The following is a 56,745-nucleotide window of genomic DNA, read 5'->3' on the forward strand; positions in this document are numbered from 1 at the left end:
CACAGAGATTACTGTGTCCTCTGCAAGACGCCAGCCAAGATCTGTAGATATGAGTCATAATCCAAAATTTTCAGCTGCATCCAGTCTGTTCTGCCTACGTTGGTCCTTAAAATTGAACAGTTTCATGCTCTCCTCTGCCAGTATTTCTCTTCTCTATTTTGTCATTCCGAGCTTCTTTTCTCTTCCATCAAAACCCAGTAGGGATGTCTCAAACATCAGTAGGTCTCTCCTGAAGAGCAGGAACTTCCTATTTTTCTGCAAGCTTTCTTTGTGGAAATCAAATGTCTTTGGCTTTTTTTTTTAATTAAAATAATTATTTTAAAAGTTTAAATAGGAGACCAGATGGTTTTCAAGCAAACCCAAAGCACTGACCAAATACAGCAACTAAAGGGATTCAGATGCAGACCTCTGATTTCTCCATCTCCTCTTATGGGAGTTTACTTCCCTTAAAATGGCAGTTAAAAAATTTTGCACAGCAGCTAATTTAACTGTGTGGAACAGCATAAACGCTGGCAAAAATGAAAAACAACAATATCTGATTCACAGTGAAGACCTTCCTTGTTCCCTGTACATCCTTAGCAGTATCTCCCTGCATCTGTCCATACCAGTGCCCTTGTGGCGGGCACAGATCCGTGGGGGTGAAGCTGTGTGAGCTGGCAGAGGGGCCAGTGATGTTACTGTAATTACTGACACACAGAGGAGCATGTTTGCTTCTTCCAGCTGTATCTGTGGCTAAACTAGCTGATATTACCATTCTCTATAGCTTTTACCAGCAGGATGCTTTCACCTGGATTTTGATACACGAGCACCTGTGGGTTTGTTTGCTACTACAGAAATTATGCTGTATCCTCACCTCACTTTTTTTCCCCTTAGCACCATTAACTTGAGTAATGCTGGAGGAGCAGCTGAAGGTCTGCTCCAATATTCTGTGTGCCCTCCAGCACATGTACAACACCTTTGCCATAAAAGCAAGCAAGCAACACACAGAGCAGGACCACCACAAAGCCAAATGTATTGGTTCCATGATGACTCAAGGACAGGAAGCTAAACCCAGGCACTTCCACTATAAATCTATTTGCAAAGAGAAATTAAACCAAGTCCTAAGAGTTTGGCCATAACTTGCCGTCAGCTGGCCCCCCTCCTGCTCTGACTGAAGGCAGCAGCCAAATTTCCACTGCCTTTGCTGGAAACACCTGCAGAGCACAGTGGCTGTGCCAATCTGCCAGGGGCAGCAAGGCAGGAATAGCAGCCCCATGTGGGACTGCAGCAGGGAATGTGACATGGGGAACACAGGAACACAAACACCCACTCTGAGATCTGGCCAGTGTGGACAGGGAGTGGATGAGAGGTTTGCAGCTGGGCTGGCAAACACTGGACATCAAATACCAAAACTGGTGTGAGCACTGTGGCTGTACTGGAGCAACCACACTGATGACCTTTGAAACCCCAACCACCCTTCCTTCCTTTCTTTCTCCTTTGCCCATCTGCTGTCATCTTAAACACATCCCTTCTTCTGGCACTCTGTGCTTCCTTGCTCACACCCACGCTGGAGAATGGCCTCCCCAGTCAGCAAACAACATCACTACAGCAGACTGCTGCTTCTGTCCACCAGCTAGTGGGTGGAAAACATGCACAAAGACATTTATCTGCCTGGCAGAGGCAAAAAAGTAACAGAGAAGCCACCGAGCTGGGAGGCTTCTGCAAGAGAAACCTTAGGTGTCTGTGTGTGGGCTCATTGCTCTGTTGCTGCCTGACATCAGCCTCTTTGGGCTCAGAGAGATCCATTTCATTTTAAAGGAACTTTCCCCTAGGGATCTCATTAGCAGCACCATGAAAGTCAGAAAGGAACTGAAGGTTGTTGGGGGGGTAATGGTGGGAGGTAAACAGGACAGAAGCACTGTCAGAGAGCATACTCAGAGCTGTATTTTCTCTTCCTCATGCACACACACACTTTTTCTGTCAGAAAAACTCACCTGGCACTGCAGTCACAACTGCAGGATTGTATGTCTGTAGGTAAAAACACAGAGCTAACAGGCACCCCATGGAGGCAAATGCGCAGAATAAAATCTTAACTTTCCCTCTGCAGGGCTGGGGCACACCATGCCAAGGTCATTCAAACGTTCTGTTATAGCCAACAGCACTTGGACAGCAATGCCCAGCCAGGGGCTGAATTTGGGCTGGACCACTGTTAACCTTGGGTAAGGATGCAGGCCAATTTAAAAGCCTGGTGGGTATAAATTATCATGTTTGATGTCCCAGCAACAAACACTGCATGACCCCTCCCAATCAGTCAGCACATCCCAAGCAGTTACACAGATGCTCCTCATGCAGTGCTGCCCTTCAGAGAGCAAGGTGCAAGGTCTGGTGTGGGTGAACCACTCCATGGAGCATCTGGTGCTGAAGGTGGTGCTTGGAGAACAATGTCTGTCTAAGAAAGTCACCTCTTTCTGGAGTGAAAGCAAAGCTTCCATGACAGAAACAAAGCAGTGTCTTGCTCACTTCTCATGTGATCCATCAGGGCTACATTCTGTCTGTGCTTGTTTCAAGAGGAACTGCAGGACATCATCTGAGAGTCCAGGTGTCATCCTCCTGTTTTCCAACAACACTTCTCCTTCAGCTGGCTTTGAAAAGCAAGCAGAAGTGGGGTGGTTTGGAAAGATCTTACATCCATCTCTGTTCAAGACCAACTGTGCCATTTGCAGGCAACGTGATGCATATTTTGTTCCATCCTTTTGCTCCAGCTCTGAAATCTTCTGTGACAGACATCGTGAGGCAGCCTCGTAGGTCGGATCCTTTCTCTCTGGCTGCCTTCTGCAATACATTTTGTAGAAGCCATCCAGAGAGTCCCTGATGCTGGCATCTTCTGCACCATCACGTTCATACATCCATGAGAGCACAGCATCATTAGGTTCAGAGGGCTCACACAGCCCTGCTTTTGGGTAACAGCTCACGTTTGCTTCCTCAGAGCCCTCAGCAGAACAGCCTGCAGGAGCTGCAGGTGATGGATTGCTCTCTCCTGCAAGCAGAGATCAATGAAACTCATTAGTCACCAGGTCATCCCTGTGGCAAAGCCTTCTTCTGTCCCCCTCCCACTGCAGTCTGGCAAACAGGCTCTTTGCATGAGCAAATCAAGTGCTGCTCTGAACACAGCTGGGCTGCCACAGGGCCTTCCTGCACAGATTGGTGTAAGATGGGCTGATTTGGGGACCTCACAATTGTCCCAGCCTTGGCACTGCAGTGACTGGACCTACTTGGTGGTACAGATCTCCTGGCTTCTCTCAGTTACACTTCCAAAGAGGTGGAAATTGGGATCTGCTGCTCCTGGAGATGACAGCCGACCCACAAGGAAGTCTGGTTTGCAGCTGAGACAGTTTTGCATCTGTTTCAGTTTTTTCCCTCATCTCTAAGTCTAATCTTTACTTTTCATAGTTCTCAATTGTACTCCAGCACAATGTGCAGTCCCGACCTCCAGCTTTCAGCCAGATCCACAACCTCCAAACCAACACTGTTCTGGTGACTGCATGGAGTTTCAGAATGAGGACTGCAAAGGGGGACTCTGTTCTTCCCCATGAAGTCCCACTTTTGCAGCCCTGCTGCACTAAATGCTCTCCCCACACCCTGATGGAATTTCTACGGATAAAATTAATGCAAAGGCCAAGGACTCATTCTTGCCTAGCTCTTCTCCTCCTTCCTTGCTGACCCACATCTCTGGAAAACAGTCAGGGCTGTGGTTTTCTGCTTCAGAGCAATCAAGGGGGATGCTTTGCACTAATTAATACAGCACAACAGGGACACTTGGCAGTGACAAGACCAGGATGATCTTCTAGGAGGAAGAAGTTCCATAAAGAGACCTTGAATTGGGCTCTGGTAGCCAGGTAGTGCCTCTGACTGCAATCTCATCTCCAAGCCCACTGCACCAGACCGTTTGCCAAGCACCTGAGTCACCGACAAGGAAATTTCCCCAGGCTCAGCCAGAGGTTGCACTGCCGTCATCTGCAAGTTACATAAGCAGGATGCAGGCAGGCAGAAAATAGCTTGGTCTTTTCTAATTCTGTGAAATGTGAAGCAGAGTGCAGTCCTTCGTTTTGGTAGGAGACCATGTTCAAAGGGAGTCTCAGTGTGGTGGCAGAAGGCTGTTTTTCTCTCCTGGTACAGAGAGCCACTCTTCCCAAGCAGAGATTCATTAATCTGCCTGAAATTAAGCTGTCTGTGCAGACACACTGTACCTCGTCTCTTTCTTCCTGTCCCTACTTCCTATCTTTGATCTTTCTTCTCAACTGCACTTCATCTCTGATTATGCAATTTTAAATAGAACTTTCCCTCCCCTTGCAATGTGTCACTTCCAGTGCAGTACAAAGAAAAGCTTGGTGGCCTTCTTTTAACAGTGAGCTATGGCATCAGAATAGCAGATCAGAGAAGGGGTCAATTTTTCCTCAGTCAGCTCTCAGTCTATGCTAAGTTAGAACTGAAGTCTCATGCATCTCTGATAATTCTATCAAGTGGCACCTGGACTCAGACTCCTGTGGCAACTGCAGACCCCTGGGTCGTGCTGGCTTTTTGCTACCTCCTGCTCACAGCCAGAGGTGACAGAGCAGCAGCTGCCTCCAGCTACACATACCAAGCCTGCATGATTTGGGAAAAGAAAAATTCTGTGGGTTTCACGTTGTCAGGGAAGACTTTAGCAATGCTGCTTTGCCTTTCTCCTACCATCTAAGTTTGGGTATCAGGAAAGATTTCTTCACAGAAAGGGCTGCCAAGCACTGGAACAGGCTGCCCAGAGAAGTGGTTGAGTCACCATCTCTGGAGGTGTTTAAACAACATGTAGATGTGGCACTTGGGGACATGGTTCAGTGGTGGACTTGGCAGTGTGAGGTTTATGGCTGGACTCAATGATTTGAAAGGTCTTTTCCAGCTTCAGAGATTCCACTGCTTTTTATTCCACGCTCAGAATGGCCCATAAAGCTGACATCCTTATGCTGAAGCACAACCCACCAAAGAAGGGACCAGTAAGTGTCTCAGGGGTATATTCTGGGGTGTGATTAGTCAGAACATATTTCATTATTGTTATTGTGAGAACAGTTTTCTTTCAGTTACTGGTTCAGATGTATGCATCTCTATTTCCCAACAGTAGGCCCTATCCTCCTAGTGGATTACTTTTCCAGCAAGACAGCCAACAGGGATGGATGCCCCAGCCCTGGGAGTGCTCAAAGCCAGGTTGGATAAGGCCTTGAGCAACCTGATCCAGGGGCAGGTGTCCCTATCCATGGCAGGAGTTGGGACTACATGCTCTTTAAGGTCCACTCCAATCCCTTAGCATTCTGTGATTCTATGACTTGAAAAGTTGGATGCAGAATTCCAAGAACCAATCTATACCTTGCAAAGTACTGCCTTTCCTTAGCTTTCCTGACCATTTTCCAATACATTCTCAAACTGTGTGCCAAGACTGATGTTTGAAAGCACACCCAAACCTTCTCCTGCCTAAAAGTTATCAGTTAAGGTAGAGATCCTTCCTCGATACCCTCTAAAGAGCTGGTACTGCTGTTGAAAGGTGCAAATTTCCTAAATGATTTATAAACCACAGGGAACAAGCACAGCAGCAGGATGCCTGCAGGGTCCAGAAAGAGCTTCTCAGCTGGAGCACACACAGAGCACACGAGCACACAAGCACACGTTGTAGGCCAGCAAACGTGCTGCTAAAGGCAAAGACAGCGTTCAGCTCATCAATCCCTTTGCCTCTCCATGCACATGCACCCCTCAGAAAATCTGGGATTCTCTCTTAACACACAGCAGTGTTGCTTCAAAGCCCAGACCACTCTGCCACCTCTCAGCAGCAGGAAAAATGTAGTTTTATAAATGCCTTTGTAAAATCATCCCATAGCAAACTTAACAACACAGCTGTCACACACCCTTGTGTTGGCTTGGCCCAACACCTACGGGGGTCAAGGCAAAGATGAGCAAGGCTGAAAACTCTCGCTCTTTGCCTGCAATAGAATTTCATCACCAGAGAATCTGGCTCATTATTTTTAGCTATTTTCACTCATTTATACTACCGAGTATTAAAGGGGGAAAAAAACCCACCAATATAGAAGCCCCAAAAAACTGAAACAGTCATTATTAATTCTATTTCATTCTCACATGATGGATAATCACGAGTAAGAATGTATATTATTTCATCTGTTCCTCCACTCCATGCTAATTGAAGTTCAGCAGTTGCAACTAATTAGTCAAAGAGCTGGGGGCAGATAAAAGGATATTCTTGTGTTTATAAACCTGCTGATGAAAATTTAAAAGCTCCATCTGGTACAAGCACATAACCTTACTGCCTGAAGCACAAAACCAAATCCTGCTTTGAACCTGGGCCACTTTCAGCGAGGCAACAATGCAGCAATATTATTAGTTGCACTTACAGAAAATGTAGCTGTTTGAATTTCTGTGTAACTGTGCTCAAGCACAGCGAAGTTCTCACAGACTGCATTATTTCTCTTATCCCACCAGCCTGTCAGGATCTACCTGGGGTGACTGCAATCACCCACAAGAAAGGGTCTGTGGTTGCCATGAAGTGCAATAACAGAAAAGTAAACACAGATGCTGTCCCTGAGAGCTGCTCCAGCCCTCCCCCTGCTCTTAGAAAATCCCTCCTTGCCCCTCCACCAGACATGCCCATATGGCATGGGAAAGCTCAAGGAGAGGTGATACTGCTTGGGCTAGAGCAGAGCTCCCAAGTGACACCAACCCTGTGCCAATTCAGGGGTTCAGAGATGCATCCATCTGCACAGCAGGTGAGAACAGGTCCCATGCTGCAGCTGAATTCCCTACATGTATGGAGCACTTGATGCACAGAAAAGCATATTTTGTTCTTTTTTTCTTTCCACCTGGCTGCTTTCCAGTAGGAGTGCATGTATCATCATGGGAGTGCAGGGAAGAAAGAAGAAATTTTAGGAGAATTTGGCAGGAGCCCTTTCTATCCCAATCTCACAAAGCACTTTAGCCTGCCAGTAATCACACACCTGAGTACTCAGAAATTGCAAATCCAGACATTTGAGGGTCAAATTCTATTGCCCTTGCTTGCATTAAGAACATTTCCTCTGATGACAACAGTTAAAAACCCGTGTGTGAGCTGCTGATCACATTCCTTTACACGAGCTGAAATATATTTGCATTATAGGATTTTTATTACCACATTTAAATTGGAATAGCCCCAAAAAGACAAGTATCAAGAAAAATAAGTATCAATCTGCTAAATACTGCACAAACACTTATTACATCGAGAAATTACAGATCCTAAAGCCTTTTGGTGTACAGTATTGAATCATTGTAGAGATTACAATTTCTCTGCCTTGCAGAAAACAGCTGTTGTCTTCTTGGGCAAAGGGAAAATGAAATTTCCAATAACATTATCATTCAAAAAGACTCTTATGAGCAAAGCAAATTTGTTCCTTGTGGGTATTTAAACTGTGAACTGAAAGTGAAAATAAGAATATAATAAGCCTTGCTGCTTTGCTGTCTCCCTGGTGCCACACAAACCAGCTTTCTCCTGTTGCCATCTGCAGCTCACAAGATGGGAACCTGTGACACTCTGCTTTACACATGGCATAACCAGCTATATTCCTCATCCCCCCAGCCCACAGGGGTGGCACATGTGGCTGTGTCTGACTCTGAGTGCTGGCCAAGAGCTCTGCTAATGCCAGCTGCTCTGACAAGAGACCTGGAGAAAGTGAGGGTGGGCAAAAGGCAGCAAAAAGGGAGGAATTTGGGGACTGGAGTAGAAAAGGGAGACAGTGACAGAGGAATAGCACTGAGTATGGCCCAGTACTGAGTCAGGCTCTCTGCTTTTTTTCTTCTTTCTGCTGCACATTTGTGGTGTGAAAAGTTGTGGAGGGGGGGGGGTTTCAATTTGCGTGGAATAAGACGCAAGCAGTTATTTTAGGGAAGCATAAAACTTTCCCCTTTCAGTCTAACCCCCTTAGGAATCTGAAATTCAAGAAAAATAAAAAGGCTGGCAAATAGTAAAGTGCTCCTGAAATGCAATATGCAGGCCCAGAGCATTCCCCTAGACACTCTTCCAAATGTCACACTGGTATTAAACCCTGCCCTGCTCCAAGAGCTCACCCCCGACGCCTGCCGCGCCGAGCTTTTAATCCAGCTGGGAAACTCAGCTCAGTGAAAGCTTCCCCTGCTCAAACACACTGCATTTAATAAACCAGAGAAAGTCAGCTGCAATATGAACTACAAATTAACACTCCTTATCTGCTGAAGGCCAAGAGATAAACACCACCACCACTACAGCACAGATCTGTTCCTAAGCAACCAGGCCCCACAGGCCAGGGCAATAGGTATGGGCAGGAGCAGATCATAAACACCATCACTTACAGCTGTGCCCCAAGAGCCTGAGGAGGATGGCACATCCTCAGCCAGGCCCCAGAGCAATGGGCTTTGGATGTAACTGTGTGTGAGCAGCTGCTCTAAGTGCAACAGCATCCAGGGACTTCTGCCACTGCAACGATCACGGGTGTCTTTGAAGGGATGGGCAGGAACATAACGCTGGGGTGCCTGAGATTTTATTTTCACAAGGAAGGTCCTTCCCTTGGAGCTCATAATCATTCTAAAAATACAAACAGCAAATTTAAGAGCTCTTCAAATAGGTATACTTAGAGTGGTTTAATTTACATCATTCCTGAGCCAGTAAAAACTCCTCAAGCATCCTATTTGTCTCAAACACTGCTTAAGACCTAAGGTTAAAGATTCTATTATTTAGGGTAAACCTTCTTTGAAACATAAATAGTAATTTTTAAAAGTTTACATAGCTGAAAACATGAAGTGTCAATGGAAGTTATTATCCAGCAGATGAGGGCATCAAGGGGATTTATTGAACTGCAGTTTGCTGCTTTCCTGTTACATACAAAGTCCTGGGGACTCAGCCTGACTCACCATGTCTGTGTAACACCAAAGGCACCAATTTCCCAGAGGAAACTCTGATAAGGCTTCTTGAGCTAACTGCTCAGCTTCCAACCAGGCATTAGGGGAGCCCAGGGAAGTGACTGTAAGAACAGCAGTGTGCAAGCTGACGTGCACAGACAATGCTGCTGTCTAACCCTAACCCTCTCCTTACCCAAACCCCTCAATGGGCTTTCCAGACAGGATCCAACACAAGCATGCCCCAGCTGAGCCTCTGCCTTCTCTGCTGGTGAAAATCACAGCTGTCCACCCATGGCAAGTCCTTTATCACCACAACCACAGCACTGCTCTGCCCACAGGGAAGACTCACCATTTGAATCAGGTTTGACTTCTGTCTTCCTGTCAGCAGGAGGATTTTTGAGTAAAATGATGGATTTTTCCTTCTTTTGGTACTGGTTTTTTAATACATGGAAGGCTCTAATTTAACACCACCAGATCGTATTTGTCTTAAAGCTCATCCTTTTTCACAATAAAAATCTGATGGCTTGAAGCAGGTGAGAAACAATCCTGCCTAGCTGATTTTCACTGTTTTAGATTTGTAAAAATTTTATGGAGGAAATCTGTGTTCTATGGTGATTGAAGAAGCTTTCTCACTTTAGTTACATTGCACAGATGAAGCAAATGGTAGTTATTTCTGTTTATATTTTTTTTCCAGCCTAGAAATTGTCAATTCCAGTCTTGTCTTTTTTTCCCCCAGCTGATTCTATAGAGTTAGCTCTTTCTGAACTGTTAGCTTTCTGACCCAAGAAGCATTTCCTAAGGAACTCTATTTTACTAAGAGCGATGAAACTCCAAAATTCAGAAAAGGATTTTCTATGCCCATCTCTTCAGCCAAGAACTGAGAAAGACCCTTGGGACCCTGAGTCATTCAGGGATACCCCTCCTAGAGAGGAAGAGGGTCTGAGGACAACATTCTTCATGGTTCTAAGGCAAAAGACAAGCAGGGAGAAATCCTTCCTGTTTCTGGCAAGGCTCACAAAAGAAAGATACTGAACTTTTAGACGTTTTGTTGATGTGGTCATTCAGAACTGATGAAGTTGTGAGCTGAAACTAAAAGTGGACTTGAAAATCTATCTGGATGAGAATTAGTCATCATAGACAAGACTAGCAAAAAAAAAAAAAAAAATCTGGGAGAGTTATTAAATCCCATTTTTCCAGGCTTTAACAAACCCTTTCACAGAGGCAAGAATGCGGCCCAACAGGCAGGACACTGAATGCTGTAAACACCATTTTGAGGATGGGGCTGACATAAAAAGAGGAAAACTGCCATTTATTCTGAAATATTCAGTAATGGCCACTGGCAATGACAGGAAACAGCCCTAGATTACAAGTATTATTGAGGAAATATCCCTCTATATGCAATTACTGAAAAGAAAATATCCTTTCTTTATATACGAAATACTTTTGTCTCTCATTCAGTTACACATTTTCAGCAATCAAGAGGACTAATAATCTTCAGCTAATGCCTTTGGCAAGAATAAGCAGACAGCTCTCACTGGAGATAAACTGCTCAAGTCCCACCATCAGTCTACAAAAATTCTGCCTTCTGCATCTCCTTGGAGAGTGATCTTTATGTCGGTTTGCCTGGAAAAACAGGAAATGATGCTATTCATACAGCTAAAACACAAGGGGAAAAGCCTGCCATGACAGTGTTCTTTAGTAAGAACAGACTAGAAGACTGACATATTACATAAAATTTAGCAAAATGTTTGCTTTGTTCACAGATTATGTGAACTTGGAAAAGGAGATGGGGTGAGGGGCTGTTCACAGTACTCTGCCTTCCCTTGCTGTTATAGCACTTGAAAGTCCAACCCAATAATCTCAACAGCCACAAACACACACAGGGGTTACACTGAAGAGATTCACAGGGCATTTCAGCCCTGCTTCCAGCCAGCTCTGCACATCTGTGGACACCAGTGACTTGAGAATCACAGGCAGAAATGCAGCTCTTGACCAAGAAAATACTGCAAAGCAAGGTATTTTTACAAGCATCCCTCTTGACTTGTAGGTGAAATTATACTACTTGTAAATACTTTTGATTACAAAAGAGTTATGACCTGTAATACTGTCATTGCTCATCTTCATGGGAAGTCCTGTACTTGGAGACCTGAATCCTGAGGTGGAGTTGATGCCGGGGTACCACAGATGATCTATTGTAAAACAGCTGCTGTGGGGAAAGGAAAATGCTCCAAAAATGAAAAGAGGTAGAAAACTGAGTCAAATAAGGCAGAGGAAGGTGAAACTCAGTTAAATACAACTTCCTCTCAACTTTTTAACCCTCCTACCTACAGACTTGTATGTCTCCTAGGTGCATTTGTGTGAATTTGTTCAACTTTGTACCAACTTACAATTAGGTTCAGATCTCAGACTGGTGCACTGATTTTCAGGAGTGCTAAATACACAGATGTTCTTATTAAATTTAAAAGAAGCCACAGATATTTTATGCCATCTAATGCCACCTAAGCTTTAACTTTACTAATTCTTCAGTAGCAGATCACTTCTACAGCAGAAGAACAAGGGGGTACCTTGCAGTACCTTGCAGTTACCAGATTTCAAGATCCTGATCTTTCATTTTTGTCTAAGGCCAGAAGCACAAGTGTGGGAATACTGCAAGAAATGCTTACAGATGGACTGATTCCCTCTAGATAGGAGTGAAACAGCTGAATGTGTGCAGTCTGTACCTCTTCAGATCAAAGGTCTTTACCTCCAGTCAGGATTGATCTTTCACAAAGAACAACACAGGAACATTTGCAGAGATGGTTTCCTGAATTTACTTGCTATAAGATGGCTTTGAAACCATGCTTCTTGTCTGTGTCATGCTCCTGAAAATATGCTGCACATCAGACAAACACTGAAAGGCTTGCTCTTCTTTTAGAAGCAGGAACAGAAAAATAAAAACAACAAAGAAATTATCTCAAAAAGCACAAGCAAATAGCAGGTACAAAGGTAAATACAACCACTGATATTCTGGTGAAAATCTGAAGGCAGAATGAGGCATTTTCCCTGCAGGCCTGATGTGGCTGAGAGCACTGAACAGGCTGTGCCAGCCTCCAGTGCCTTGGCACAGAAAAGAGCAGACCCACATCCTCTCCAGCCATGGGGGCTGTGAGATCACTCACAGCCTGGGGCTTTCTTCTTCTGCATTTCCAGTGGGAGCTTGTGCACCAGACATTGATTAAAAGTGAAAAAACAGACTCAAACATAAGAATGGAAGCAAGATACCAATCTCCACCATCAGCTTTCCACAGACTAATAAATTAAATAGCCCGACACTGAAAAAATCAGTGTCAGATAGATCAAACAGTCATCAAGGAAATTTTCAAGAGACAGAAAACAAAAACTGTACAGACTACAATGAAAAGCAAATAAGATATACAAATTTAATAACCTGGGAGACATTTTCTCATCACTAGTCTGTGACATTTTGGCTTGCTACTTTAAAGGTGTATATTGAATAAATATTTGAGCCACCTAGTTTTGCTGCAGTATTACTAAAGATCAAGTAATGAACAGAAATTGGACTACAGCAATAGGCACATTTATAGACCATTCACAAATGCTGAAGGCTTGAGGACCACAAGGGCTTTTGCTTAATTATCTACATGCTGTATTGGGAATCACAGAGAATCTCTTCCATCAGAACTAGCTTGAGACAAAATTGGGCTTTGAACAGAATTGTTTTGCCATTTAATGAACCAGCTTTCTGCAGGAATTGCTCTGTGGCTAATAAACCAAGCACCTGAAAACTGAAATTGGAAATGGCTCTAACTTAAGAAGGATATTGGGAGGGAATCCGCAGGCCCCAGGGCTGTCCACACATACCCAGCTTTCTCCAGGTGGTGCCATGGCTGTGATACTCTCTGTGCTTCTGGGAAAACCTGAAGTACAGAGCAGAGGGGAGAAGGTCCTTGACAAGGACCTTCTTAAAAGCTATACAGAAGAAAAAACACTGAGCAAGCAAGTCTCCATCCCCACGTTGTCACTCTGTCCTCTCAGCCAGTCACGAGGAAGGCTTGGCAATGCAGGCATTTCCCAGCTTGGCCCTCAAAGGGCAAACAGCAAAAGGTTTCAGTCACTCCAGACTTGTTGACATCCTTTTACCTGGCTCTGCAGCCTATTAGTCCTGCTTTTTGTGAGAACTTCTTAGCCATGAGCAGATCTGGGTGCACCCAAACCTCTCAGTTCTGCCCCAAATCAAACATTTCACCCAAATTAATTGTGGATACAACTCTGGGTAAACTACGAAGGCAAGTGAGAGCTGAAATCCTGTTTACAAAGCAAACAAAATAAAACAAAAGTGACGTTGTCCATCCCATATTATCATCACACAGCACCAGGATGGCTCTCCTAGGAGGCTGCACATGCTCAGGAAAGAGCCTGGGGCTGTGTGTGAAGCACTTGCTTAGAGCTTTTTAGCAGCTCCTTCAACTACTGACGAGCTGTGGCTAGGGATAGTTACTGCAACCAAATACTTGTGAACAGAAAAACTAATGAATTCCTGCAAAATAAGGTGGATAAAAGGACAGATAAACCAGAGCAAGTTAGGGCAACTCCACTGATCCTTAACTGAACGAAACATTTTTGAATGAATGAACCTTACACCCTAGGAGTGCCTAACTGAAAATACCTACTCGATTCCAAAATAATCATACAAGTAGCAAGGTAGGGAAAGAGGGAAAACTTTAAAAAACTTAACCCATCTGGTATTTGCAGATATAAATGTTTTGATAATTTACAAATTGTAAAAAACCACTCTCCAACTATTTTTCAAGGCGATGTGGGAGTCTTTGTATGACTTTTACAGAGCAGGGAGAGGAATAATGCTTGTGTTTGTTAAGAATTTGTTCTCTGAGTAGGGGCTAGAGAGACTGCAGAAGCAGATATGAAGCAACAACAGCCCGTTCAAAATTTGCAGTTTGTTGATCAGACTCCCAAAACTGCACAGCTGTTTTTTAAAAAAAGTGAAGCAAGCAATGTAATTGGGGCATTTAGCAATTCCCACTGCTCTTCTGTCATCCAGATGAGAACACAGGTGCAACCACATTTAAAAATGTCAGTGAATTAATGATACTGATTAGCACTCCTGGTAAACATAAATACAAACATAATTAACAGTGTTAACCATATTAATATGGCCATTTACCTATTGAAATTAAAAAGCAAATATTTAACATAATGAATGCATGAAAATGTACATTTTTATTCAGTTATAAAATTAAGTATGATATGTGTGTGATATAAAACAGATCTTTAACAGTGAAGGTAGATTCCATTTTTCAAATAAAAAGCAAAGTTTATCACTGGGCAACTCCTGTATCTAAGCTGGAGTTACTCCTGACAGCTGTGTTCCAGGACAAGCTCAAGTCTTCTGGTTCTTATTTGACACTCATTGGTGGGTGGGATTTGACAGCCCACATAATTTAGCACATCACACCCTGGGGTAATTTTCTTTTAACTTCTTTTAAACTTGTAAATCCCAAGAAGTTCATGATCAGCTTAAGAATTTTGTTTTAAAAGACCTAAAGAGTACATAATTCAAACAGACTGGATTCTGTGATTGCAGCAAATACATCTGTTTTATTTCTAAATAAAATGTAATTCTGAAAGAAAGGCTTCGGTGAACCTCTTCAGCCCAAGTTTTGGGATTTGTCTTCAAAGGCTACTTAAAAGGGTTTTTTTAGATCACATGTGGGCAATGTGAGAACATAAGTAGTTAGTTTGTGTTCCATTACCTTGACAACCTGCTACCTTAATCTTTCATTTCCTCAGAAGCCATCTGAAAGCCTCTCAACCTTTGCAAGAGGACACTTCTGCACAGAATATAGACACCTGAGCCTCTTAAAGAAGGTGTAGCTGCACATACAAGAGCGTGCCAGAAGATGATCATATTCAAAAGTGATTTGGACTCGAACATTATTGAATTACAAAAAAGGTGTCTATGTGCATTTCCCATTAATTAAACTAAGTCAAGAACAGCTGCCAGAAAATAAAATTGACATTCAGGAGATCCCTCAGCTTTGAGGTTTTAAAACCTCTATGTTTAGAGCACAGGAGTTTTTTATTCCCTCCACTCTACAAACAAATCCACTTCCTAATTCCACATTCTTCCACTTCCCCTTGGCCACGTTCATTGCTGCAGTTTAGTCGTGACTCTTAAGACAATGGAAGATATATCTGATGCTTCCTTGAGCTGGAAAAATGTTTAATGCATTAAGGGCACACACACAAAAAAAAGTGGTGCCCTTGAGTAAGCAATTGCATGAGGATAAAATAAATGTCCACTGAGAATTAAAAGAAAACAAATCTATCTGCCCGCCTGCAGCGAGGCTTAGTGCCCTCTCTGCGGCTATTGTCACTCTTTCTTTATAACAAAAAAGTTAGAGGCCAGTCTGCTGCAGCACAGCCTTGACACAGTTCAGATGTATCTTTTAGACACAGATTTGGCATTAGATCACAAGTACCAAGTCTCAAGCAGAGCACAAAGAGCAAAAGTGAAGCCATCCTAAAGAAGGCATGCAAGGTTAATCGTGGGGCGTGGTCTTGGCACTTCTTTTTTAAGTTTACCATCACCACCATGACCTACAGAGTTTAGAGCACCTCGGGGTTTTTTTCAGGTTTGGAGCTCTTTCCCCCCAACCTTTGGCTCACCATTTCATGCTCCTGCCAAGCCATGAGGAAAAGAAGGCACGGGAAAAGTTGTTGAAATCTGCTCATGGTCAACAAAACAGCCATCACAGGCAGCAGGGTCAGTCTGGAGCCAGCAGAGGAGTGGTGTGTCCTGGTGGAGCAGGGACTGTGCAGAGCAGGGAGAAAGGCACCATTTGCTGCCTTGCAGAGAGGAATTAGGTGCCAGTGTCAGTGGCTGCTTTTTAACACCCACTGCCCATCCCAATGGGGTCCCTCTCTACCTGCATGCACTTGGTGCACACATCTCACTGCCTGTGAGTGACCACTGTTTATCTTCTCAGCTACACTAGAGAATATTTCCTCATATTGCAAAAAATTAATTTAAAGGAAGCTTGAAATAAATACAAATAATGGCATTTCTTATGATTGTACAAAGACACTTAAGCTTTTAAAATGCAATTTACACGAGAGCAGACAAAAGGATTTTGAACTCTTTAGCAAAAACCATCCCAAGGAAAAAAAGTGACTGAAAAGAAATTACATCCTGGCTACAAGTAAATTATATTACAGACAGCTAGTTGTCCAACAGGAACACTTTGGACTGTGATACATATCAAAATAAATCTAATTACCCCTAAAAATCAGAGAATCTGTAGGTTTACCTAAAAACCAGGAAATGAGCTTTTAATTGTTTTCACTGCAGACACAAACAAGAGACACTGATTAACTTACTGGGCTCAAGAGAGGTAATTATTTTGCAGCAGATGCATCTGTAAGAGCAATTCTGTGACAGCTCCAGATTTCATCTGTCTTTATTTAATGAAGAGCATCTGCACAAATTACTTTTTCCCTCAGATCTTAGGTTTTGATGTGAACTCTGCTCAGACAGAATGCAAGAGTCAATTATTGCCCAGTATCAGGTTGATACTGATGCTAGAGACACGTGCTACAGACTGAGTCTAATGAAAAGCCCCTAGCTGAAAACAGAATTTAATTTCCTTTAAAAAAACCCCAAACAGTCCTCAGTTTTGTAAAAATATTAAAAATATTATGAAAAAAGATGAACAGATTACCGAGCACATATGAAAGGGAGAATATTTGAAAAGTTTCTTGCCAGGAAACAAGCTAAAAAGTATTTTAATATGAAATACTCTCTTACAGCTAATGTGCTGTTTCATTCTGCAATATTAACCCCAGAGCAGAACATCTAGGTAACAATAATCTGAAATACTATAAATCCACAGAATTGAAAAAGTGTTTAGCAAGTGATGCCAACATCTCCGTATTAACTTTCCCAATGCTGTTTCCCAGATCACTGCTGACTAGAGCAAGGTTTCAACTCTTCCAAGCACCCATCCCCACACCCCTTCAGCAGCCCTCATCTGCAGGGCATTTAGTGTCTGGAGTTCTGCAGAGACAGAACAAAGTGCCTTAGGATTTATTTATTCCAGTTAATCCCCTGAATGAACTATATCCTCCACATCAAGTGGATGGGCCCTGAGCAGTAGGATTTCAGGAGCTATCCAGAGGGTAAGAAGCCATACAAATTGCAGCTCCTTTGGATGCACACGCTCTCCCCAAGAGAGCTCTTTGTACCAAGGTGTACTAAGGTGTAACAGGTGATTTGCTGCACTGCTTTTTCTTAGTTCTTTGCCTTGAAGCACAACTTAACGTGCACCAAAGCACATTTTGGATAGGGACATGTTTTAAAGACTGCATTGAGCTTTAGGAAGTACTCACATGAATGTTAATGAGACCAGAGATGTTCACACAAACACTCACAGAGGGAGAATAAGGATGGTTTTGGGCAAAGTTAGAGAAAAAGACAAAGCAAGAGCTAAATCAGTACAGTCACTTCTGTCGCTTCATTTGTCACTACAGCAAGAGAAATCAGGGATACTGTGGTGTCCTGGAGAAAAGTAAAATCCACAGGTCCCAGAAATAACTGTTTCCAAATTGACAATCAACAGTGTTTTGCAAAAGGAAAACCCCAGACACATTACCAGATGTAACAGCTTCCAGACAGCAGTGAAGCCTGATTGTTTTCTCATGCAATAATCAAGTGAAGGAACCAGATTGCTGCAGCAAGCTAATAACTTACTGGCTGAGAAAAGCTACAGAGGTCTGGTGGAGAGGTGAGGAGAAGGGGAGGGCCCAGCTACTGCCTGGCAGGGCTTCAAAAAGCTTGGAAGGTTCAAGTCAATGCCTTCACCGAGGCTGCTAAACCAAAGAAAGCCTTCTGTCTTCCTTCAGATCTGACCACCTCACTGTTTTGGGATCACTCTTGCCTTAATACCTGCTCCAAGATCCCACAGGAACTGAGATGAGCAGGATCACGTGGCACATAGAATTGCAGTATTTCTAAGGAGGCCAGATATGGATCTAGCTCCAATAGTACAGCCATGAAATAATGTGTTTCTTTTCATGGCTTTGCTGCAACAGCATTTGGCTCAGTTTGATCCCTACACATTCATTTAGCACCACTTTGGAAAGGCAAATTCTGGTTGTAGTCAATAGGTGAGAGACTCCTGGCAGATCCTCTCTCAAAGATTTCCTTCTGAAATCATATTAAGAAGTGGTTAAACTGGTTTGTTTGCTTACTTGACAAGAGGATCGAGAGAGGGAAACCATCAGTTTAACTCCAAAAAGCACAGGCTTCCACACCTCAACACCACTGGGCACTGGCATCTAGAAACAGCACAGTGGCTTTATTCTGTGACTGGGGGAGAAAGATTTTGGCAAACAAAGGATGTAACAAAGCGGGTTGTTAAACAGAAGTATTTAAACCAGCCACATGCACTTTTTAAAGACAAATTATTGCCTGAAAGATACCACTAGGTTTTATATCCCCTCATTCTAACTCTTCAGCAGCTGTAGAGATAGCAGTCAATTAAGCCATAATCAAAGGTTTATCTATAAATATTTCATTGCCAGGTATTGTTAATAAAAGAGAAATCCTGAAGAATTTACATGGCTGACTATTTTGTGCAGTGTGTGGGAATAGCACAGGCAAACCCAGCATTTTGTTTTCCCATTTGCCAACAACACACAATCACCCTCTTTCACCACACAGTCTAACTCACCCTGATAAGTTTGCAGCTCACAGTTGCTAATTATGGAGCATGATGCTTTCATTCTGAATATCACATCCAACTCATTTTTGCTTTAATCTTCTGCAAAACAATGATTCTTCAAAATCAGAACAACCCCAGCTAGAGTTACATCAGAAATAAATCACTCTCTCCATTAACTATCAGCAGGTTGTTGAAAGCTAATAAAAATATGTGACTTCTTAACAATGAAAACATATTTCCCCTTATAGTCCAAGATTGCTGGGCTTAAGAATCCTAATATTTCCTTCCATTCAATCCAACCCAGGAATGAAACCCACTGGCACAAACTCAGTATCTCAGCCACTGGAGCAAACTTCACTTCTGGAATGCTCTGCAGATGATTCACACACACACAGAGATGCTACTGGGCAAGTGCCTCATACAAAATAATAATTAGCAGCTGTAACAAACATCCTATCACAAAGCACTGGTGCAGCACAAAATGGATCTTCTCAAGTTATTTTATTTTGCAACTTCTGCTGCTTTCTTTACATTTTAATTAAGACTGCATCAGGAGAAAAATTAACCTAGAAATAACCTCATTAGACATCTAGAGAAGCAGCAATGTAGAACAATGTTAAAGTCAGCTGGGATTGCAGCTCTGTAAATCAGATTCTGCTTCAATTCAGCTCTTCAGCAGAATGTTCATCCTTTCAAGAAACTGCTACTGAATAGTAAGATATCATGAAACAGATCCCACCTGTGCTGCACCATGACCAGAAGTAGAGATGATACATTTCTTTGAAATCTTAATAGACAATAACTGCTAAAATAATTGAATTCAAAATAAGTTTGTATTATGAATAGCACAGAAGGACTTGGGCTAGGCATTGGGTCAGCATATTAAGGATAAGTATTCCTTAGATCTGTACAAGTTACTGTATCTTTGGTTTATCTATCTGTAGGCTATTCATTACTAAAGTAAAATACAACCATAAAATTTATACATACACAGATACAACCTACTCTGTGGACCCCCAAAAAAATTTTCCCCTCCTTCAACTCTGCCTTGCCTGCTTCTCTAGTCCAAAAATCCCCTTCTGCTCCTGATTCTGGGCATCTTATCCAAGGATTTATTTTCAAGTAACAGTGGTTATGAGGTACAGTCTAGTGAAGGAAAGAGTTGTACCTACAACAGCATTGGTATCAGCTTTGCCACCTGCAGAACAGGAATACTCTTTTCTAAAGGGGAAAGGAAGGAGGCACCAGGCAGGATTAGATCACCTTCTAGTCTGGAATGTCCCCTCCACTTGTGGTCTGCTCTAGGTGGCAATCTCGTGCTGGGGATATGTGGGTGTGACCTGACACTTGAAATTAGACAAAAATTAATAAAAGCCTTGAAACACCATCAGATCTGTTAAATATCTCAGCAACATTTATAACAACAACAACTACTGACTGAGCTTGCTCTTACTACCCAAATCACTGCAGTCCCCTTTCTTTCTCTGCTAAGCTCTTTGCCTCAATGATTTCCTGTTGCACTGAGTTTTACAATCTAATTACCTGCTGTGTAACAAGTGACTGATTTTGATTCTACTGCCTTTCCTTTTCATCCAACAGACACAGAACCAACATTCAGATTCCTCCTGAGATCATTACTGGTTTAAATTTAATTTTAAAAATAGAAAAAAGAAAATGTTTGCATCATTGAAACAGAAACACACGTATAAAAACAGACCACTATGAGAGTACCAAAGCCTCCATTCATCTAGAAGACATTATAGCATACTTGTCTGTTTTCCCATGCTCAGACTTTCTGGTTGATTTTGTCTCCTATTACAGATTAAGAAACCAAAAAACCCAACAAACAAACAAACTAAAAACCAACAATAACAACAACCACAAAAAACACACACACAAAACCCCAAAACTCTTCTGTCAGGCACTGCAGCCTGCACAAAGCTGGGACCTCCTTTAGACTGGCAGGCATCATTTCATTATTAGAGCTGTATCAGGCATCATTTCATTATTAGAGCTGTATCAAACAGTCTGTAGTCTCTTTGAAGGTATGAATGCAATGGGTTTACCTTCTTCACACACCCAAATAACTTCTGGAGTAAGATAACCTCTCTGACAGGCAGTGCTACATTTATAAAACACAGTGAACTTGCAAAAACTTTGCTTCCACCTCTACCCAGAGTGAACTCAAACAGAGCATAGCCAGAAATCCCTGGGCAGGCTGAAAAGAACAGCAAGCAGCACACAGCACAAAATATTGTCATTTGCTTGCCAGTGCTTATTGCAGCAATAAATAACCAGCTGCCTGCCACCCTTCACAGAGAAACCCTCAGCATGGAGGCTTGCTGGAAAGGCAGCAGCACTACTCATCCTGACAGCACTCCATCTGTCTGGGAGGAGATTTCAGAGGCAGAGAGATGTCCATGCATATGAGGCCCAGCTACTACAGAGTCTACAGCACACAACAAAAAGAAGGGAGGGCAGTGGGGTGGGGGGTTGTTAAACTCATGAAATGAAGGAAGAAATCAGATGCAGGAGGGCTCCAGGACAAACCTTCATGCACTGCAACCCACACTGATGCTGAATCACTGGGCTGTGTTGTTTTGTTTCAAAAAATATTGTGGATGATGATGTGTGCTTTATTTTATACTTGCAGTCTGCTGCTAAGGGGCTATGACTCACTATTTTTTATGCTGCAGCCTCATCAGTTGCACACCAGTGAGCTCAGTGAAGTAAACCAGAGAAAGAGAGAAGAAAAATGAGGCCTGAATTAAGACAGAGATCTAATTTAAATTCAGTGCCAGATGCCCCACAGGTAAGTGGTGATAGCAGTCTGAGCTGTGAGGCTTTAGGAACACTTCAACTGGGCTCAATCCATGTGGTGTGGCACAAGCCAGATGTTACAGAGGGGAAGCCAGGAAACATTGAGAGCAGCATGTGAATGTAAAGGCAGGGACCAAATAACTGCACACAAATCCAGGGCAAATGGACCACAATGACCCCCACAATCCTGGCATTAATCCAAGCCACGTCACTGCAGAGAGAAAGGCCCTGCAGCCAGAAGAGAGAAATGGCAGGGAGCACTGCTAAGTCTGACATCCTCACCACAGCTATGGAGCATCCCCTGCAGCACTCCAGGCACTGCATCCACCCTGAGCTCTACTCAGCACATGGAACACAGGCATCCTGCACACAGCCTCCTGCTCAGCTCACTCAAACCTGCCATGGCAAAGCTGGGTAGGAACAATCTGCATCCTTTCACAGCAGCAAGTCTGCCCTCTACACTAAGCAGCATGCTGGGAGCACAGCTTCTCATTTGAACAGCACCACTGTAACTTTTTTGTTCTCCTCCCTGCCACGAGGCACAGAGGATTCCCTCAAATGTGTTTTTCTGTTGCTAGTTCACAGCAGCTCCTAAGGAAGCTTCAAATTCAGGGAATAAATTCAGAGGCAATAAGAGACCACAGCAATCAGGGCAGACGTATAGTTTTCTGTTGCTGCATTTTAACAACTGCCAGTGCAGGGCCTTTTGGGTCCAATAAACTCCAGTTGATTTTTCTACCACACAGTCACAGACTACATCTGAAAAAACATCTGAATAACTGAGAGCTAAACTTAAGGAAAGCTTCCCAGTGAAAATGAAAAAGTCAGACCATTCATATTTGATCACAAAACAAAACTAGGTGTTTTGTGTACCGGGACAGGTGAATCTGACAAATTACAAGACAAAACCCCTTAGAATCAGACCAGGAAAAAAAAAAAGTAGAAACTTACTAATAGATTAAAGAAAACAAGAGGTTTTAAAGAGCCTTGAGGAGTGACATTTCTTACTTATGCATTGTGTATAAGCAGATCATCATATCACTCTCTAAACCACAAACCCCACTCACACTGACTGGAAGTGAGATGTCCCAGAGCATGTGAAGAAAAGTGTGAAGCTCAGAGTTTGCTGGAAGTTCTGTAGCATCATTACCTGGGCTCTCCGTCCCGAGTACAGCTGCAATTCAGGCCAATGCAACCCTTCTTCTTTCCCCCAAGTACTGATGCTAACGTGGGTGTCCCCACAGCACCGCCTACCAAAGAAATATCCCAGAGGGCTGGCACAGCCTGGCCTCAACATGGCATTCCAAGCCAATCTGCCCTTTTCTTCTGCCCTAACCTGACATCCCCCATTATTCAAATTGCCATTTTTAAGGCACTTTCACAGATCTTTACCACCTACAGCTAAGTGATAGAGCTGAGGCACCTAGGCAGGTTCTGCAGAGAGCAGGGAAGGGCAGTGCTGGTTTTCCACAACCATGTTGGCACAGGCATTCCATGATTTGCCACCTGCTGACTGCTCAGCACAGGCACCCAATGATCTTGGGTCATTCTTGCATCACCTGCACTACAACAAAACCATAACATCAAGCTGCAAAAGAGCAACTCTGTTACACAAGAAAGGAGCCAACAACTTGGGAGCCCCACACAAAATTTAACATTGATAGAAAGATGCCATGAACACATGTCCGGGTAACAGGAACAGCCACAGCCCTCTGCAGCATTCCACAGTTATTTCAATTAGTAAGGATTCATGGCATGCACTTTCCTTTCTCCCTAGGAAAAAATAAAGCATTCTGTGGAGGTGTTTCAGCTGTACAGGAGTTCTTGCCCTCCAAAGTAAACAGAACAATTCATGCACACATGAGAATGCTTCACAACTGCTATTACTGCATTATTGGAGCACTTTGTTTGAAAAATGACTACCCTGGCTTACAGGCCTCAGGATTTGCTTTTTAGCTTCTGTTCTCCAGCTGTTAAGGAAAATTGGGAGTTTAATTGAAATTGTTTCCTTTAAAAGATGCTTCTCTTTTTAAAAGCAGAAAGAAAAATGGGACAAGTCTAATTGGACACTCTACAGGAGAATCTGCAGGAGCCGTAGTCCAACCCCTTTGTGTTCCCTCTGTGGACATAAATTCTCATTCCCATGAGCTCCCTCTCATTCTCCTCTGTAGTCTTTGTCCATTGTGTAACTCTTGTGTCTGTCAATCTTGTAATGCAAACTTCTTCCATGGTTTTAAAGCTAAAAACACATCCTAAAGGGGTTTCTGGGTTTTTTTTGTTGTTGTTTTGGGTTTGTTTTTTTTTTTTTTTTTAAGGAAACCAGCCCTTTTTCTCCACAGTAGTAAAGTGAACTTCGTTGCCTCTCAACATTTCAAACACTGAGCACTGACTGTTCAAAGACACACTGGAATCTGGTTCATATTATCCTTGTTTAGACACAAGTGCACACAAATTCACCACTACAGCAGGAAAGCAGGGGACGTTCTACCAGCACTCTGCACACTGCCTGGTGAAATACTTTATGGACACCTGGACCCAACACAACACAAATACACTTATCAATAGTCACTTCCCAATGGTAAGAAGCATCTGTGGAAGGTTATCCTGGAATTCAGCATATAAAACCATCACTTGCCTGAAAAAGAGGAAATGTATTGAAGTTAACATGGCAACCCAAGGTGATGGGTGAAGAACTCACACACACATGCGGAATATTCTCTGCATCAATGGAGATGTCATTGCTATCCATCTTCCCATACCCTTCCAGCCCCACAGTTACATCAGGGATTGTTCCACGGCTCGTGAGCTTCAAAATAATGACAGAGTTAACAAAAACTTAGTGATTAAACAACATAACCCCTTCTGCACAGCACTTCTGATCTCTCCATCAACCTTAATTTCCTCTTTCCCTTTGCTGAATCCTGCACTTTCATTCAACCCATATCCTTTCTATTGGCACTTCAGCACCTTTGCAGAGCCACAATAATGCTAAAGGGAGCTGAGCTGGGCAGTGAAGCAGATGAGGATCTGTCTGAGATCAGCTTGTGCTTCCAAATCTGGTTGTGAGAAGGAAATGGCTCAAGGCCAGCACCTGAGCGAGAAGCAGGTGGTAAAAGCAGTCCCTGGGCAAGACTGCACAGATGAGTCTAAACAAGGCATTTATCTGTTTCAGAAAAGAATGGAACTTGAAGAATTTCCACTACAGCTTTGCACTAAAATAACTGTCCCATGGAAATAAGAATCTCTGATCTGCCTGCCTGTAATAAGCCAGACCCCCTGGCTTGCAGCACTCAGTATGCCCTGCTGCCATACCCAGAAAAATGGAAGAGCACCAAGCCCAGTGTGTGAAACTGCAGTCACAGCCGTGAGTGCATTCTGGAGTCATGCTCTTGAGGGACTAACAAGGAATGCTATCCATTTGCTGACATGCTGTCCTATGCATGGCTCCCTGCTGGCCACCCAGTGCCAGCAGACTTGTTAACACAGTCTTTCCTTGAAAATTCTGGGGCCCAACTAGAGACAATTAACAGGCAAATATGTTTCAGATGGGAGCTCAGTGTAGTGCAGACAGCCATCCTGAGTGAACCTTTGTTTCTGTTCTAGATTGCAAGGCAAGAGGTATTCAATTGCCATCTGTTAGAGGTATGGCAGTTGTCTTCTGTTAAGTGGGCAGTTTTCTTCATCTCTTCCACAAACCAGTCCTCTCTCAGGGGAGACATCTGCTGATAATGGGCTATTGAATGTCACTGCAGGACTGATAAGAAGTAGAACATCCCACTGGGAGATGCTCTGCCTGGAGGGAGGAGCCAAGCATTCCTACCTGGATATAATCTTGAGTTTCTGGAACACCAGCATGGCTTTTCCTGCACTGGATTTCCCAGAGGAACAGCTGCCTCTTCCACTGCAGGAAGACTGCACCCTTTTCTACAGGATCACTGCTCCAACAGAACCACACCTGACACTCCAGGAGGACTGCAGCCACAATTCCAATTGGACTGCTGCCAACACCCTGACCAACAGGGTGTCAGGTTGTATTCTGATTCTGTCAGTGTTGTTTTGGTCACTGCATTGTTTATTTTATCTTTTTCTTTTCTTCCCTAATAAAGAACTGGTATTCCTGCTCCCATATTTTTGCATGAGAGTCCTCCTTAATTTCAAATTTATAACAATTCAGAGGGAGGGGGTCTACATTTTATTTTCCATTTGAGGGGAGGCTCCTGCATTCCTTAGCAGACACCTGTCTTTCCAAACTAAGTCAGTTTTACAGGGTGACTCTTCAGTAACCACTCTGCAGCCTCCAGCAGCCTCAGCTGAGTCCCAACATCCAGCATCCAGCTGCTCCAGGATAGACTGCCCTCCACTGATGACTTCCAGGGGCAAGGAACAGAGATCATTGCTTTGAAAAGCCTGAGTGGGACTGCAAAAGCAGCTTCAAGCACAGGAGAAACTTTGCACTACATATGTGATAAACAAATATTTACAGGATGGGAAAGCCCAGGGAAGCAGCCATTAAGTAGGAACCCAAGCAAGGAGCAGCTTTTCAGCCACATCTGCACTGTATTTTGCAGCTTCACAGAGCAAGTAGCATGTGGCTTCCCAAAGACACCCCTATCCCAGCCTGACATCAGTCTGTGTTTGGTCAGGAAGAAGTCCTGAGGCCTTCTTTTACTAGCTTAGAAATTGTTCTTTTTCCCCCATAATGTTTAATGGCATTATAGTGGTTGCAAATGATGGCTAAATTTGTATATTTTTCCCCTGTAAAACCCTTATTTGAACAGCTTCTGTTCCCAATTATAATTTTACATCTCAAAGGACTCCACATCTGCACTTCAGAGGATGAAAAGTGATTAATAAAGAATTTAACAAATTCTTGTCCATTCTTGCCCATTGAACAAATTCTTGACATTTATTTAGAGGATTTAATTCCTTCTCATTTAAATGATTAATGCTCACAAGTAAGATAAAACAACATTTGCACAAACATATACAAAGCTGCCTCACAGGTACCTTAGGAACAATTGCCATAATGACATTACGGCAGTCTGAATTGGATTAGGTCACAGCAAAGGACAAACATTGATAACTGTGATGAGAAAACTAAAAGTCCAGGCTGGAATGACATTTTAGATAAAGGTAAGGAAGAAATGGCCCACTGGGACTCTGACACCTTGGCAGAACAAGGTGATATTAAAAGCTCCCAGTGCCACCAGAGGGCAGACAGAGCTCTACACATCTGACAGGTCCCACTGTCTGGCACTGATGGTGACCCTGGCTGGATGTCCCCAAAGCCACACTCCCCTCCACAACTGGACTGGGGTGAAGAAATACAGCAAAAGGTTCATGAGTTGAAATAAGGACAGGGAGAGATCACTCACTGCATACCATCATGGCAGATTCAGCTTGGGGAAATGAGATTAATTTATTACCAATCAAAATCAGAGCAGGGTAATAAGAAGCAAAACAAACTCTCCATCCCAAGAGTCAAACTCCCAGACTCCCCTTCATGCAGAGAAGGACTCATGCAGAATCCAATCAGACAACTTCAGTGCAATAGTATAACTCCTTAACTCTGTTACTCAAGAATTTTCTCTGTAGTTGATTTCTAATTATTAATGGTTTAATACAAACTGTTCACTTTCATAGAACACAGAGGTACTCAGAAGCATTAAAGTCTAAAAGGCAAGGGACATGTCTCAGTTTCTTCCCTGATGTATGCATAGTGCTCTAATTCTCCTCAAAAAGGACCAGTTTTCTTCCTCAGACTGTGAAGAATAAAACATTGCCTTTTTCTGGTCTAGGATTTACTTTTGGATGGATGCTTTATGTAGCACATCCCTGAAAAATTAATTTACACAAGATCTAAGACTTACAGTGACCCAGTGGTGCCCAGTGCTTTCTTTTGCATGTTGTGCAGTTTCCTTGTATTCCTTTTATGTCAGCTGGCATGAATTCCACCTTGCCTTTTCATCCAGTACTCAACACAACTGGGTCACAAAGAGATGCTTGGAGGGTTCATGATGCCAAACTCACCAGAGCCATGGAAACATCCACTGAAGAGCCTGCTCATAACTTCAGTGGAGCTGCACGACTTCAAGCCCACTGCCCCACACCATCTATACAAAATTAACATCATTGAAACATTGTGCCTTTCTTTTTCCTCTTGATAAGACTTGAGTCTAAGAAAAATCTAGCATTTTGGTCATACTTGAGAGTGCACTTGATTAAAACACATCACTTAAAAAATTCTCTTAATTTTTAAGCCTGCCAGGCTGGTGAAATCAGAAATGGGTAACATTGAGCACTAGAGGGCAGCAGGAAACAAACCAAAACCGGTAAAATCCACCAATTCCCAAAACAGGGACTATGTTCTCCATCTCAGCCAAGGCAAGCACTGTGCTTAACCAATTTCAAACCAACACACTGGTTTAAAATAATAATAATAATAATTCTATTGTTCTATGGTTAATAATAATTAGCTCTGTTGTTTGGGACCACAGCTCAAACTGAAGTGGGTTTACATGCTAACTTCCTGCAGTTGAAGAAAACTCTTCACATCACAAAGCACCTTTGAACAGCACCCCTCCCTTCACCTTCCAAGCAAACCAAATACTAAAATATTCTCAGTGTGATCTGTATCTCTTAGGCAAAGGAGACTATCAGAAGTTTCTGTATCTGACCTGGAGTGCACTTATGAGCCCTTTCTAGCTCAGCTTTGGCTCAGTCTGAAAGTGACTTAAAACATCACACACGTTTTGCATTTATGAAGTTACACAGACCTCTTGAAGAGACTATACATAAAAGTCCTTAGCCAGACAAAAAAGCCATTTTGGAAATTTGGCAACTTTTGGCAGCAGTGGCGGCTCAGCCAGCCAAGCTGTAATTTCTACACCAAGTTATGAGCACTGAGTTCTGGGCTGAACTGAACCTCCCAGCACCCACCAAGGGCCAGCCCTAAAAGGTTGCTGCTGATTCCTTTCATTTTCAGCCTCGACATCAACATTTGTGAACAACTCCCAGGCAGGAAAAGCAGAAGCCATGCTAGACCTCTTCAGTAAACACAAGCCCACTTCTGCAAAACAGATTAAGTAACAGCTGATGGGCCAGAGGACATGGTAGAGAGGAGGCAGCATTTAAGGACAAGTCAGAACACATGCACCAACATCAGCACCACTCCTCAGCTAATAAAAGACACAGCAACCCACCACAAAACTGGGCATGTAAATTCACTAGGAATAGGTAGCATTTTTTTTCCAGAGGAATCCCAATTGCCTGTAAAACTGACAGCTGCATTAACAGGCTGAAAATCCCTGCTTTGTTTTAACATAGTTGCTTGGTTGCCTGAAAACTCAGAAAGCAACTGGAACAGTCCAAAAAACATGCCTTTTGAACTGGGCAAACTTGTGACCAGATTGACTTGAGTGGCAGTGCCATGGCCCAGGCTCACTGATGTGCCTGAAGCCAGAGTCTCCAGTGAAACGGTCTGTCCCATTTCCCCCAAGCGCTCACGACTCGCTCCAAATGGGCTGGTTTTGAACAAAGCCTACAATGCCCCACAACTGATCAGACAGAACCTACAGCCTGGCTACCCACAAGGCAGAAGAGAGTCATAGCCCAGCACCACACTTTTCAGAAACCACCATCCTGGAAAGGCTGGAACCCCTGTGAAAGCCAGGACACGTGGCAGAGCGCTGGATCTTGGCTGCACTGTGCTGCTGCCAGGAAGAAGAGCTTTCCCCACTTCATCCACACAAATATTCACATGGCTGCCCAAAAAGCTGGGCCAGTTCCCTGAGCTGACTTCCCACTGTGTACCAACACTAAGGATCAACCAGGAATAGCAAGCACAGCCAGAAGCAGCCTGGGACTCTCCTTGCACTACAGAGGTCAGGGAAGCCCACTGAAAATAATTAAAGGTAAGCCTGGGCTCAAACTTGAAACAAACTGCAGGAACAAAAAGCAGTGCTTTTGGAGGCAATTAAAGGTTGAACACCTCTAGCCTCCCAAGCTGGCTTTAATTAATTTTGCTTTTTTAAAAAAAGTCAGCCAGCTCTTAGATATTTGCAGGTCTCTTCAAGCCCACAGGAAACTCTGTCATCCCCTTTCTCCTAACATCACCCTTCTTTTATTTTTTCTGCTTCTGTGACACAGCATTTTCTTCCACTGGGTGACCCTGTCCACCCATCCATTTTAGAACACAGCTTTTCATTAGAGAGAAAAAGCAATGAAGGCAGAGGCTACAGGACAAGCAGGGAGACCCATGTGCCCAAGATCACAAGCCCTAGGAAGGGCCATGAAAGGGGATGGGACTGAGCTTTGCCCATGCTTCAGACAGGCAGTCTCTCAGGCATGATTCCACAGCTGAACTCTTAAATGCTGCTTCCAAATTTAGCAGAATTTCTCCAGGGCTGCACTGGCAAATCCAGTTCTGCCTGAGCACAGAGCATGGGCAGAGCCCATTACCCTGTGCTCTACCAATTTATAGAGCACATCTGTTGATTATTCTCTAACACTTCCTTAGGTTGCAATTTTTCCAGGTAAATAGTATTTTTCCACTGTCCCTGGTGCTCTCTGGTTCAGTGCCCTGATTTAAGGCTTTCCCACACACAGACCCGAGTGCTGCCTGCCAAGTAGGAACTTTTGCTGGAAGCTTTTCTTAATCCAGAGAAAGTGGTAAGATCTTCCTGTTGTATTGAGCAACTGAGTGATGCAGATTAAAAAAAAGATAAAAAATTAAATTTTTAAAAATTATCTTCCAGTATGGAATTAAAAAAGATGAAGAATACTAAAGTGTTCACTGATGCCATTTAATCTTCTACCACCAACTTAGACACTTGAACTCACTATGACAATAAGCTAAAGGTATGAATGCCTGTTGCAAGAGCAGAACCCTCACTCCCACACCAATCATAAAGCCACTAATTTATAAACCATTTAAGAGATTTAGTAATATTCCTACAGGACTACTGTTTTCTTGCCTGGGGATACCTGCTTTCTGAAGGCCCTGTATTCATGGCTAATGAGTACTACCTTCTGCTATTACAAGTGATGGAGCCTCTCTAGACTAATAAAACCTGTCGCTGGTGCCCCAGGCAGTAGGAATGCCCCATGACCATTTCCACCTCCCGAGGCAGGGATGGTGTGGTAGCTCAGTCTCAGTCCAGTTCATGTGGCAGATGGCAGAAAACACAGCCTGTCCTGTCAGTCTGTTTCATTCCTAAGGAAGCTGCCACATTCCCAGAGACCTATGGGCCTTTTGGAAATCACTAAGGAAGATCCTCCTCCATCCTGCCCAAGTCCCAGTCTGTTGGTCATACTGTGGGGGTGCAACCCACAGCCACTCCCACTCTTCTCACTTACACCGTGCCACAGCAGCAGTTCTCAATGCCTCCTGACAAAACAAACAAGCAAAGCAGTTTCCTTTCCCAGGATACACTTGACAGAACCTGCTTTTCCAAGAATATCTGACATGGCCAGACTGCTTCTAAAACCATCTTCCTGTCTCTTCTGCCACAGTGACCAAAATCAATGGGCTGGAATGTTGAAGTTGCATCAAAAGAGAGAGTTTAAGTGGGTATATATATTGGTTTGATGCTGTTGGGAGGAGAAAAGAACCACGATGGTCAGAGCATGAACTGGTTATCCTGTGACACTTGGATTATTTCACTCCAGGAGCACAGGGAGCACCCCACAGTTATTGCTAAGTGGTTTCAGCTGTGAGCAGTCTCTACAACAAGCAATGAAGGGGAGGGTTCTTGGGCCTCACCTGCCCTCCTCAGCACACCTGGAATCCCCACTGACACCAGGGGGTGTTTGGGACAGCCAGGAGGCAGGATGTGGATTCTCAGCATACCTTGGTGCTGAGCTTCATCTGCCTACTCCACACAGGCACCACAAACACTTCCCCAGCACTGTCATTTCCGCACATGTCCTCCCCGCTAAGCCTCAGACATTCCTGGGACTGCCCAGTGGTCATGCAGTTATTCCATGTGTCCCATTCAACACAGCAATCCAGGCCAGTTGCCCTGAGCCACACTAAATGGTGTTTGAGCAACACATCCCAGGAGCTGCCTCACAGCTCCCAGGATTGCTTCAGACCTTCCACACAGGACTTGTGAAACCTGAGCAGACAAATGCTTTCCAGCCTGTCTCACTACCAGAGCAGCCTCTCCATCCTCCTCTCCCATGACAGTGGAAAAGGCTGGCTCAGGACATTCCTTGCAGTGCTGGTCACTACTCTTACACACAAAAATAAAGCAAAACCTCAAACCAGACATGCTATTGCTCTAGTGCAACGTGGATCATGGAATGTGATACGTGTTGTGCTTTAAAGCAGATGTTAACAGCAGAAGATTCCCCTCATTATTAACATAAAACATGTGACTTCCTGGTCTGTGTGAAAAACCAAAGCAAGGCTTGGTCTCTACTGTTGGCAGATTCCATTACAGTTCTGGATGTCCCACGCCTAGAGCTGAAGGCAACTGCACAGGAAATCAGTCAACATCAGCTGAGCGAGATCACTTGGTAGATCCCACTGCTTACCTGTCTAGCACAAAAACAGTGACATTCCCACTGAAAGAAACTCACCTGTTGAATTTCAAGCTAATTTCTTGTTAGCAGGCCACAGAAAAGCACTTTAGAGTAAGAAGAGGAGCCAAACCCCATTTTTACACTACTTAAGATTCTAAAGCAACAAGAAATGTTGTCAGTGATGTTTTACCCACTCAGGTGTCTTGACAAATCCTCTCCACACATTATTTGTTGTCCAGAACTTATTTCACCCCCCAATATTAAATATAATCACTACAACCCTCATTTCAGCCAGCATGAATATATGGCAAGAAGTGCCACAGGACCAGCACATTTTGATCTCACATTTCTTGCCAGCTGTCCCTTATCTTCTCAGATAAAAAATTTATACCATTACTTCTAATAATCTGGAGTAGTGGCTGACCTAAATTTATACTTCTGCAGAAGCCAGTTCTCCTTCAAGTGAGGAGTTGAACTGAAGCAGTCCTCACCACACTAATGTCATTAACACAAGCAAAAACTCAGTTATTATTATTATTAAAGTAATGGAGTAATGAGGTCACATCCTGAGCTCGTGATGAGCACATGAAAAACACAGGGAAAAGTTTAAAACTCTTCCTACTGACCATGGTAATTTGTGACAGTGTTTACTCCTGATGTCTGAGGGACATAGTAGTTGTCCTTCTGAGAACACATTAAACAGGAAGAGTATTGCAGAACATTAGCAGCTGACAGCATCCTCTGAGCTCTCCTGTGTCCCATCAACCCACAGCTCCCACTCTATGTGTCCAGCTGGAGCAGACTGCAGTTCTGGTAAAACTGGGGTTTATGATGGCAGTATCAGACTGCAGTGACTCAGTCAAGCAGCACACTGCCTACACAGATGAAGCACTGGCTGAAGAAAGAGCATGTGGAGAAGCAGAAGCTGTTACCTGTGGGTGGGGAGGGGAAAACATCCCCAGAAGAATAAAGCTCCTGGCTGTTTTCAGAGCTGTGTGGAGGCAGAAAGTGCTCTGCAAGGTCACAAACAGAGGGGAGGTCCAATATGCTGCTCTCTGAGGTGTGACTCGGTGACGTCTCCTTTTCTTCCATGGTCCCACTGCAGACAGAAATGAGACTCAGCCGGGTTTTTGGAGCATGAAAATCTAAGCAGATGGCAGCACAAATAATCTGGCATTTTTGTACTGCTTTATGAGAGGACAGGAGCTGCTTTAGTATAATCATACTTCAATTAAGAAAATAAAAACTAATTTAAAGGTGTAACGAAGGAACAACAGCAAGCCCCATAGATAACAGCCCTCAGCCTTAAGAAGGATAACTAGGAGACCACAATAAATCTGGCTTTCCTAGAGGCTTCCCAGAAGTACAGCCTCAGGCCCCAACGCTAGGAAGCCATGGAGCCTATTCCCTTCAGGGTGTCCTCTGTGTGCCATTTAAAAGGAAACACTTTCTACAGGGTCTCTTTCCACTGATGCTGCTACAAGTCTCAAGTTAAACCCATCCCTCCTGGCTTATGTTCACTAGCAGAAAGAAAAAGCATTTTAAAACTTGGTAGCCTCAATCTCACAGGGATGGCAAAGACTTCCTGGCATGGAGACACCAGAGGAGCTGTGTTAAATTATCGGTGCTCAGCACTTTGGAGAGCTTTGGTTGAAGCATCCCCTCATCCCAACACCTTTTTATCAAGCTTCCTCAAGCAGTCCACCACCACAGAGGGAAAGAACACACAGCAACACAGGGTTGCTGCCACCCTGCTCCACACCAAGGGTTAAAGTGAATGGGCAACTCCTTTGGAGAGGATGGATCTGAAGTGTTCCAGTCCAGCAGCTCCAAGTGCCTAGGGCAGAAGAGCAGTGAAATAAGTAAAACTTGGTGGAGTAAGAGTCACAAGACAGAGGATCCAGATCTGGTGGTCGGGCAATGGCCTGTGGCCCTGCAGGCACACATTTATCTTCTTTTCTATAAAATGAAAACAAATTCTTGTTTTGGGGGTAAGGAATGTGACAGCCACAGTGGGCAAGGAAATCCCCAGAATGCATTAGTACTGAAAAATAACTACCCCCAGGCAGATTTTTAAAAAATAACATTAATTCCTTAGGTGCTTCTGTGCTGAGTAAATTTCTATTTAAGGTACACCTCTGACCTTTGCAAAATTCTGGCCAACTCACTAATGAAGAGAGGGGAGATGATGGCTGTGATACCAGAGAAGAGCAGCTGCCTTGCCTTGGAGGGAAAAGGTCTGTGCACTCACAGAAAGATTCCAGGAAAAAAGGCAGTGGAAGGTTAAAAACAAAACAAAGTGCACAACCATCTTCCCCCAGCAGAAGGAAACTTCTCCTCTATTGCTCTTCATGCACCAAAATATAAATGATCTGTGCATAAGGAACACAGAGAAGGAAAAACTTTCCTCAAATATTGTGTTTATGAAGTGTGCTACTTTAATGTAGAACTGTATTTAGAGAACTAAACCACCTATACCCTTCACTGGTCTGGAAAAACCCCAAAAACACAGAGCACAAGCCAAATGAATTCTATCCCTCCAAGGGCAAATGGCAAATTACAGCAATAGGAGCTGCTGGCGTGATACCACAGCAGCTTAAGGCTGTCACTGATGGGAGCTGCAGCAGCCCTGGATGTCTCTGCCTGTGCCACTCCCCTTCCCCACAACTAACAGCAAGTGCAACCAGGTTTTGATCAGGCTCAGACAAAACAAATCAGTATTAAAAATAATAGTTTTCCTCTGGATTAGCTCCCTTTAGTTCTACCCCCAAAGCCGATGGTGAGACCACAACTCATGGTGCTTGTGAGAAAAGGTTCAGCCCTGGGCCTTCAGACAAATGAAGGAGCTTCACTATTTCCTCTGTGCCATACCTGGTAAGAGAGAGCACTGATGTGCAAACAGTCCCTCTGGACAAAGCCCAGGAGCAAACTGTTGCTGGTTCAGGATTCCCTTATTCTTCCTTCATGGTTTGTCAGCAGTCAGATGCTTTGGGCCAGCTGATCTGGCAGATGGACAGGGTGACTTTGCAAGTGCACATGCTAGCCGATGTCAATAGCCAGTCATCACATACTGTTTGTTGGGTCTGGTACAGAGGAAAAGTTTCTTCTAGGAATCAGAGCACATCTAGTTATGCCCTTGAACCTCTTGACAGCAGTGGCTGGTACATCCTAGAAGCAAAGGCAAGATTTACTTTACAAGAAGCTGCCAAATGAGCTGTTTGTTCAAAACCCATCAAGCAGAGAAGCAAGTAATAGCTGGCAACCTTCCCTCCCTCCTGTGGAGAGCAGGTGTTTCCCCAACAGGTTTATCTAGCGGTGCCTTGATGCCAACAGCCTGTTTTGTCACACCTCAACCAGGAAATGCGTTTTACGAGGGCCACAAAACCCACCCTGTAGCGTACCACACAGGCTCACAAAACGCAAATCCCGTTTCCTTTGCCATTCCCTCAGTTACTTTCAGTGAGCAAGCAGGAGAGGCACACTTTCAGGCAGAAACTGGATGTTTTTCCGGGCCACCCTCACCCGGTGGCACTGCACAGCTGCCCAGGAATGTCCCAAAGGCCTGTCCCGCACAGGCTCGCCTGGCTGGCAGCATTGCCGCAGAACGTGATGGATACAGGAGGATGTGAAGCACTGGCCTTACCAGCTGCCCTGCTCAGCAGGTGAGGGGGTTCTCTTCCTCCCGGCCTCGTTTCTTTTCCCTTTTCCTTCAGGCAATATTCACGCGTTATTTCAGAAACCGCTCCCTTGGCAGCGAAGCGCAACACGAGTGACACAGGGCACGGTGCCAGCCAGGAGAGTGGCGTGGGCCAAAGCCCGAGCACCCCGCGGCCTGGCCGTGGCTGCTGCGCCACCCCCCCGCCACCTTCTGAGGGGCAATGCCACCGCAGCAGCCCCAGAGCTCGGGGGGAAGAGGGAGTGGAAACACGGGCAAAGTCAAAAGCGCGGCAGGGCTGCCCCGGGCCGGGCCGCACTCGCACAGCCGCGCCTCGGGCCCTCCACGCTGCTGCCGGGCCAGCGAGGGCCCTCCCGCCCCGAGGCCGCCGAAGGGCGAGGGGAAGCGGGCAGAACCCGCACGGCTGGCTGCAGGCGTGACCGGAGGGCCTCGAGCACGGCGGGGCAGGGTGAGAACGAGCGCTGAAAAGGAGCCGGGCAGCGGCGGCAGCGGCGGCAGCGGCACCGCCCCGCGCCGCCCAGAGCGGCTGCGCGGGCCCCGGCCCGCCCCCGCGGGGCTGCGGGTGGAGCTCAAAATGTCCCCAGGCAGGTTTTCCTCGCAACGCGTTCAGCTCGGATTTCCCTCTCTGGATACGGAGGGGAGAGGTTTTGGCGGGGCTAGGCAGAGGCGCTATGCCGTGCCTGGCACAGCGGATGCTGTCTCGGGCTGCTCCGCGCTTGGTCGCTGTGCGCTGCCCTGCAAAGGTGCAGCCTGGCCAGGCCCTGAGCAGGGATGAGCGCGGGGCTGCAGGGTGCAGCCGTCATTGCGCGGGCTGGGAAAAAACCGGCACGATTCCCACGCGGGACATAGGCTGCCAGCCTTCCTCCGAGGGCCTGCGGAGCTCATGGAGGAGATGCGCACCGAGGACGTCCATGTGCTCCCACCGGGAGTTTCAGCAGGCGGCGGAGCAGAAGCTTCGCAAGCCCCGCTGAGCAGCGGGATACAAGCCACGCTCAGTTTGGGGCATGCCATCGCTTCGGCGCCCGGTGCGATCGGCGTGTGCTGCCACAGCCACAAGAGGCGTGGCGACATGGACATTTACCGACACAGTCATCCTGAGCGTCTTCAGCCGGGCTGCAGGGTGTCGCGGACAAGCGCTGGATACTGCTCCGGCCCAGAGAACACAGTGCAGCGCACAGCCAGACGTGCCAGGGCGGAGGTCAAGCACCCGCCCTGGCACCGTCTGGACGGACAGCCGGGAGGAAAAGCCGGCCCACCTGCCGGGAAGAAGTGCTGCCAGGGGAGAGCTGCCTGGGCTCTTTGGCACGCGTGCTGTCAGAGAGACTGGGAAAGAGCTGGGAGTTTTTTCCAAGAGCCTTTGGACTTCAGAGTTACTGAAGGCAAACTGTTTAGGAGGAAGTCAGTAAAAGGAGGGAAATCGTTGTGAAGTCCCATGGCTGCCAAGAGGGCTTTGTTTTTCTTGCAGGCTTGAGCTGGGAAAGGTCTCCACAGGGAGAGCCTTTGGATCCGTGTTTCAGGCACAGCCGTGACTCTGCCTCGCCCTTACAGTGTCTCCTGAACCAGGCCTGGGCATTTGGGGTCACAGGACAAGTGGAGATGCAAACCTAGCTACACCCTGAGCTGTAGCTAATCCTAGGCTCTGCTCTAGTGCTAGGCTACCTCTTGCCAGTCATATCTGTCCCCAAGAGCTACCCATCCCTCTCTGTGACCTGGAAGGCAGCACCCCAGCCCTTCATTTCCTTGAAGGGATTGGAGCTGGAGCTGCGCTGTGGAATTCAAAACATCAGCAGATCTGCTTTATGTAGCTCTGGGAGCACGTGCAATATTACAGCATCCAGAAAGCGGCCATCTCTGTGATTTCACCCCACTGGATCATGCCAGGTCTCTGCCACTAGAAAAGCTCTGGCAGTGGGGAGCACCACTGTTTCCTAGAAAAGCAAAGTGCTCCAGCAAACAGAACTGCCAAGGAAGCCGTAGTACTTATTAACAAACACAAACAGCTTACCAGTTCCTGTTTGTCATATTGGGTGGGCAGCCAAATCTTTGATCTTCATTTCCCTCCTCTCCCTCAGCAGAATGAGGAGTTCCTGCAGTGCTGGCACCCCCACCGTTGTAATCTTTATTCCTTATGAACTGTTATCAGCAAAAAGATTAAGTTTGCCTGTAGTATTTAGGGCAAGTCTCTAAGTGTGTACTACGCTCCCCTTTATCAGTTTCTTGTTGTTAGCACATGATAAAACTATACCAGCAGCTGGTTAAAATAGAATGTACGTGAGAGCCAGGAAATTCAGAATTAAACGCCACACTTGACATTTACCAAAGATCAGACTACTGAGAGTCAACTGGGGAAAAGGAAATGCATTTTCTGACTGTTGCAGCTCTGTCACTGAGATTTTTCAGTGCTGACAGTCTCAGGGCCAGATGGTACAAGCTGTACAGTTCCATATCACTGAAGATAATGTGTACGTGCCAACTAACCATCTTAAATACTTAATACATAACATGAAGAAAAACAGTGTGTGTTCACAAACAGCAGAACTTGCACATTCATGTCTTTTGGGCTCTTTCCCATTGTCACAGCACAGGGGAGCCTGCCTACTTCCTTCTTTCTTACACAAGAGCTCGAAGTTAATTTAGTACCTCAAAGCAGAGTAACAGCTGAATTAATCCTGAATGAAGCTAATGCAGGAAGTGGGCTGAAGGGATGCTAAGGAGACATGAAAAAGATTGATCCTTACACAGTTGAATTTACAAAGATTATTCTGATGATTAACAGAAATTATTAACCCAAAGTTTGTAGTCTATACTTCAGAGTTCTGGATTCACTCCCCACCATGAACTACTCCTTTGTTCTCAGAACTAAAAGCAAAAAAAAATACCAGTATATTTAAATTTATTAATTGCATGTATTTTCCTTCTCAGCTGAAGACACTCTTACTAAAACAAAAAGAATATCAGGCTCCATCTCAGTTTCCATTCTGAAGCTTTCCCCAAGCACTGCAGACAGTGTTTTAGTGGCCTTTGCTCTGGAAAATCCTCTTGTGGTTACCCCAAGAATGAGCGTTTATAGGCTTCAGGCCAGTGTCAGTGAGAAACAGCTCTTCAAACCCACGAGATGAGAAACAGCAACCGGCAACTCCTCTCCACTCCTTCCAAACCAGTGAGGCTTGCTGACAACACTGCAAGCAGCAAAAAGCAGGGGAAGGCTGTAAGAAAAGCTCTTTTTCACCAGTCCACTATCCCATAAAATGTAAGACACCTGGCATTCTCAAGTCACTTTTTGCATGATCATCATTCCTTCACCTAGAGCCGTGTCCTTTGTGTGCACAGCACAGTACAGCGTTGAGAGTGCAGCTCAGCTGCAGAGGCAAAACACATTAAAAGCTGTATTATCCATCCTGATTCCTACCAAGGCCAGACCAGGGTTAGCATACTTGTGGGAATGTTCTTGCTTACCTGGAGAAAAAAAAAGAGGTTGGTTACCCTAAAACTCATTGATTTCTCCATCTGTGTTACTTGATCAGATTAAGAGTCCCTCCAAATGTGCCAAAGTTTTCAGGCCCACATAAAAAGACATTGTGTGTTTCATGTTCTGCCACATCAAAGGCAATCACTTAAAGCAGCAAACCTCCCTTTGGAGAGTCAGTTCCACTTAAACTGAAATACCCCTCCTGGTCATTGCTATCTCCAAGCAGTGGTAACTGCAGGGCCAATGCCTTTCAGACTTTCCACTGAGCTATCACAGAGAACTGATTGTTGACTCAGGTTCCTGGTTAACTCTAGGGTTAAAATGTAAGCTATTTTACCTTTCTCATTTATAAGCTAATCTACCTGTCTTTCTCACCCCCAGTCAACAGGCATCTCCCAAGTTCCTCCAACCTCATAAGCTCTATTCTGGTAACTTCTCTCCAAGACAGGTGAAGTTTATGAGCAGCGGGCAGTCATCTGTATTACAAAAAGGGGGTCAGCCAGGCAATCAAAAACATTCTTGGCCTTCTCTTCCCTGGCCATAAGACAAGTAATGCATTTTGTTTTCTCCTTCAGTAACAAGGGGTTTAAGCCTTTTGCATGCTGCAATCAACATCCTGAGGTACAGGAAGTTTCAAAGACCAAATGTTATTTTCTGCTGTACCACATGCCAGTAAATTGACTTCTGTTTTTCTCCATTTTTTATGAGTCCCTTGTTGTGGCTGGGACCTGCTTTTTCTGGTATCTGACTTTTTAAGGTGTCACTTCTAAACTAAACATGAAATCATGGTAGCCAGTTTATGTATTAATACTATGTCTTAGAATTTTGTGATTCCAGGAGAAAATGGTTTTCTCTTCAAAAATTAGTTTCCTGTGGCAAAGGTTTGACAATGTGAATGTTGGGGATCTTTCAGTACAAGTAGGAGCAGGAATTTTTTTTTTACAGTTCTGTACCAAATCCCACCTCTCTCCTTTGAGCTCCCCTGCTAGAATGGGTGCAGAAGCATGCCTTCCAGTGCTCTGAGTGATAATACCTCCCCTCTTTTTTGCGTTAGCTCCTTAGCATCTGCTGCTGCTTGAACACACTTTGAATGACAGCTTTTTAGGACCTAACAGTATTATTCTTGTTGTGTACAAGATTTTAGCACTGTGGATGCTGATGTAGGGCTCTGGGGGGGCTCATTTCCTCTCTTCTGCATCACAATAGACTAAAATAAAACAAAAGCATTATGTGATTCAGGAGTAGGCATGAAGCACACTGTAACTTATCTCTCATGATGCACCAAAGCACAACGTGGGTCTCCCTTAACTAGCATCCTGTTTCCCCCTGCCAGACCTTTTGCACTGTTTTCCTGTTTAAGTCCCCACACTCTTGCATTCCTGCTGCCCAGGAGTTTTGTTCATCCCAATCGAGCTGCCTGGCTGTGACACTGCTGCTATGTATGTAAATGCTGCAATGCAAGTACAGCAGAGACATTTGGGGCTCCTAAGCTCATGTCTCAGTCTCCCTTTGGGGCAGAATCACCCTTTAACCATGGGGTTATCCTCTGCTGGTGATCCCCTTTCACTCTTGAAGTAAGTGATCAACAGTCTCTTCAGTTTCTTAGTCACTGCACACAGCAGCCAGCAACAGGACTCCTTTATTTCTGGCAGGGAGCATGTGTCTGAATTTCCAGTAATGTATTCCTGGGATCTGGATGGAAATTGTTACAGCTGAACCTTCATCCCTCTATGCACACATAAATACCCACCAGGGATATGTCATGTTCTCATGCTGTTGAGCCTTCAGGGAATTTCCAAAAGAACCTTCCAGTTTCACATGAAGTAAACAGTCACAGGAGATCTGTCACAGTCTGGCTTCTTGCCTGGATCTCCAAGCTCCTGATATGGCATGGAGGTACAAGAAGAAGTGCCAATTGCTGTAATTATGCACTTCTCTCCACAGGAAGACCCCCTGAGCTCACTTCCTTGACTTTCTACACTGCTAGTGTGTCTCCCCTGTCCAGTAGCAGGTTTTGTTACCAGCAGCACACCAGCTGGTGAGCTCTGACCTCATTACCTAACAATCTGTTAGACTGGATCCAAGAGTTCAAAAGTAACCTGAGATAAGAATATCCACATGAACCCGTTTTTCCTAGAAGCCAGATCAAAGAGTCAGGTCTGTCATCTGAAGGGCTGGTGGGTGATGATGAATAGTGAAACTGAAGGGCAGAGATTGTAGAGTGCCCAGGGAAATCGCCCTCTGCTCTCATACAGCATTGTCTGCTCCCTCAGCAGCTGTATTGATCCACGGAACTTCTGAGTAGTTTTTACAGTTGTGAGCACATAATTTTACTTTAATTGAGTTTCCACTCACAGGACATAGACTGGACAATGGCTTTGGTGTTATTTTTGCCCACCAATTCTAGGAGAGCATCTTTATAACTTAAAAGGGAGGCTCCATTCTGATGCCATTCAGCATTTCTTGATTTCAGATGACAGTCTTTTTACCTGCCCCATATAGTGTTCTGGGGTACATTGGGGCCTTTGGGTATTTTTTGGAGTAGTTACACATTTTCCTATAATTTCTGGATAACATCTGTCTCTCTGTGAGGTTTGTTCAAGGTGTGTCTACCTCTAACCCCTGCCTTCTGTGTGAGTCACAGCTAAAGGACTAAAGCCCACCAAAAGTCAGGCTTGTGTCAGTGCTCCTAGATGGGAGGGACACTGCTGAGCTGTTGCTCTCTGCAGAGACACACTGCTCACGGAAAGCGGCAAGAATATGCTCAGAGAGGAGATGGCTTCCAGCTATTCTCCAGAAATCCACCTGGGCAGGGCAGGGCAGGGCAGAGCACAGCTGGGCAGGGCACGGCAAGACAGGGCTTTTTCCTGAGCTGTGAAATGATCACAAACTCCTGCTGGTTTCTCTGAAGGGCCTGGCAGTAATACCAGAACAAAAAGAAGTTTCTCTTTACTGCTTGGGGCTATTAGCAGTGAGAAAATGGGTTTGCGCTTTCCTTTTCTGAGCTGTCAGCAGAGTAGAAGCACAATGGAAATTGTCCCTGGGCTGGAGATCAAGAAGGGGGCAAAGCTAAACTTGGCAGAGTGAGGTTCTGATGCATAAACTGATCTTCCCCTCAGCCTGGTCAGCCTTCAGCTGGATTTTGAGTACCCACATGAGCTGCCCTGATCCAGTGTCACCAACACTGAGAACGTGCTGTGGTGCAGTAAATCTATGTGAGCACCTCAGAAGGAACAGCAAACAGCACAATTCTGGCCTTCTTTCTTCACTATTCACAGCTCCAAAAGCCCCCACTGCTACTGGAAGGTTTAAACCAACAGTGTTTTTGTTTAAAGAGATTGTAGCCTTGTTGCTGGCTTTAGGCTGTTGTTGCTGGTGTCCTTCTAGTTGAATTTTTCCATGACCTCCCACAAGTATGGAGAGTCCATCCTTTAGGAGCAGGAAGAGCCATGCAGCTTCCAGGGCTGGCACTGCTGCAGCTCAGCCTGCTTCTCCACTCCCAGCGCTCACACAGCTCGGGAGGAGGAAAACAGAAGCCTTGGGCTTGCACTGAGGCAGGACAGCCCCACAAGACCTCTGCCCTGCTGGAGCACGGCTCCACACACTGTGTTGCTGAGTCAGCTGAAGTCAGCCTTGAATTCCTTGGATGAAAGCATCAGACTAAGACTGCCTTAAGCCCTGGAGTGAGCAGAAACAGAAGAGACCCTGCCTCTGGCCTAAGGCTTATTTACTGCCTAAAGGCAAAGACACTTGACAGACAGAGAGCTGTTCTTAGTCTCCAGTGTGAGCTCCTTAACTGCTCTTCTGGAGTGCTCCCTCCCTAATCTTTTATTTTTAGATTAGCTATTTTTAAGAGATTGCTTACTGCCTACTTAGAGGTTTTTGATGCTCACATTTCTCAGTACTGAATGCTGTTTTATTTGCAGTTACATCACACCAATTATTTACCTACTGGCTGGATCACAGAATTTGACCTTGGCAGGCATGGGAACAGAGATCTCTAATTATAAAACCCAAGCTACTAAAAAAAAAAAAAAAAAAACCTCAAAGCTGCAATGACTCAGTCACTGGTTCACAGTGACTGATTCTCAGGGTGGAGACCTCTTTTCCAAGGGTGATGCAATCTGCAAGTCCTGACCTCTCTGCACTTTTAAAACCAGGGTGTAATATGTAGAATTTGGCAATGTAGGGCTCTTAGTGGCAACTCAGGGCTGTTACACTGACAGATATTCCTCTTGTATTTTCAATTGTGACTTCAAACTTTCAGCTTTTCCCCCTAAAAAGCAGGAGAGGGGGGAGCAGAGAGTACCCTGATTCCATTAGGAAAAAAAAAATCTGAATTTGCTGATGGACATCTACCAACTGCAGTGACCTACTGGACAAGCATCCTCAGCTCCCAGTGCCAGCATCACAAAAGACACTTAAATGACTTTCCCTCCTGTCACCACTGCCATTCTGATTGCTCCCAGCTCAGGTGGATGGCCCTACAAGATCTTGCAAGGAGCTCCCTGGCTCCTCACAGCCCTGCCTCTGCATGGAAAACTCTTGTGCAACCTGGTCAAGCTCATGCAGCAAAGACTTGGATGAAGCATAGCTAACTCTAGTGGGAGGCTCTTCAGCCTAGGGAATTTCTGTACCCCTTTATAAAAAAAAAATAAAAAGGACAGATCAGTGTGCCTAGGTATGGATACCACTGTGGTTTTAGTAAGGGATCACCTGACTGGGAATGAAGGAGTTTGTCACCCTTTTTGCCCCAGGAGGGTATCTCAAGTACTCTGTAATGCAGGTTTGTGTTTTGCTGAAGGTTTCTGTGAGCTGTCACCAAGTCCCTGATCCCAAGACAGCAACAGGCCCAATGTTTGTCAACCTCTTACTGCTTTTTTTTTCTTTTTAAAACCCCAATTATGGAGGAAAAAAGTATCAGCACACATGAACATACCTTGAAATCTGAGGAGCCTGAGCTGCCTGTGTCTGATTTTGATCAGGCCTTCAAAATCAAGGGATAGCAGGTCCAGGACCTGTCAAACCACAATTCCTCTCCAACAACAAATAGAGGTTTGGGGGGTATTTGTGTGTAGAGGCATCAGAAACAGCTGAGAAGTAGGATACATCTGTCTGCTACTCAGCTACCTGAGCAAAAGAAATCCCTGTGTGCCTATGTAATACTCTCTTGGCTTGTTACAAGCCCACAAAACCCTTTCAGGCTGTTACTACCAATTTTTCCTCCTGATGGAGACAACTGTGCTTGGATCCTAAGTGCTCAGATTCAGTCAAATCTGCTTTTGGGTAGAGAAAGCAGCAACCTTCTGCCTATTCTGCACCACAGCCCTGTCTGGAAGTTACACAGAGAACAAACCACACTTTCACCGTGGCTTTGCACTGCAAGGCTTTCTGATCCAAAGCCAGAAGATGGAAGTCAAATGTTTCCAAGTCACATGATGACTGAGCTGATAAGAAGTATTGAATTTCTGGAATGCAGGCATTTTGGAGGAAAATGTATCACTTTTCAGTGGCTCTTAGAGTAGATGAACTTCTCTATACAAGTCATACATATTCAGCCTGACAAAGGTAAGCTTAGCAGCTTCTGGCTAATCATCTGTAGGAAAAACAGTACACAAGGAGGGCTTCTGATGCATAAGCACAGCATCAATAATGAATCTCTGTAAAAAAATCCCTATTCCCCAACTACACCAAAGAGAAAACTGAAAAGGCTTGATTATACCCCAGAAGTTCCAGCTGGTCCTATTCCTCTGACCCAGGATACTCAGGGCCCAGCATCACAGAGCAGATGCTGCCCATAACAATTTTTGCTGCAGCTCTCTCAAGCCAGGAACACATTCCAAACAGCAGCATCAGTACAGACAAGTGAGCCAAGACATGTGTAGTGTATTTTGAAGACCAATGAGGAGCTAACCAGTAGCTGCACTTGGCCTCCAAATCACTGCCAAAGCTTGTATGTAAACAGCATAGAGGGTTTTTTTTTTCTTTGCAATGCTAAAAGCAAGGACTGAACCAGTTTCTATACAGTATCTAGTTTTACTTTCATTGGTAGACATCCTTCCTTCCTTCCTTCCCTTCCCTCCATCCTTTGGCCACATGGAAGTCTGTGACTTCCTTTCCAGTGTCACAAGGTTGTTTAGAAAGCAAGTCAGCCCCTCACCCTGCTGCATCCAGTGGTTTTACCTGCTATGGCAAAACTATCAGACAAACTGTGCATGTCTGTAGCTTAGAAGTACCAAACAAATATTTTTACTTCCATTTGACCTTTTAAATCAGAAATTAAAGCAATGGTATATTTAATAGTTCAGTGGGATCTTACTGAATCTAATCTGCTGCTCTCTCACCACCAGGGGAACATGGAATTATTAAATAGCAAGTTCCCTAAGTAGATTGGAATGAAATCTTGTCTTTTTCAAGTACAGCATGTTCCATGTTACAGAAATTAAAACAGCTACGTGATCCTTGTGAGACCACTGTTCTGGCAAGAGATGCATTCTCCCTTCCTGCATTTTCTCCTCCTTTGGGTTTACATGAGAATAATTCCACATTCCCTCATAAACATCATGACTACTGATGCTTCCCTCGCCCTCATAAACTCTGCACTGGTATTTGCTTAGCAATTCCCTGGCACTATTACCAGTTTCCATAGCAAAGGATGTTAAATGATACTGTAATCACAAACTCAAGGAACTGCTGAGGACTGAAAGTCAACCAAACCACACATGAAGCAGCACAAAAATGCAAAATATCCTTGGAATACCCCTACTGGGAACTCCCTGAGAGATAGTGGGAAAATATTCCCTTTAGAAATCCTGTCCTGAGTAGAGGATCCAGAGCCTATGAGACACTGAGCTAAAAATGCCAGAATAGATCTGATGTCCAAAACTGAACTGTCACAAGTAGGACAGGGAACAGATCACAGCCAAATCTGCCCCTTCTGCCCTAAAATGGCTTTGGATGAAACAGCACAGACGAGGCCAAAGAAGGGCAAGCTGCTCCTGCAGGCTGGCAGTGATGTCTGCTCCAGAGGCCACTTAGGCAGCTGCCCTGTGCCAAGAAGTGAGCAAAGGCTGGACTTCCACAGCCCAAAAACTGCTGCCAGCAACCCCCTTGCACTGAAGGCTGTCCATTGATACCCCTAGCAGCCCAAATTTGCCCTTCTCACCTAAGCTACAGTCAGAGGGACAGAAATTCACCATGCAAAGATTGCTCCTTGTTCCTGTTGTCTGTCACTATCTCTAAGCAGGAAAAGCATTACCTCATTCTGGATAAGCTGATTCATTAATTTGACACTTTTTAGTGCTAATGGTGCATTTAGGTGCCCCTGAATCATGTCAAGTGCAGTGGATTTTTACATTAGCACTAATAACAATTACCCATCCACTTGCCAAGATGCAGGATTAATCTGATTTTTTCCCCTTGAAAACACTTTTTTTTGTGTTGTATAAGCCTTTAAAATTACAGATAAGTTTCAATTTGCACAAACCAAGGACTAGAATACAACTGCCATCTTGTAAACACATGCAGCCTCTGTAGTGCTCCAATTTCTTCCTCAAAGACCTACCATGCTTTAAACTAAATTATTCTACTTCCCCTGCTCCCCACCACCCCACAAAATAATTGAGATATTGTTTACATGTTCTCTTGCTCATTTAGCTTTTAGGTTGTACGTGCTGTTTTCTTTCAATATTTCTCAAGACAGTAATTTTTACTTCCCTGCCAAGAAATAACTGATCACTGATTCATCACAACGAATGCCAGAGACTAGCAATCTGACACATTAGCTATTTTTTAAAAATTCATTTAAATACAATTTCGGACAAAAATTATGTCCAGAACAGTCTTTAAATACTGTGCTACACGCCTCTAGGGATGGCATTCAATTTCTGGAGGTAATATAGCTTCTCAGTTACTGCAGCCTTGAACAGGTATAGAACTTAATGCCACACCTCTGCACAAACTTAAAGCAAGTATGCATATATTCTTGGCAGACTTAGGTAAGATATGGACTAGGAGCCTATGGGTTTTAATCAACACTTGGGCTTTCACACTGATTTTTAACTAGCACCGAAAGTCAGGGTCACTAGCCTCAAGGTTCTTCAGCTCTTTCCTCCCCCTGCCCCTCATGACAACATTAGAAGTGGGCAAATGTCTGTCTGCTTGTATCTTTAGTGGATCCCCTACTGCAAGGAGTGTTTTCGCACCACAGAACTGTCCTTGCAGCTGCCCTTTGTCTGGAGAAAGGCCAGAGGGGTCACTTGGTGGAGCAGCATGGGAGCTGCCCAGGAGCCAGCTGGTCATCTGCTGCCATTTGGGTTTTCCTTCCTCCCACCGCATGGTCAGACCCGCAGTTACAAACCCACAGGCTCTGCCCTAAATCTTCCCACAGCAAATGCCAGCAGGGAGATTGTCATCCCATGAGTATTTGGCTGGAAGGGGCCTTTGGAAGTCACATCCCATCCTCCTGGATGATTGCCAATGCTAAATCAGGTCTGCTGTGGCTTTGTCCAGCAGAAACTTGAACCCCCTTGAAGGATGGAGTTTCTCCCAATCTCTCTGGTGATCTGCCCCAGGGCTGCACATTTTCCCCATGATGAAGATTTTCCCAACATCCCAAGCCCCTGTTTGTGATCTCTGCCTCTTGTTACACCATCTCCCACCACCAAGGAGAGTTTGGCTCAGTCATCTTTCAGCTGCCCTTCAAGAGACTGGTGGCTACTGTTACATTTACCTCCTGGTCATGCCAGTACTTTGTTGCTGGCACTAGAGATGTGACACTCTTCACAAAGGAGTCACCAAGAGGATCCTGCTAGAGGGTTGTGAGCACTCTTGGCACCTCCCAGCTAAAGTTCCCAGTATTTGCAAACAAGCCACGTAACATCCACGCCAGTGGGTGTGTTACACAATCATGTGCCTTGAGTCAGAGTGCCAAGGGCAAGAGTCTCTGCCAGGAATCTCTAAGCAGCTGCTCCTTCAGTCCCCCTGCATCCCTCGTGGAGGGGAGGGATAGGAGATTGTGTTGTCTTGAGCTCAGAGGTTCATCAAGCACCACCATGTAACCAAAAAATACAAAGCGCGTAAAAAAGACAAGAAGAATCGCTGAAGGATGTTTATTTCCAGGACAAGGCTCAGCCATATCCATAGAAATCTTGTGCAAGGACGTGCCAAAGGAGATTGCTGTGGAGCCAAGTCCAAACAAGCATCACAGTCCAGTGTTCAGCAAGTGCCCATGTGGGCATAATCACCATCACTCAGTGCTGTCCAATTTTAAGTGACAGAGCTCAATTCCAATACATTCTCCATTCAGTACAGAGGGGGAAAAGGAACCTCAGCAATATTTAAAATAAGAACAAAATAGGTCACAGAAGGTGGGCAGCCTAGCTTCCCTGCAAGCCAGCACCTAAGTCCTTTGGGCTCTTCTTTGAAAGCCATTGGTGCCTTATTTAGGACAAAATCACATTAGCAAGAAGCTGAAAGCTACACATGAACGCTGATCAATTCCTAATGACAGCTGTTCCTAGCTCTCCTTTCCCTTGTGTGTACAGTCTGCCTCCCCAGACAAATCAGGTGCTGGAGGCAGGGCCACATGAATCCTTTCCAGCCCTGATGTTCCTCGAATGCCTTATTTAGTTGCTCCTGCAGAAAAAGGGGAAAACAGCTATTTGGTGTGTCCTTGACAAAAAGAGGTCTTAATAGGATTCAGAAAGGTTTAAACATATTTCCCATGCAGGATTTGGCTGCATTTTATGGAGAAGTCAGATCCCAAGGGTGTAATTCCTGCCTCCCAGAAAGAAGTTGTCTCAGGCTTCCAGCAAACCATTACATTGTGATTTGCAGAGGGTGAATTTTGTGGGGTTTTAGTGAAGTGACCTAGAAAAGGCTGTGAGGCTCCACTTATCTCCAGATACCTAAAAAGGGATGTGATGCTCAGCTGCCAGATAAGACTTTGCTTCAGTGATTCATTGATTTGCAGTGACTTAAACAGAGCTGCTTGCTTTGTGAGTCAACATTTCACAATATTTGGGTGCAGGACCTGACTCCCAACCACCCTGACACAGTTTTTATGGCTAGGAAGAGTCTTGCAAGACTGGAGTTGACTTGATACGCTAATTTTAAAACAGTATCTTTCTGTGACCTTCTAACTGCAATAATCCTAATTGCACTTTGCCAGCTGAGAGGATGATGTCACAATGCTGACAAATGGGCAAAGGATGGGATGTTTTGACTGCACTGCTGTGATCTTGGTAAATTAATTTCATGTCCTTGTGCCTTGTATTCCTGCTTGCGAAAGTGGAGGGAATTAAAAACCACCTTTCTTCCCCAATGTGGTTATGCTGCCTCTTCAGATGATAACTTTTCAAGACAGGACATTGCAAAGCAAAGCACAACCCATGAAGAATACTAAAGCAATAATCAATACCATGCATTTTTTGGCATCAGTTTGCAAAAGTGATTTGTTGGTTGTAAATTGCCATGGGCAAGAACTGCAGAGAACTCGGGTTTTCAGAAATGAGCAAAAACTGCTTTTATAGGAAGAATATACAGATCATCAGTAAGCGAAATAATCTTTTACTGCCCAAAGAAACAGAGAGATTAAATAAAATCCGGAAGTGCCTTATTTTCAGTAATGGGAAAATAAATCAAAGTGAGAGTTATTAATCTGAGACATGTAGGATTAAAACAAATTTGGGAAGATAAAAGGAAGAAACACAGAAATAGTTATAGTTTGGTTAAAACAGCAGAGCTCGTTTTACCCATCACATGCCCTGAGCAGAGCTCAGCAATAAACCAGGGGCTTGGTTTGTGAAAGAAGGACATTTTCTAACTCAGGTATGTTCATAAAAAATGAATTATGTTTGCCTTGGGAATTACTTATTTCTGGTGTGCTCACTGAATTCTTTTAGGTAGCCAGTTGAAGTGCTGTGGATCACATGGGAAGGCTCATTACTTGTCCAGTAAAAAGGATGTGAAAAGATCCATAACTGATTGATGTCAGCTTCCCCCCAATTTCCACTTCAGCAACGCTTTAAACTAGGTCAGAGCATTAATTAATTTTTGTATGAAATCTCTCTTCAGCCCATCCAGCCTCCCATTGGCTAGTTAATTAAAATCAGCACCATTATTTGGCTGCTACTTTGCAGCATGAAAAAGAAAAAGCTAGTAATTATCCACTGGGGGAATAAAATAATTAGGTTACTATGTGTTAATGCTCAGCAGCTCTCTTGTAGCTAGAGTCCTTTCTGTGCTGCCTGGGTTTCTGGAAGGTAACTGGGTCACAGGAACACGTGCCTTGGCTTCAGCCTTCGCTGTACTTCCTCTTGACAAATCTTTGTTGAAGATAATCTCCTTAAAATAGAGGCTGTTTCTTCCTGCCTTCTTGTTGGAAACCAGCTCCCTGAGCACCTTACAAGGACCCTGGAAAAGTTTGACTTCATGCTGGCTTTCCATTCTGGAGCAGCCTCCAGAAAGCCAGGCAGGGTTCCTCATGAGGCTTTGCTGGCCAGCCACTGCAGGTTCCTGCACAGGTATGCCCCAGATGCCTATCGCTCACGGGTATTATCACATCGAGGTAACACCCATCACACCTTGCCTGTGTGGAGCGGGAAACTTCTGTACAGCAATATTTAGGCAAGAATCTGATTCCTTTTTTGGGATAGGTCTGTGCCACTCAACTGGCAAAAAAGTGCTGATGCTCACTAATTCTTTAAAAGAGAATCCAACGCCAATAAAATGTCACTTTTATCCTGACTGGAGATTTCTACTATGGAAATACAATTTCATGCTTTGGATGTATGAGGAGGAGGAGCTGAAGATATCAAACAAGATAATTGCCAAGGTAATAAAATCAGAGAGACCATGGCAAGCAGATAGGTTGGACTAGGGGTTAAAAGAACAGAGGTTCCCCCCTAGCTTGGCCACCAAAAGAATTTCCCTGCAACAGAAGGAACTTGCCTGTGTTGTACCAGAAAATTCCTGGTGTTTGAAGCCATGCATTTTGTGCTGACAATACAGGTTTTTGTACAATACAGGTTTTAGTCCTAAAGCCAAGCACCATTTTCTCAGTTATTCACATTACACCAGCGGTATCCATAGGGATATGCCATTGTGCAGCACCTCTGAGACTGAGTGCCACAAACTTGCAAGCAAATCCTATAATTTTGTCTTTGCAAAACCATTCCCACTGATAACTGAATCCCTAATGCCAACATTCTTTCTTCCTCCTCTGCAGGGAAAATTGTTGGCAGCTTTTTTCAAGCCAGCCTTCATACCCCATGGTTCTTTGCTATCTCTATCCAAGATACTGCCATTGTTAGACGTTCCAAATATGGTGCAGTATTTTGTCTGGGAAAATAATAGAATCATGCCTACTCTTTGCAATCTGAGTATGATTAAAGACAAATGAGGCTCCTTCCAAACCCTCAGCTCTCATGAACTCTTCATGTCTTCCAATTTTAAGATTTTGTCTATCTGTATCTATCTCTAGTTTATCTGTAGTTTGTGCAAGATGCAATCACACCATGAGATAAAGAAGACACAATGATTGCATACTTCAGAAGGAAAAAGCACAGTTGTAAAACACTGATTTATCCTAGAATTTCTTCTCTTAACACAACAGTTGAAAGGTAATGTCTGATGTAAACAATGACAATTACTACCTCTTGCCTTTTGAATTGTGGCAATTGCAGTAAAAGAGGCTTTTTACTGCTCATAAAATAATGCATAGCAGTTTAGTGTTTATAAAGTAGCTGTGCACACTGAGATATAAAGCAGCCAAACATCATAAAATAGAGGTAAGATCTCAAATCTTCTGAATTTGAAGGGTTACACACTTATATTGGCCCTGTAGGCTTTGCTGACCTGTGATGAGGACTGGTTCCTTTCCTTCCCTCACGCCTGTCTCTACAATGTTCCCAACCCTTGCCCTCCTTTAAAGCGGCATTCAGTGAAGAAGTCACTAAATCATTGATGGATACAGATGCTGGATCAGGCCTTTAGCAAATAAAAAAATCACTTCTTGAGCTAGGGACAGCTGAGTGGAGTGTAGGGGCCTTATGGACATACTTTCCAGCTAATAATTTATTCCCATGGATAATCCTCCATCGTGCAAACAATCCCACTGAACACAGGGATTACAGTTAAGGGCAGCAGGATGAAACCCTGAGATAAGATGCAGAGCAAACAAAGTATGATATTAAAGCTACTAATAGGCAGCTAATGAAGTCAGGATGGCCATGAGTCATAAAGCTTCACTGATTCCTGAGCTTATCAGCAAAACTGTTCTCAGTGCAAAGCCAGAGTGCCATTTTTAAATATAGCTACTGTCCATAAGCTGAGGCTGTGACCTATCTGTGACTGGGCAACTAGAGGTGACAATGTCACCCGGGGCCTAAAGTTTCGACAGGAGCTCAGTGTTTTCTGTTCAAGTCACTCTCCCTGCTACCCTCTCAGCTAGTGATAATTTTGCTTTATGTTTTTAACATGCTCAGTTTTTTCTGCCCAGTACCCTGAGAAAAGTCAAGGTTTACTTATCTAGGCAGTGTGTTTATATTTTCCTATTTTCCAGTACATTTTGAATCCATACACTGGTTTAGGACTATACTGACAAAGGGGCAAGGCCATGGGAAAATACATCATGAGGCTGTCCCATGTCATTTGCAAGCCAGATTCCCAGTACCTGAAGACAGCAGGATCTGCTTTATTCCTATTTTCATTCTACTGTATTACAATATCTGTTTTATTATGCCACTTGTTCTTGGGGTTTTCTTACTGAGATCTGGAAAAGCCATGCACCATCTTGCCCACTTACGCTCCCAGGGGTGCAGAGGAGGATCTTGGTCACGTAGGACAGAAGGTGCACAGGCAGGACAGGCGAGGCAGAGCTCATGTGCCACTTCAGAGGGAAAACCTGCTGAGCAAAATCAGTCTTTAAAACACACAAGTGGGAAAGAGATGCCGACAAAAACTTTCCTACTCCAGAATACGTAATATTTCATTTTAAAACATTTTGTGAAAGATGCTGCAACTCAGTTGATAAATATAAAACCATCTCTGAGTGAAGGCATTTTGTGCAAGTGCACCAGTTGGAAAAACAAGATATCTTGTTTTATTTCTACAGTAGTTTGAAAAATACTTTCTCTGTTGAAACAAAAAGGATTTTCTGAATACTTATTTTTGTAGAAACATCTGCTGTGTGGGAAGTTATTTGACCAAAAAAACATACCTCTTTATTTATATTAGAAAGTTCTAAGAGTCTGGAGCATGTTGCAAAACAAAGCAAAGAGAAATAAACAGGAAATAAATGACTGAGTAGTCACAATATTTTAAGGTCAGTTCCCCTTGCTTTGGATTTAAGTTGAACTCTTTCCCAATGTGTATTTTTTTCAAGGAATTTTCTCTCTCTTTTTGCCTTGTTTTATTTTTTTTTTTTTTTTTTTTGGTGACTCCTTCTTTTCCTTTCCTGCTGTAATTGAATTACTCCCTTTGGTCCTCTAGAGGGTTTGAAAACAAATAAACTTTATTTCTACTTCACACTGGGTGTGAAAATGCCTATGCACAAGTCACAAACTGTGCTTCAGAATATGTCAAACCCTGGTTCATTTACTGTATTTTCAATCACTTTGATCTGATTCAGCCTGATCCTTGGTGTGGTTCAGGACCCTTTGCAGAAGATCCCTTGGATAAAGGAATTGGAAAGCTCACCCAGGAGTTTGTTGAGGCGAGGCAGTCTCCTGTCTCAGAATCAGCCTGCTCCATTCAAAATCCTCCCAGTAATTCCATCCCTGGGATTTTGCAGGTACCTCATACACCCATTCCCTAGAAGAGTCCTCATTCCAGGCAGCATCTAAGAATCTCCACAGATTTTGACTGCATGCACACAGTCCTGAGATCTGCTGAAAAAGAGGTTTCTGCTCTTGGATTCTCAGTATTCATTAGTCTGGAAGACCTTATTGTGGCCTTTCAATACTTGAGGGAGGCTTGTAAGAAACATGGAGGGAGACCTTCTACCAGGGCCTGTAATAACAGGGCACAGGGCAATGGTTTTTGACTGAAGGAGGTTAGGTTTAGATTGGACACCAGGAATTGGTGAGGCACTGGAGCAAGCTGTCCAGAGAAGTTGTGGGTGCCCCATCCCTGGAAGTGTTCAAGGCCAAATTGGATGGAGCTCTGAAAACCCTGATCTAGTTCAAGGTGCCCCTGCCCATGGAAGGATGAGATGGTCTTCAAAGGCCCTTTCCAACAGAAACCATGCTATAATTCTGTGTTCCTTAAAGCTTCCTTCCAACCCAAACCATTCTGTGATTCTAGTTCCAGTGAACAAGGGTGAATGTTTACTCTCCAAAAAAAGTCCTTTGAGTTTCTTGTTATCCTCTTACACAACTTATGTTCTGAGTCCACAGGATACTGGAACTCTGGTTTAATATTGTTAAAAACTGGTTCAGTTCTTGAGGGCTGTAACTATTTGTGCATCAATACTTTGAATGAAAACAGCAGAAATAATTACAGCTGCATCTTGTTCTAGAAGAGAGCAGGAAAACACCAGAGGCATTCCATTAACACTGAGATAATTTCTGTGCTCATTTCACTCCTCAATGCTACCCATTCATCTGTACTTTAGAAATGTGAAAGTTTTGCATAGTGCCTAACTGGCCATAGTTCAATACTATCAGAATTTAAAGGCAAATACTATTTCACCTGGGGAGTATGTGGGTGCTGTTTCTGGAGCAGCCTCTCTCTGTAACACAGTCTGAGCCCAAGGCAATTGCTAACAAAATTGGTGAGTGCCTCAGATCACCTCTCAACAAATCAGAGAAGTTTTTTTAGCAGCCCAGAGAACTGCAAGGTGCAACAAAAAGATACTTTCTGCCACCTCGAAACTGTGCCCCCTTTCCTGCCAGTAGCACCCCCAGGGAACTTGCTGTGTTCTGTACTGCTCTGGGTTCAGCCTGGGACTGCAGCACTGCTCTTCCTTACCAGGAGCCTTCCCCACAGACTCTTTTAATCATTATTTCACCCCACTCCTCATCAGGGTCAGGTCCCTGGAGGAAGAGCTGCAATACAGCATGGAGGTTTTGCCCTTCTGCAGTGTTTCCAGCAAAAAGCAGTTTCCCTGGATTGTGAGCAGCAGCTGAGCTGTGCAGCTGCAATCTCACTGCAGAGCTGCCAGCAGCACCAGGACAGAGGCTCACACACTTCATTTAATCAGTCATTTATCTGTCTGGGGCCTGGCTGTGCTTTATCTGTGCTGCCCATGCACACAGGCTTGGGACCAAGCCAGTACTCCAGCACACTTGGATGCCTTTTGCTCCCATGCCCAAGAGCAGCTGGGCAGGATTTTCAGTGCTTTTCTGTGGGGCTTTTTCTCCACATAAAAGAGTGTTCACATCAGCCAACAGGCTGGCTTTGAGTTCTCACTACCTCACACCAGTTACAGCCTAGACTTTGCAGCTCTTATTTTACTGCCTTTGGTCCTGGTACTTTTTTTTTTTTTTTTTTTTTTTTTGGTGAGACTATCCATTGAACACTCCAATAGATTTTACAGTATTTCAAGAGCTTATCTATACTTGTCTGCAGTGAACCTGATAAACCAGTTTTTGCTGCCACACAAATGCTATGCATTGTTCAGTGTTCAGCTGTACAATGTGTCTTTTATCACTGATCTTGCATTTTCATGGGGGCTGCTCTTAACTTTTAAGGCTTTGACTAAAAGGTAAATGGCAAACTTGTGAACAGCTTCACATGGAGAACTGTCAGACTCAAAGGATGTTGTCATTTTTCAAGTTACATATACCCATATCTATCCTCAGGAGTTTGAAAATGAGAGTTCTTCCCCCAGAAAGGAGAACAAGCATCAGAATTACTCAAAAAGTTTTCTTGGTTTGTATATTATTAACCTTAATACATTTTTTAAAAAAATAATTAGTTTTTTGATATTTCCAAAGCTGTGAGCAGAATAGGAATGTTTTGTTTACAAGAGTTACTGGCTGAGCACAACAGAGAGAGCTAAGAATACAGAGAAGTGTAAAGTAAGTGACATGTTCTCACATTTGCCCACAGAAGTCCACTTTGAGATGGCTCACTTTGTTTTAAACATCAATTGATCAATCTGCTTGAGCTGTTCTTTGTCACAACAAGGAGCTCCCTAAAAGCTAAGGACTGCTCAGCTTCTGCCTGCTGATGTCCCCACTTAAACCAAGACAGCGCCAACATTCATCCAACCTGAATTTGAATTGTTTCAGCCCACTGACTCAACACAGAGCTAACCTCATTAAAAACCAACCAGCAACAAAACAACACCCATAGCAAACCCCTCCACTTTCTGACAAAGAACTGTCCTAGTTCAGTGAAAGCTTAGACAAGGGCCAGAGAGAATACAAAGGGCAGGTAGGAGTGCAGGAGGAGGTGTAGCAGAGTCAAAATGCTGCAGCCAGGTGTTAGGCTGGCTTAAGGCAGGGACAACCTCAGCTTCTCCTCAGGCTGAGCTTTGCTCCCAAGAAATAAACTGTCTCTGTGGTATGGCTGCATTTCCAGGAACAACAGCACAGGTGTTGCAGTAAACATGGGAATTGATACTATTTAATAACCATAAAAAGGAAGAT

The 56,745-nt window shown here is 44.3% G+C and overlaps 1 protein-coding gene and 1 long non-coding RNA gene across 2 annotated transcripts; one reads left to right on the top strand and one right to left on the bottom strand.

Moving 5' to 3' along the window:
• Window positions 1–250: 250 nt before the first annotated feature.
• Window positions 251–36,163, bottom strand: SHLD1 (shieldin complex subunit 1). Its single transcript, XM_068186460.1, has 4 exons — window positions 35,647–36,163; window positions 34,875–34,989; window positions 32,936–33,102; window positions 251–3,016 (listed from the first exon to the last, which is right to left on the bottom strand). Exons 3-4 carry the CDS (start codon window positions 33,093–33,095, stop codon window positions 2,496–2,498), a joined length of 681 nt encoding a protein of 226 aa, XP_068042561.1. The 5' UTR covers window positions 33,096–33,102; window positions 34,875–34,989; window positions 35,647–36,163; the 3' UTR covers window positions 251–2,495.
• An 8,150-nt stretch (window positions 36,164–44,313) lies between these two features.
• On the top strand, window positions 44,314–52,822 carry LOC137471855 (uncharacterized). The gene is made up of 3 exons (XR_010997898.1): window positions 44,314–44,716; window positions 50,053–50,183; window positions 51,378–52,822. It is a non-coding gene; the product is annotated as an uncharacterized lncRNA (long non-coding RNA).
• Window positions 52,823–56,745: the final 3,923 nt, after the last annotated feature.

Source organism: Anomalospiza imberbis, chromosome 3 (genome assembly GCF_031753505.1).
Source record: "Anomalospiza imberbis isolate Cuckoo-Finch-1a 21T00152 chromosome 3, ASM3175350v1, whole genome shotgun sequence".
Lineage (NCBI taxonomy): Eukaryota > Metazoa > Chordata > Aves > Passeriformes > Viduidae > Anomalospiza > Anomalospiza imberbis.

Excerpts from the sequence above, each read along its gene's own strand:
- SHLD1 (XM_068186460.1), bottom strand. The coding sequence starts at position 33,095 with ATGGAAGAAAAGGAGACGTCACCGAGTCACACCTCAGAGAGCAGCATA. Across the intron at positions 3,017-32,935 it reads TTTCCCCTCCCCACCCACAG|GAGAGAGCAATCCATCACCT; the intron begins GTAACAGCTTCT and ends CTCTGCTTGCAG.